General features: G+C 45.5%; 6 protein-coding genes and 1 long non-coding RNA gene across 11 annotated transcripts; 3 read left to right on the top strand and 4 right to left on the bottom strand.

Annotated features, from left to right (window-relative positions):
* Positions 1 to 11,687: 11,687 nt before the first annotated feature.
* On the bottom strand, positions 11,688 to 12,323 carry LOC120961790 (actin-depolymerizing factor 6). Its single transcript, XM_020322411.4, has 2 exons — positions 12,030 to 12,323; positions 11,688 to 11,930 (listed from the first exon to the last, which is right to left on the bottom strand). Exons 1-2 carry the CDS (start codon positions 12,275 to 12,277, stop codon positions 11,780 to 11,782), a joined length of 399 nt encoding a protein of 132 aa, XP_020178000.2. The 5' UTR covers positions 12,278 to 12,323; the 3' UTR covers positions 11,688 to 11,779.
* Positions 12,324 to 12,946: 623 nt separating this feature from the next.
* LOC109763569 (uncharacterized) lies at positions 12,947 to 15,792 on the bottom strand. Of its 2 annotated transcripts, XM_020322412.4 has the most exons (5): positions 15,340 to 15,792; positions 14,642 to 14,780; positions 14,466 to 14,557; positions 13,856 to 13,949; positions 12,947 to 13,291 (listed from the first exon to the last, which is right to left on the bottom strand). In XM_020322412.4, exons 1-5 carry the CDS (start codon positions 15,631 to 15,633, stop codon positions 13,095 to 13,097), a joined length of 816 nt encoding a protein of 271 aa, XP_020178001.2. In that variant the 5' UTR covers positions 15,634 to 15,792; the 3' UTR covers positions 12,947 to 13,094. The 2 variants fall into 2 exon arrangements, with proteins under 2 accessions (XP_020178001.2, XP_040255529.1); XM_040399595.2 differs by having other exon boundaries at positions 14,466 to 14,780; positions 15,340 to 15,774.
* A 1,491-nt stretch (positions 15,793 to 17,283) lies between these two features.
* On the bottom strand, positions 17,284 to 20,263 carry LOC109763568 (serine racemase). Its single transcript, XM_020322410.4, has 7 exons — positions 20,008 to 20,263; positions 19,422 to 19,614; positions 19,240 to 19,326; positions 18,925 to 19,155; positions 18,221 to 18,294; positions 17,934 to 18,120; positions 17,284 to 17,664 (listed from the first exon to the last, which is right to left on the bottom strand). The coding sequence occupies exons 2-7, from the start codon at positions 19,607 to 19,609 to the stop codon at positions 17,418 to 17,420; spliced, it is 1,014 nt and encodes a 337-aa protein (XP_020177999.1). The 5' UTR covers positions 19,610 to 19,614; positions 20,008 to 20,263; the 3' UTR covers positions 17,284 to 17,417.
* Positions 20,264 to 33,942: 13,679 nt separating this feature from the next.
* Positions 33,943 to 43,699, top strand: LOC109763539 (copper-transporting ATPase HMA5). 4 transcript variants are annotated; one of them, XM_040399594.3, is made up of 8 exons: positions 33,943 to 34,126; positions 34,189 to 34,202; positions 38,344 to 38,556; positions 40,467 to 41,858; positions 41,936 to 42,190; positions 42,278 to 42,400; positions 42,501 to 42,977; positions 43,126 to 43,699. In XM_040399594.3, exons 1-8 carry the CDS (start codon positions 33,988 to 33,990, stop codon positions 43,522 to 43,524), a joined length of 3,012 nt encoding a protein of 1,003 aa, XP_040255528.1. In that variant the 5' UTR covers positions 33,943 to 33,987; the 3' UTR covers positions 43,525 to 43,699. The 4 variants fall into 4 exon arrangements, with proteins under 4 accessions (XP_040255528.1, XP_040255527.1, XP_020177971.1 ...); XM_040399593.3 differs by lacking the exon at positions 34,189 to 34,202 and having other exon boundaries at positions 33,943 to 34,167; positions 38,371 to 38,556; XM_020322382.4 differs by lacking the exon at positions 38,344 to 38,556 and having other exon boundaries at positions 33,943 to 34,344.
* Positions 43,700 to 46,028: 2,329 nt separating this feature from the next.
* On the top strand, positions 46,029 to 47,900 carry LOC109763559 (probable phospholipid hydroperoxide glutathione peroxidase). Its single transcript, XM_020322400.3, has 6 exons — positions 46,029 to 46,266; positions 46,558 to 46,634; positions 46,901 to 46,962; positions 47,130 to 47,248; positions 47,426 to 47,593; positions 47,689 to 47,900. Exons 1-6 carry the CDS (start codon positions 46,219 to 46,221, stop codon positions 47,719 to 47,721), a joined length of 507 nt encoding a protein of 168 aa, XP_020177989.1. The 5' UTR covers positions 46,029 to 46,218; the 3' UTR covers positions 47,722 to 47,900.
* A 258-nt stretch (positions 47,901 to 48,158) lies between these two features.
* On the bottom strand, positions 48,159 to 51,244 carry LOC109763561 (AT-hook motif nuclear-localized protein 10). Its single transcript, XM_020322402.3, has 5 exons — positions 51,002 to 51,244; positions 50,290 to 50,348; positions 49,250 to 49,387; positions 48,853 to 49,014; positions 48,159 to 48,657 (listed from the first exon to the last, which is right to left on the bottom strand). Exons 1-5 carry the CDS (start codon positions 51,111 to 51,113, stop codon positions 48,454 to 48,456), a joined length of 675 nt encoding a protein of 224 aa, XP_020177991.1. The 5' UTR covers positions 51,114 to 51,244; the 3' UTR covers positions 48,159 to 48,453.
* Positions 51,052 to 52,580, top strand: LOC123497137 (uncharacterized). Its single transcript, XR_006670540.2, has 2 exons — positions 51,052 to 51,171; positions 51,275 to 52,580. It is a non-coding gene; the product is annotated as an uncharacterized lncRNA (long non-coding RNA).
* Positions 52,581 to 69,502: the final 16,922 nt, after the last annotated feature.

The raw sequence follows: 69,502 nt of genomic DNA, 5'->3' as shown, positions 1-69,502 counted from the left end.
ATCGTTGTCATCTCACCAACTATTGCTTCTACGACTATCGCTACCGCTTAGTGATAAAGTAAAGCAATTACAGGGCGATTGCATTGCATACAATAAAGCGACAACCATATGGCTCCTGCCAGTTGCCGATAACTCCGTTACAAAACATGATCATCTCATACAATAAAATATAGCATCATGTCTTGACCATATCACATCACAACATGCCCTGCAAAAACAAGTTAGACGTCCTCTACTTTGTTGTTGCAAGTTTTACGTGGCTGCTACGGGTTGATCAAGAACTGTTCTTACCTACGCATCAAAACCACAACGATAGTTCGTCAAGTTAGTGTTGTTTTAACCTTCTCAAGGACCGGGCGTAGCCACACTCGGTTCAACTAAAGTTGGAGAAACTGACACCCGCCATCCACCTGTGTGCAAAGCACGTCGGTAGAACCAGTCTCGCGTAAGCGTACGCGTAATGTCGGTCCGGGCCGCTTCATCCAACAATACCGCCGAACCAAAGTATGACATGCTGGTAAGCAGTATGACTTGTATCGCCCAGAACTCACTTGTGTTCTACTCGTGCATATAACATCTACGCATAAACCTGGCTCGGATGCCACTGTTGGGGAACGTAGTAATTTCAAAGAAATTCCTACGCACACGCAAGATCATGGTGATGCATAGCAACGAGAGGGGAGAGTGTCGTCCACGTACCCTCGTAGACCGTTAAGCGGAAGCGTTATAACAACACGGTTGATGTAGTCATACGTCTTCACGATCGATCGATCTTCAGCACCGAACGTACGGCACCTCCGTGTTCAGCACACGTTCAGCTCGGTGACGTCCCGCGAACTCACGATCCAGTAGAGATCGAGGGAGAGTTTCGTCAGCACGACGGCGTGGTGACGATGTTGATGAAGCTACCGACGCAGGGCTTCGCCTAAGCACCGCTACGATATGACCGTGGTGGATTATGGTGGAGGGGGCACCGCACACGGCTAAAAGATCAATGATCAATTGTTGTGTCTTTGGGGTGCCCCCTGCCCTCGTATATAAAGGAGCTAGGGGGAGGCGGCCGGCTAGGAGGAGGGCGCGCCAAGGGGGGAGTCCTACTCTCACCGGGAGTCCTACTCCCACCGGGAGTAGGACTCCTCTTTTCCTATTAGGAGTAGGAGAAGGAAAGGAAGGGAGAGAGGAAGAGAAGGAAAAAGGGGGGCGCCGCCCCCCCCCCTCCTTGTCCAATTCGAAATAGAGGGGGAGGGGCGCGCGGCTGCCCTGATCGCCCCTCCTCTTCTCCCACTAGGGCCCATGAGGCCCAATTAACTCCCCGGGGGGTTTCGGTAACCCCCGGTACTCCGGTATATGCCCGAAACCTTCCGGAACCTTTCCGGTGTTCGAACATAGTCGTCCAATATATCAATCTTTACGTCTCGACCATTTCGAGACTCCTCGTCATGTCCGTGATCACATCCGGCACTCCGAACTACCTTCGGTACATCAATACACAAACTCATAATACCGATCGTCACAGAACTTTAAGCGTGCGGACCCTATGGGTTCGAGAACTATGTAGACATGAATGAGACACGTCTCCGGTCAATAACCAATAGCGGAACCTGGATGCTCATATTGGCTCCTACATATTCTACGAAGATCTTTATCGGTCAAACCGCATAACAATATACGTTGTTCCCTTTGTCATCGGTATGTTACTTGCCCGAGATTCGATCGTCGGTATCTCAATACCTAGCTCAATCTCGTTACCGGCAAGTCTCTTTACTCGTTCCGTAATGCATCACCCCGCAACTAACTTATTAGTCACATTGCTTGCAAGGCTTATAGTGATGTGCATTACCGAGAGGGCCCAGAGATACCTCTTCGACAATCGGAGTGACAAATCCTAATCTTGATTTATGCCAACTCAACAAGTACCATCGGAGACACCTGTAGAGCACCTTTATAATCACCCAGTTACATTGTGATGTTTGGTAGCACACAAAGTGTTCCTTCGGTAATCGGGAGTTGCATAATCTCATAGTCAGAGGAACATGTATAAGTCATGAAGATAGCAATAGCAGTAAACTAAACGATTAAGTGCTAAGCTAACAGAATGGGTCAAGTCAATCACATCATTCTCCTAATGATGTGATCCCGTTAATCAAATGAAAACTCATGTCTATGGATAGGAAACTCAACCATCTTTGATCAACGAGCTAGTCAAGTAGAGGCATACTAGTGACACTATGTTTGTCTATGTATTCACACATGTATTATGTTTCCGGTTAATACAATTCTAGCATGAATAATAAACATTTATCATGATATGAGGAAATAAATAATAACTTTATTATTGCCTCTAGGGCATATTTCCTTCAGATAGTACGTTCCTCATGAGGATCATTGAAAGCATCAAAATTTTCCGTGTTATTATTATCACTCTTATCAATGATAACCTCCTCAGATTCAGACATAACAGCAGCAAACTCAAGGAACACGAGAAAAGAGGGAACGGAAAAAGAGGGCAAATAAAACGGCAAGGGTGAAGTGGGGGAGAGGAAAAGGAGAGGCAAATGGCAAATATTGTAATGCGAGGGATAAGTGTTTGTGATGGGTACTTGGTATGTCTTGACTTGTGCGTAGACTCCCCGGCAACGGCGCCAGAAATCCTTCTTGCTACCTCTTGAGCACTGCGTTGGTTTTCCCTTGAAGAGGAAAGGGTGATGCAGCAAAGTAGCGTAAGTATTTCCCTCAGTTTTTGAGAACCAAGGTATCAATCCAGTAGGAGGCCATGCTGAAGTCCCTTGTACCTACACAAACAAATAAGAACCTTGCAACCAACACGATAAAGGGGTTGTCAATCCCTTCAGGGCCACTTGCAAAAGTGAGATCTGATAGAGATGATAAGATAATATTTTTGGTATTTTTATGATAAAGATTAAAAGTAAGGATTGCAAAATAAACGGCGCCAGAAATAGCTTGTTGATGGGAGATTAATATGATGGAAAATAGACCCGGGGGCCATAGGTTTCACTAGTGGCTTCTCTCAAGATAGCATAAGTATTACAGTGGGTGAACAAATTACTGTCGAGCAATTGATAGAATTGAGCATAGTAATGAGAATATCTAGGTATGATCATGTACATAGGCATCACGTCCGTGACAAGTAGACCGACTCCTGCCTGCATCTACTACTATTACTCCACACATCGACCGCTATCCAGCATGCATCTAGAGTATTATGTTCATAAGAACGGAGTAACGCTTTAAGCAAGATGACATGATGTAGAGGGATAAACTCATGCAATATGATATAAACCACATCTTTTTATCCTCGATGGCAACAATACAATACGTGTCATTTCCCCTACTGTCACTGGGATCGAGCACCGCAAGATTGAACCCAAAGCTAAGCACTTCTCCCATTGCAAGAAAGATCAATCTAGTAGGCCAAACCAAACTGATAATTCGAAGAGACTTGCAAAGATAACCAATCATACATAAAAGAATTCAGAGAAGATTCAAATATTGTTCATAGATAATCTAGATCATAAACCCACAATTCATCGGATCTCGACAAACACACCGCAAAAAGAGTTACATCAAATAGATCTCCAAGAAGATCGAGGTGAACTCTGTATTGAGATCCAAAGAGAGAGAAGAAGCCATCTAGCTAATAACTATGGACCCGAAGGTCTGAGGTAAACTACTCACACATCATCGGAGAGGCTATGGTGTTGATGTAGAAGCCCTCCGTGATCAATGCCCCCTCCGGCGGAGCGCCGGAAAAGGCCCCAAGATGGGATCTCACGGGTACAGAAGGTTGCGGCGGTGGAAATAGGTTTTGGCTCTGTATATGATGTTTCCAGGGTATATGAGTATATATAGGTGAAAGAGGTCGGTCAGGAGAGCTACGAGGGGCCCACGAGGGTGGGGGCGCACCCAGGGGCAGGCGCGCCTCCCTGCCTCGTGGCCTCCTTGTTGATTGCTTGACGTCCACTCCAAGTCCTCTGGATCACGTTTGTTCCGAAAATCACGTTCCTGAAGGTTTCATTCCATTTGGACTCCGTTTGATATTCCTTTCCTTCGAGACACTAAAATAGGCAAAAGAACAGCAATTTGGGCTGGGCCTCCGGTTAATAGGTTAGTCCCAAAAATAATATAAAAGTGTATAACAAAGGCCATTAAACATCCAAAACAGAATATATAATAGCATGGAACAATCAAAAATTATAGATACGTTGGAGACGTATCAGGGTTCATTATATTTCTGTATTTCAACCATATGTTTATGCAAATCACCAAGTTTGTCCAACATTTGAACTCCCTCGGGGGTGAAAGAAAACCCTTTCTTTTGGGGTGGAATCCCCAAAATTCCTTCTAAAATTTCATAGGCAGCATTGGCATCAAGCTCAGTAAAATTCCCTTTAGCGGCAAAGTCTAGAAGTTGTCTATGATGCAAAGCCAATCCTATGTAAAAATTACGAAGCAAAACCTTAGCGTCCCCCTTTAGATTGGAAATACGATATGATTCCATAAGCCTATACTAGGCATCTTTCAAATTTTCTCCTTGTCTTTGCTTGAAGTAAAGAACTTCAAAATCTGGTGACAAAGGAGGAGTAGGGACGCTAGCCATTATGACTAGGAAGCAAGAACACAGATAGATTCGGCAAGAAAACGGCAAACGAAAAAAAAGGGTGAATAAAACGATAAATTTTTGTGAAGTGGGGGAGAGGAAAACGAGAGGCAAATGGCAAATAATGTAAATTGTGAGGAGATGAGATTTGTGATTAGGAACCTGGTATATGTTGAAGATCCTACCTGGCAACGGCGCCAGAAATGGCGTGTTGACGGGAGGCTATCTTGACTTGATTCCCCCCGGCAACGGCGCCAGAAATTCCTTTTGATGTCGGTTAGGACTACGTCGGTATTTCCCCAAAGAGGAAGGGATGATGCGGCACAACGACGGTAGGTATTTCCCTCAGATATGAAACCAAGGTTATCGAACCAGTAGGAGAACCAAGCAACACAACGTAAACAACCCCTGCACACAAATAACAACCACTCGCAACCCGACGTGTTAAAGGGGTTGTCAATCCCTTTCGGGTAACGGCGCCAGAGATGGCTCGTGGACGGGAAAAAGTTGTAATAGATTGATAGATCGAACGCCAAATAAAATAAATAATAATAAAATGCAGCGAGGTAGTTTTGTGTTTTTAGTTTAATAGATCTGAAAATAAATGCAAAAGAAAAGTAGACCACAAAGGCAAATATATGAGAAAGAGACTCGGGGGCCGTAGGTTTCACTAGTGGCTTCTCTCAAGAAAAATAGCAAACGGTGGGTGAACAAATTATTGTTGGGTAATTGATAGAACTTCAAATAATCATGACGATATCCATGCAATGATCATACATAGGCATCACGTCCAAGATTAGTAGACCGACTCCTGCCTGCATCTACTACTATTACTCCACACATCGACCGCTATCCAGCATGCATCTAGTGTATTAAGTTCATGGAGAAACGGAGTAATGCAATAAGAACGATGACATGATGTAGACAAGATCTATCTATGTAGAGATAGACCCCATCGTTTTATCACTAGTAGCAACGATACATACGTGTCAGTTCCCTTTCTGTCATTGGGATCAAGCACCATAAGATCGAACCCACTACAAAGCACCTCTTCCCATTGCAAGATAAATAGATCAAGTTGGCCAAACAAAACCCAAATATCGGAGAAGAAATACGAGGCTATAAGAGATCATGCATAAAAGAGATCAAAGAAACTCAAATACTTTCATGGATATAAAAAGATATAACTGATCATAAACTCAAAGTTCATCAGATCCCAACAAACACACCGCAAAAAGAGTTACATCATATGAATCTCCAAGAGACCATTGTATTGAGAATTCAGCAAGAGAGAGGAAGCCATCTAGCTACTAACTACGAACCCGAAGGTCTACAAAGAACTACTCACGCATCATCGGAGAGGCACCAATGGAGGTGGTGAACTCCATCTGTGATGGTGTCTAGATTGGATCTGGTGGTTCTGGACTCTGCGGTGGCTGGATCAATATTTCATCGACTCCCCTAGGATTTTGGGAATATTGGGGTATTTATAGAGCAAAGAGGCGGTCCGGGGGGCACCCGAGGTGGGCACAACCCACCAGGGCGCGCCTGGACCTCCTGGCGCGCCCTAGTGGGTTGTGCTCTCCTTGGAGCACCCCCCAGGCGCAGCCAAGGCCCATTATGTGTCTTCTGGTCCATAAAAAATCTCCGTGAAGTTTCTTTGCATTTGGCTCCGTCTGATATTGATTTCCTGTGTTGTAAAAAACATGCAGAAAACAGCAACTGGCACTTGGCACTATGTCAATAGTTAGTACCAAAAATGATATAAAATGACTATAAATAATTATAAAACATCCAAGCTTGACAATATAACATCATGGAACAATAAAAAATATAGATACGTTGGAGACGTATCATAGTACAAGCATCAACATTGATAATAGGAGAAGAGTAAGCCTTGGCTAGAGTTTCAAGATAAGTAAGCTTGAGCGTCTCAAAACTCTTTGGAAGAAGGGTGAGCTCTTCTTCCTTAGTCTTGAGGGACACAGGTAGGAGCTCACAATCCTTAGAGAGAGAAGCATGAGACTTCACAAGCTTACTTTTATCATTCATCAACTCTTCGCAAGAGTCCTTAGCCTGTTTCAAGGAGGCAAGATCTTTAGCATGAACATCAATGTTTGCACCAATTTTCAAGCATAGTTCATCATTTCGTGCTTCCTCATATTGGACTTTCCGCTCAAGGATTTCATATTTTTCCTTTTCCTTGTTATGAGGGTTTCGAGTGCCTTAATGGTGACGGTGTGCTTACCCACCATCTCCATAAGCATATGAAACATAGTGAGCTTCTTTCCTTTGAGGGAGCACATGACCTTATTTAATTTAGCAAACATGGGGTCATCTATATCATTATCATCATAGTTCTCCTCCGCATCAAGATACTCATCACTAGGAGTAGAAGGAGTGAAAAGAGGAGGGTTTGATCATGGGGTTACCTTGACCTTGTCAGGAGAGTTTTGATCCTCTCCATCTTCTACCATAGCCTTTGCCATTAGGCACTTGTGAGCATTGCCCTTGTAGTCTTTCATGTAGTTGTAGGTGACAACATCACCACTCTTGTTGACTAGCCTCAAAGTGTTTTGAGAATCTTGGGCTACTCCGGCAAAACCATTAACATCATCCGGATCGGATTCTTCATGAGCAGCCATTGCTTTCCCATCTCTCTTCTTGAGCTTGGAGTTCAAAGGATTTGGCAACTTCTTCTTGGGAAAGGTCTTGGGAAACCTTGGTTTATCTTCTCTCTTCTCATAAGGGCAATCGTTGGAGAAGTGGTTGGTTTCTTCACAATTGTAGCATTTCCTCACTTTCTTCTTCTGGAATCTTCCCTTGAATTTCCCCGCGCTAAACTTCTTGACAAAGAGAGCAATGTCTTCATATGATGGACTCTCAGCGGAGTCAATCTCATCACCATCTTCATCCTCATCATCTTCCTCTTCTTCACTTTGCTTCTTCATATACATGCTTGGCCTTTAATGCGAGATTGATTTTTGATGTTGAGGTACCATGCATGGCAAGATGTTTTGTAGCATTTGCCTTTGTATCTTGAAATAGTTGGAAGGTGGATATGATGTCATCCGGAGTCATTTACTTGAATCCATGGTGGTGTCTCATGTCCCACACCATTTGATGATGATACGGAGCAAGAGCATGAAGCAACTTGTCCACGAGAAATCGCTTAGTCAAGTTGAATCCATCTTGTGTCTTATCACACTCACAAGACTTGATGTCAGCGGTGAGAGTCATGAGACACTCAAGGATTTGCTTGGGAGATTCACCTTTCTCCATACAAAAGTCTTGCAATTGACCCTTCGCAATTTCATATTGAGCAAGCCGGAGAGTGGAGGTACCGGTCTTGGTCCTCACAATGCTATCCCATAATTCCTTGGCACTTGTGATATGTATGTATGGTCTCCTTTGCTTGTCGGTCATACCTCTCCTTATGCACATGGTTGCTGTGTCATTGAGATTCTTGTCATATACCTCTCTTGGAGTAAGATTCTTCGGGTCAACAGCTTGGTAGCCATACTCCAAGATATCCAACGTCTCATCATTTCCATATCGAAGATGATCCTCCATAGCAACTCTCCACAAAGCAAAATCGGTAGTGTCATCAAGTAAAGGAGGTTTGCCTTGAGGGTTATACTTTGGTTTCTCTATTTGAGGTCTTGCATAAAGCCAAGGAACACTGGAGTGTTCATTACTAGGAGGTTGTTGACCAAGTGAAGGAGTAGGCACAGCTGGCCTCGAGGCCGCACCACCAGAAAGTGGTGCAAGCATCGTGATTAGTGTGGCTAGTCTCATTTGGACCAAGGACTCAAGAGAAGCATCATGCTCCTCCTTTTGCTTAGCAAGGACCCGTTCCATATCCTCAGAAGTGAAGGACTTGACTTCCGTGGAAGCCGCGTCCGTACTCTTCGGATCCGCAACAAGGGGAGTCCCATCCGGGTTCATCTCGCTCAAGGGCGGTTAAGCCACAAGAATAGAGCACGAGGCTCTGATACCAATTGAAAGGATCGAGATGGACCTAGAGGGGGGTGAATATATAGGTACAATTACAAATTTTAATTATTACTTAGCAATTTTAGGCAATAATGCGGAATATGAAAGTGAGCCTAACAATTGCAAGTATGATGCTAAGAGCTAAGCAGGTAAACAAGTAACACAACTATGTGAGTAAGCAAGCACAATATGATATAAGTAAGGACTAAGAGACAAGTAACCATAACTAGAGAGTTAGGGTTAGGAATAACCGCAACTTCGAGAGACGAGGATGTATGCTGATGTTCACTTCCTTGGAGGGAAGCTACGTCGCCGTTAGAGAGGTGGATGTTACCATGAAGGCACACCAACGCTACGAAGGCTCGCCCTATTCTCCCTTTGAGACAACACCACGAAGGCGTTTCTCAACCACTAGTGGTAGACCTTGGGGTGATCTCCAAACCCTCACAAACTTTCCGGGGGTAATCACAATGATCGATTCCTCACCGACTGACTCCTACCGCCTAGGAGTCTCCAACCTCCAAGAGTAACAAGAACGACGGGAAAAGCTCAAGAACTTGCTCAAATCACGAATTCCTTTGGTGAGAAGAAGGGGGGAGGAGTGGATCTATCACTTGATTGGAGAACTTCTCTCAAATGTTCCCAAATCCCTTGGGGGTCTAGGATTTGGTGTAGGGGATCAAGAGAGGGAGTGAAATGTGTTCTTGGAAAGCTCAAAGTGAATGGTCAACCTTATCCCGTGGAGGGAGGGGGCTATATATAGTAGTAGTGAAGACTGACCGTTGAGCCACTTGAGTTGTCGGTCGTCCAGATAATACCGGACGTCCGGTGGCACAGATTGGACCGAACGTCCGACCAGGCCGCCGGTCGTTCGGTCACTGGGAATCCACCAAGCCACAAAGTAGCACAAGACACACAGCCACCGGACGTCCGGAATGTGCCGGTCGTCCGGTGAGGACCGGAAATCCATTAATAAGTGTTCTGCTGAGGTTGTCCCGGATTTCCGGAGAGAAACGGACGTCCGGTGACCGGTCGTCCGGAGAGGACCGGATTTCCGCTATTTTATTTCTGTGAGGATGCACCGGACATCCTGAGAGAGCCAGGTGCCCGATCGGCTGTGAGGGGTCGGACGTCCGTAGAATTTGGGTCGTCCGGTGAAAACAGAGGACACTAGCTCATGATCACAACAGACTTTGTGCACAAGTTAGTGGAAGAACTAGAGATGAAGCAGAGATGTTGTGAGAGGATGCTTTGTGGGTTTTGAGCAAGTCTTTCAAGAAATCCGACGATCCCCTCTTAATAGTGCGGGATCCCTATACTCAAGAACGAACCGAAAAAGAGCCAAAGCTATTGTCTTGTATCTCCGCTCTTGAGTGATATATATATTTGTCCGTGTCATGATCCACACACGGCCCTTGAGACTTAATCCTGAGATATACTTGATAAACATGATTAGTCCCCTATATGCATGTTGTCATCAACATCAAAATAAGATTAAGGGCATGATTGCACTTTCAACGGCACATCAAGCCCAAAAGGAAAAAGAAGAAGACAAAAATGCCAACAACGGTAGCTCGACAAGCACGAATGGTCCATCACTGCTGCGCCCTCCATCTACGTCCCACCACTCGCCATGGCACCGGACCGCCGCATACCAAACAACACCTCAAAGGGGGGATGGAACGCCAACGACGTTGCTTTCCGGATAGTTCCTAGGGTTTCCCCCGGCACGCAGAAGGGGAGCGAGGGATGGGTAGCACCGACACCCTTCAAAAAGAAATGGCGGCACCCACTGGCATCACCACGTCGAAGCCGGAAGAACCGGCAGGGATTTCTCCCGCACCCCCATGCCCCGGCCCCCACAAGAACGGAGCCAACCCACCATCTTGCCACCCGCAAGCACGCGCCACCACGGTCTTGGACCCATCCACTCCGTCTTGCTGCAAACACCACCACGATTGAGGTCAAGAGAGCAGAGGTAAGATGCGCCTAGATGGCATGGACGGAAGCACCAGAGCCGAACGGGAGGGAACCGCCTCCACCGCTGTCACGCCAAAGGCCTCTGCCTCCAGAACCGACACGGATTGCCAACCGGACGCCACAGCCAAGGCAAACCAGGCCACCCAGGCCTGGCCGGGCCCATAACGGGACCGCAAAGCCCTGACCACCGCGCTGCTGCACGCCAGCAGCCGAGCCGCCACCCGCCACCAGCCCGACGCACCACCACCGCCTCCTGAGGGCCACGCCGACGCCACGCCTGTCACCGGCCCGTCCCAGCCTAGATGGGGCCCAAAGGGCCCAGATCTGGGTCGGGCGGGCGTCGCCAACCCGCCCCGCCGCCCAGAGCTCGCCCCCACCCGCGACAGGAACCCCCGCCGCCGCGCAGGACCGTCGCCGCCTGAAGACACCGCCCGGAGCCGCTCCGTCACGCGCCGGAGAAACCCTAGATGGGAAAGGGCCGGGGGCCGCCGCCGCCAACGTCACCCGGGCCAGGCCCGCGCCGGGCGCCGGCGACGGCGGCAGGGAGGTGGAAGAGATTGGGGGAACGCTCGTGGGGAAGAGGGGAGGCGCGGCCGGTCGCTTGCGGGGGCGACGCGGTCACGGTCGAGAGGGGCCGGATCTGTTGTATTTAATTACTTGCAAATTATTCATGTCTTAAGTATCTGCTTTGGAGATGCCCTTGCATAGTTTAATTTCTTCATATAACGTTTCACTCTCGCATCCATAACTTTGGAATATTTAAAAAAGAATCACTAGCAGAAGACAAATGCGTCTAAACTTTTGGATAGTGTGAGCATCAGGGCTGCTTTTGGAAGGAGCACATAAGGAGACCGGGAGCAAAACACACCAGAATGTTTGTCTTTTCGTGGATAAGTGCCGTGCGGCCGTGTGGAGCCAGTCGCTTACACAACGAGCACGGGCAAATTTACGTAGTACGCACCTCAGCAACAAGGGGAAATAAGATGGGCATGCCGTCTAAAATCTTGGAAACGGGAAAGACAACGAGAGAGAGCATCTATGTCTAGTTTACAAGGAGGGGGAGGCTCCGACACCGACGACGGAGGGGAAACGGCATACGATACGGGGGCGCAGGTACGTAGGGCGTGGTGTAGATCCAGCTGCTGGCCTTGGAGCCTGGAAGGAGCGATGCGATGAGAAATTTGTTCAGAGGGCTCTGGCCTTGACGATGTCCAACGTCATCTCGCTGGGTTCGGTGGCCTGCAGCTCCACCTGGTAGCCGTCCAGCTCCCTCTTGAACCTGTCCTTGGAGCTGGCGTACAGCATCTTGCTCCTCACCCTGGACGTGTCCGGGGACCTGCATGCATGCAGCCACCACAGGCACAGATCGTTCACTAGCTACGTACTCGCGTGTGAGAGACCATGCATGCATGGATGGATGGGTCACGTCACGTACCAGGAGATGAAGAAGATCTTGCTCTTCTGGCAGTTCTCGTCGGTGACGAAGTCGAAGTCGAAGACGGCGTAGCGGCACTCGTCGGCGGGGATGGTGGCGGTGAAGTCGGCGTAGGTCTCGCCGGGCTGCCCCACCCGGTCCACCACCACCTGCTGCGACTGCTCGTTGATCTTGAACGTGATGAACCGGAAGCTCCGCTTCGCCTTGAGCTCCTGGAACTTGAGCTTGCACTCGTCGCTCACGGCCATGCCCGACGCCGAGTTCGCCTTGCATCGCAATCACGCAAACAACACCAACAACAAGAGCACCTCATTATCAACCAATCAACCAACCAAAAGGATCGAATCGAACCATCGTCGTCGATCCAGGGCCGCCGCAGGCGTCTCGCGCGCGCGCTCACCATGGCTGACGATGGGTTTTCTCTTCTTTCCACGGACGGAGCGCCGGACGCGACGACGGTGGCGTCAGGCGGCGGGCGAGATTCTCAAGGCCCGGAGGAGAGGAGGCGCCGGGCGAAATATAGGGGAGCCTGAGGCTCGCATCGCATGCATGGTGCCATGCATGCCGCCGTTTTAGGAGGAGGAAGAAGAGGGGCGGTTGACCAAGCACGTCCCCTCCTTGGCGCGTCCGTTCGCGAGAGCCATGGGAGATCCAGAGGCGCTCCACACCACCCATCCATCGCTCTGGCCTGTAACCAAGCTCCATCCCTGGCCACGACAGCACAGCAGCATTTTTATTTTATTTTATTTTTTGCTCGGGGCTTGCTGCACCAACTGCGATTTGGACGAATCGATGACAAACCAACAATGCAGCCACACACAGGCACATCGCCCGCTCGTAGAACCCCATGAGGCCATAAGTCATATAACAAATTCTGTGTAACCATAACGTAGTGAGGACTGATGAACAACCGGAGATTTCAAATTATATGACATCTTTCCAACATCGGAGTGTAGACAGATACATTCTCATTGCATTGTAAGTTACACAGCTGGGATTCCTCCAAAAAGAATTGTCCAGGAAGATGATCATTCTCGACGTACACTACAAAAATGGCGGCATTGTTTAACCAAAGAATTTTACAACTTTTGGAGCTTGTTTTCCTTTTGACTTTGAGCTGGTACTCTTCTCGCCGCTGCTAGGTTGCTTTGCTTTAATTGTTTTGGTGGTTTTCACCTCTTCTTCATCAATGAAATCATCTTCAAGATCGTCTCCACCATGCAGAGTATGGTCTTCCTGGTAGTCTCCCTCCATATTCATACCTAAAGTAAACACAGCGACAAATAAACAAGTAAACACGAATTCCTGTGATGAACTGCACAACTACCAGCAGAAATTCAGTTGCACCAGCTAACTAACAATCTCAAGTTCTCAACATATATAAATACATTAGATTTTGTCAAGAGTAAGGTACCGCGCCCGTACAGTTAGTCATTACTCAACCCTTACTAAGGACTGAAAAGGGAACATGTTCACCTATCCAAAGCCTCTGCACCACAATACAACACCGCGGCCTACAGATATATCTCTATTGTTGGCACAGCCAACTATGTTATACAACAACACAAACAAATCTTCAGAAACAAAATAGTTGTATAACCTGAAATCATAAGTTTAGCCAGCATGCTTATATACAAGAATTATTGTCCAGATGTTTTTTTTTGGTGTGAAACTTTAAATGATGGCAACAGGTAATTCAAATATATATAGACCAACTGCAACACACTTCGCATTCCAGCGGACGTTCAAAATGTTGCGAATGCATGCATGGTAGTTGTGATATTGCAAAGGTTGGTTTGTCAAGGAAGAAGTTCCAATTTGTTTACCATCATCCACCGAGGATTCGAAGTACTGTTGCCGTTTGTTCGGGCAATGCCTTGCCAAGTGTGTAACTTCACCACATATCTTACAGCAACCACCCTAACATTAATACATAGAGTTAAAATCCATGTACAAAAAAGCAGAGATTGAATCAACTAAACGTAATCAAGGTAGAGGAGTGTTAACAACAACAAAAGTAACAACAGAAAGTCAAAGCTATAAACAAGGCTGGCTCCACCAGCAAACTGGTTCTGTACCTCAGGACTCATACAGAAAAAACGTAAAACCCCTTGAAACAGATACTTATAGTTTATCAAGTGGTGGTTATACCACTCAAAGATCATATATCCATTTGTTTGCACGATGCCTCACTATCCCAAAGGAAAAAAAACAGTGGATATTCTTTGGGTTCCTCAAGACACAAGCAATTCAAACATCATAACTAGTAAGTAGGTAACTACGGCAAGCCAAAATCATTTTTTGCCAGCATGACATGTTTGTCTGCAAGAAAGTCTAAATAAAAAATGAAAATAGTCCTTCGATTTCAATGCCTTATATCGGTAGTAGTAGTTGTGTCGTGATTCATGAGAGGGAACAAGGAATCCTGTGGAATACCTTGGGATAAATGCCGTGTGTATTTTCAGGGCAATCCTTGCTCAAATGTCCCTGCTGTTTGCAGACAAAGCAGCTCGCAAAGTTTGTGCCGCCTGCATACGTATCGAATAATGTTAAGCACATGAAGAAATCACATCTATAGGAATCTAAGCATAACATGAATGGATGAAGAGTACCATTTTCAATGGGCTTCGGGCACTTGGAAAGGGAATGCCCAGATTCACCACAGTTATAGCAGAATTTCTTCAGATCCCCATCACCTTTGTCAGGGCAGTTCTTCATACTATGCCCTCGCTCCCTGCAGAGCAAGCAAATCTGAAAATAACAGAAAAATAATACAATTGTTAAGAGATAGTGAAATGGAAACCTTGCATATGGTGAAATCAGACATTAAACCAACTATTGTAATGGATCATGAGTTCATGATGAAACATAATTTAGCAATATCAAACATTTTTCTGTAATAACAAGCATTCATATGACTGCAAGTAACTGCTAGCTCTTCATATAATCAGTGATGAACGTTTGTTCTCAGGTTAAGTGTTGTGCTGTTGTATGTTGTGACTTGTGAGTTTCTATGGTAGTCATAAATACTAGCTAACACAAAACAAGCGCATTCCTAGCCCGCCTAGTGACAATCTCACCAAGCAAAGGCAGGCTAAAGGAAAATCAACATCACTTTTGTCGCTGTATTTCCACTACAACCACCAACTAGCACTAATCTGCTATAAACCCATTCCACAGGAGCTACATCATCCAATGCTATTGGGTCCATGGAATCTACAGCAAGTAGCAATTGACAGCATGCCGAACAACATTATCACCACAAGCTTCTACGCAGAGCAATTTTAGCCGTGCAATGGTGGGCTGGTACCTTGTTCTTGTCCCAATAGGACTTCTCGGGGCAGTTCTTGGCCGCGTGGTCGGTGCCCTTGCAGATGAAGCACTGCTCCCCGGGCCGCATCCCGGGAACCCGCAGCGGGTGCTTCGACCTCCCCGCTCCTCCTACTCCGCCGCCGGCTCCCGCCTTCTTCACCTTCTTGAACAAGCTCTTCTTGCTCTTCTTCTTCTTGGTGCCGTCGGCCGGAGGGGCGGGCGCGGGCGGACAGAGGCCGGGGTTCGCCTCGCGGAAGCGCTTCCGCGCCTCCCGCTGACGCTTGTTCGGCATCGCTTGCTACGGCCGCCCCACTCTCTCGCGCTTCTCTTTGCGGCGGCGGCGGCGGCGGCGGCGGCGGGGGGAAGGAGGAAGAGGGACGTGGGACGGAGAACGGACGACTGCCTCGGGTGGCAAGGGGTTTGTTCCGAGTGCTTCAAGATTCGTGTTCACGCGGAGATGGGTTCTGAAATCTGAATTTCTGATGCACCGCTGGACCAGAATTACTGTTTCCTTTTTTTTTGTGCAATTACTGTTTCCAGCCACTGAAAAGAGAAACAACAATATGAACTATATATGGACTGAAATGAGTGAACAAACCCACTAAAACGCGTATGTATACATCCGATACAAAAAGAGTTAGAACATCTTATATTTGTGAACGGAAGTATTATAACTGTCACGGCAGTACAAGGAACATGAAAAAAATGCATCCAAGTTCATAGACCATCTATCAACAACTATAAACACTGGACCGAGTTGAAGATGCGCCATCATAATTGCCCCTCTCTCACCGGAGCCAACCAAAACTTGTCGTAGTACACAGTCGGGAAGTCGTCTACTAAGGCCCCATAGAACCAACGCATCAAAACAGCAACCGTGCCAATGAAAAGAAGTGTAGATTGAAAGGATACAAACTGTAGACATACGAACGAAGACTGGATCCACCAAGTTCCATTAACGACCAACACCAACCAAATCCCATGAGATTCGCAACAAACACACCTCCACGCGCCCTCCGACGATGGTAGACGCGCCGCTGGGATGGGCTTGGCGGGGAGGATCTTATTTCATCTTCAAGGAGCCATCGCCACATCGCCTTCCTCAGAAGGACACATACCCTAGTCGACCTCAAAAACCATAGCTAAAAACGGAGCAGAACCCTCCTACTGGACAAATCCCGTCATCGAGCCGGGCGTAGTCCTTCGGGAGCGGCGGAGGGCAATACGAACGACCATAGCCTCCTCCACCACGCATGGATGACACCACAATCAATGGGCCCGGGGTTGTCGAAGTCAGTTCCGCTGCCCGTCATGCCGGAGATCGCCGGACGGGAGCTTCGGGACTGGGTGGCGTGGAGTGGACTGGCTAGGGTTTAGTTCGGCAAGCGGATGATGACGAATATATTGGGTGTTAGGTGGGCCAGCATGGGCCGGATCCGACATGACGGACACGCCCGGTTGCGTCCGGGCCTCCCCATATCCGTCTCAGATTTGGGCTGAATATGAGGGGTGTTGGTGAGCTCGGGCGCTTGAGGTGCTCGTCTGAGTCGGCTATTTTTGACCGGTCAGTGACCGTCTTGTCCGTCCGCCGTTTAAGTAGGGTTTGAGACGCCCGGTTGATGCTCTTTTTTTAAGTGCAACATGGTACAATTTTCGCCATCAAACTCTGCTTAGGCAGCGCATATTCCCGTGTGTAGCCGTCTAATTTGCCTACATGTCGCATGTGGGTCCCACTTATCAGCGTAGAGAAAAAATGACAAATCAAAAAAAAAATCTGTCTCGCGCCTATGACATGTGGGTCATGCTTGTCAGTGGGTGAAAGAGAAATAGGAACGAAAAAGACAAAGGCAGCAGTTATTATTGTCTATATAAAATCAGGAGATATGCCGCTTCCAGACTAAGGCGCTGTAGGAAGTCAATGGCAAATGGTCCAAAAAAGAAGTCAATGGCAAAACGTTTTGCAGCGAGTAGATCAGCAAACATAGACTGTTCCGTGTAAGAAATCAGTGTCTTTTCAAGTCTGCAGCCATTCACCTCGTGCATTTCAAATTCAAACAGTTCTGCACAGCCCCAATCTCATTTACACAGGGATTCCCAGAGCACGCGGAGGTCCACATTGCCACCGGAAACAATGATCCCTATCTTGCTGCTCTCATGCCAAACGGAGCTTTCCTTGAACTCGTCAGAGAGGGCAGCGGCAAGGCCAATGGCTCCGCTAGGCTCCACAGCCACCTTCAGCGTCTCATAGCACATCTTCATGGCGTCAACAATGGCGTTGTCATCCACGACGATGACATCGTCCACCAAGTCACGCACCACCGGCCTAGAACATAAAGATTAAATTTAAAAACATGTAGCATTCTTCTGTCCACTAGCAACCATTTTTATCACAACGGAATAAGTAGCATTAACATCACAGATCATTCCAGGGCGTTCACATCAAGATAAATTTTGGCAAAATAAACTATCTAGCTAGCATTGACATTCTCATGAAAAATCCAAAAACTAAAGGTCAGCGTTTTAGTATGATTCCAGGTTAGTAATGCACGTGCAGAAAATGATGGAAACATAATCAATGTATATTTGCCTCACCATGTCAAGTCACCGAGAAACGCTCGTAGTCCATCAGCAATGGTGTTGGTTGCAGGCAGTTTGATGATCCTTCCAGCAGCCTTGGACTGGGCTGAATCATCAGCACCCTTCGGCTCTGCTGCCAGAACACGTATTGAAGGGTTGATGCCCTTTGCAGCCAATGCCACACCCGAAATTAAACCACCACCTGTAGTTTAGCCAAAATATATGTCAGTGTCAAATTAGAAAAGACTTACTCGCAGAAAAAAAAACTATTTACGATAGGGAGAAGTTGAGAGAGTGCAGACCACTAATTGGAACAATTATTGTGTCGATCTCAGGGACTTGCTCCAAAAGTTCAAGGCATACTGTACCCTGACCACTGAAAAACATTCAAATAAATTCCTATATTTCACGGGAAAATTCAAAGGGAATGAAAACTCAAGTTACTCTATGCACTAAGAGCAAACACAGGGTGCAGAAGAAACTAGGAGATTTTGACTATATATGGTGCATAAAACATATCAAGTTTTTTGTGTGGAAATAATGGGTTGTATTCCTGTAGTCCAAAATGGTCCTACAGAAAACAATAAAACATTCCGAAGGTTCTGTTGTCGGAAAACGAGTTAAATTCATGAAATCCTAAATTTTAGATGGTGTTGCCAGGGCTAGTATCAAGTAATTCCATTTACTCTTTGTGATCATTTCACTGGAAGAACAGTTCATCAATGCTGAGTAAGCAAGTGATCAAATTTCTACATACTTTTAATTTGAAATTCCAGCTATTTTTTCGCATCTAAACAGTAGCCTAGTCACCAGGCTACTTCAGGAGTACCGAAATACAAATTGTTACTAGAAGCGATGTCTATGGTACCTTTGAAAAAATTATCATCTAGCTTAGGGAAACTGTCAGCACTCTATAGGAAGCATTTCTAATTCTGGGGTAATGGGGATATTTGTCACATTATACAGAACAATTCAACAATAAAAGCTTTGGATGGCAAAAGACTACCTGATGGTGTACTTATCATTGAATGGATGAATAAGAATAGCACCAGTCTCTTCCTGGACCTTTTTAGCTGTAGATTCTCTTGATTCCATGGTGACATCGCTCCAGATAACCTGACCACCATAACGGTTAACATTCTCAACCTTACATGCTGGCGCGTTTTCGGGTATGACAATGTAAGCAGGTATGCCACGCAACTTTGCAGCCAGTGCCACAGCAGCAGCATGATTTCCACTGAGAAGAAACCATATCATCAGTATCTTAATTTTCTTCTGAATGTTGGGAACAAGCACACAATACACTGAAGCTAGCACCAACCTGCTATGCGTCACAACGCCCTTTGCTGCCTGAATGTCATCAAGGGCAAATATTGAATTGGATGCCCCTCGGATCTTGAACGCCCCTCTACACAACACAATACAACATATGTCCACAACAATTAGCACCATGTACTGCAAAGCATCGAATAGGTAAATGGCACACGAGGCAGTAACTCTCACGCCTTCTGGAAGCATTCACACTTGAAGAACAACTGCTTCCCTGCTATGGCATTGATAGAAGTTGATGACAGGATGGGTGTCTTGTGCACGTATGGCGCGATGCGTGCCTGCGCCTCCCTGATGGAATTGATGTCCGCGGCGTAACCCTGACCTTCTGCATTTTGGCCATCGTCATCTCTGCTTCCCATCAGGCCTAACAAGTATCAACAACATCAATCATGTACCTTGTCCTGTTCAGTCATACACTGATACTGATACACACCAGTTCAGTGCTTCAATATATTGCAGTATGTAGATCATCCCATCAGAATGAATTTCATACAATATAAAACGTACATAACTACATAAATTAAAATAAAAGTGGCTCTAGTTTAGTGATTCACGGCTCACATTTCTTGGTTGTACTGGCGGGCTGAAGGGGGAAAAGAAGAAATGAAAAAAATAAATAGAGAACCATATCTACTACTAGTACGCTAATTTAACTTGCTATTCAAGGAAACACCAGCAATCATATAACTAGCGAACTGATTGATGATTCAAGCAAGCTGGTTGGTACAGTCAAGCAAGATTCGGCAGTAGAAGTTACCGCAGAAAGCAAGAGGAACCACGGAACTGAAAGAAGGCCCGGACGAGGAGACGCAGGAATCCGGTGCGGAGAGGGATCTGATGGAGGAGGCGGGCAGAATCTCGTGGACCTTGCAAGTGAGATGTGCGGAGATTTGAAGGCGGAATCTGCCGAAGTGGAAAAGGCAGGAATCCTTCCAAGAGCAAAATCAAGAGAGCAACTGACTTTTGTGGGCTAAAGGTACCATTGCGTGTAATTTTTGTGGGCTGAGAGCGCCAAGGGCCTCTTTTGCTGGGCGTTGGTTTTATTTTTCTGTACACGTTTTCAGATTTTATATGGGCTTTATTCTGGATGTTTTGGTTTTTCGATTTACGTCTGGTTTATCTTAGATTTTGAAGAAAAAAATACACGAAAATTTATTTTTGCGCGAAAAAATGTGCTTTCATGAGAAGCATATATTTGCTTTTCGTGGAGACACAGATTTGCTTCCGCAAGAACCACAGTTGTGCTTGTCAGAAAGGGAAAAAATCATGAATTTTTTTGTGTATTTTTTTTCTTCGACGAGAAGCACAGATTTTGCTTCCGTGAGAAGCACAATTATGCTTATCGAAAAGGGTATTATCACGAGAAGCACATATTTGCCTCTTGTGGAGCCACAGATTTATTTCCGGGGGAAATGGCTTTCACGAGAAACACATATTTGCTTCTCGTAAAGGTACAGATTTGCTTCCGCGCTACTTTAGAAAGAAAAAAAAATCATGTTTTTGCATGTTTTTTGTGCTCCCATGAGAAGCACAGATTTGCATCTCGTGGAGGCACTGATATGTGCTTCTCTCAAAGGGAATAAAAGTAGGAAAAAATCATGCTTCTAGCTCTGGGTTTTTTCTTCAGGCTTTTTCATGAAAAAAAAGTTTATCAAAACTAATTAACATGAGATTTAGTTTTAAAGATCTCGACATGCGAAATCCAACAGTGAAAATGGTTCGGTATTTGAACACATGATTCAAGATAAATCGTTTTGAAAAACAAATGAATCTACGAAAAAAACAAAAACTCTCATGAGACGGCCCAACATAAGCCGAGCATCATTTCTAAGTTGTGAAATTTGGTGCCTTAATGGGCTGGTTTGAGTAAGGTTGTTCATCATGCTTCTCTGTCGAGGCATCCAAATCACAAACCGTTTTCATCATTGAATTTCTCGCGTCGAGATCAACTAGATCTCACGTTCATAGTTTTCGATAAAAAAATCATAATCACAAATCGTTTTCACCGTTGGATTTCTCGCGTCGAGATCAACCAGATCTCACGTTAGTTTTCGATGAAAAAAATCATAACACCCCCCTCCCCGGGTAAAAACGAGAACCGAAAAAAGTAAACTAGAAAAAAAAATGAAAAATGAAAAACTGGTTCCCCAAAAAAATGTTTTCACCGTTGGATTTCGGGAAGCACAGTTCAAGACTACAGGAAAGCCAAGCAAAAACAAAGAAGTGAACCCCCACACACAGTAAACTCACATAAAACCTGAAAACACATGTAGAAAAAAAAAATTGAATTCCCGATGGTGCGTTCAGCACGAGGACCAAGAAAGTGACCTTTACGGGAGCCCTCCAAGAGTACGCCTTAATTAGTTGCTCCCATTTTTGTTAGACTAGATAATTACTTGTAATAAATGTTTATAAAATTATGCCCGTGATTTAACTACCTAAGTAAAAATCGCTTGTTTTGTAAGAACATATTGGTTTACCACATAGAACATAATTTTATTTGATAAGTCAATGAAAGGTGGGATTTTTTTTTTAGAAAAAGAGGATGACCCCCGGCCTCTGCATCTGGGCGATGCATACGGCCACTTTATTAATTATTCTCACAAGACCTTACAAAGCCAAACAATAGCAAGACTAAAGCCACCATCTAAGCAACAACTGTTGCTACACCTATCCAATTGATGAAGGGGCGTAGATAGTCTGGGCCTAATACCAAACAGACATCGCAGCCAAACCTAAACATCTAAGACCTGAGGTCCCAACCAGGACGCCTGCCGGGTATGGGGCACCTACCAGTCCGGCGCACTCCTCAACCAGGACGCCTGCCGGGTATGAGGCCGCCGCAGCCACCTGCCACCAATGAAAGGTGGGATGGTTAAGACGATTTTCAAAAGAAAAAGGATGAATTTTTTAGAGATATGAGGAAATGAATCAAAACGGGGAGAGGAGGGGGGGGGGTACGTAAGGTTGGACAAGTACTCTGCCTAGCATGAAAATGAATGCCATTCCTTCTTTAGGTATATAGTAGAAAAACAACAAATACCATGGAAACAAATCGAACAGGCTGAGAGTGTTGTTGTGAGGCAATCATGTGAAGGTTAGGGTTTTGGTTCCATCATTACCGCCGGCCGGGTCGATGTTCTACCTCATTCTTCATGCCGTCCTGGACAATGTGTGGGAGTTTTGATCTGGTTTGGATGGTGTATATCGCTAGATTTTGGTGTCTAGGGGAGGGAGTTGAGATGGCTGCAACCTCTTTCATTAAATAAGTCCTAGCAGCTAGTAGTGTATACTTTTCCACCGATGAGCGAGTTAAAGTGGGTTTTTGCGAATTGAATCTTTGTTAGGCTCGTGTGATGTGTTGTTTCCCCTACAAGGTAGGTAATATTCTTCTTTCTTCACAATGATAGTTTGGGGAGGTTTTCTTCTTTTCTAGCGGAGTCTTGTTGATCCAAGGAACTCTTCGATGGCGCGTCCGATGGACATCGGGTTGGCCGCGTGCCTCGGCACCGCCGCCGTAAGGAGAACGACGTGCTTGCGGAGCAGGAACTCTTGGTGCTCCATGGTCGGGGGTGGAGAACACCACCTTGTGGCTTGCCCTTGCCCGGCGAGATGGGTCAACGTGGTCGCTGCGCGGTCCATGGCCGGAGCAGGAGCCACTCGTGGCGGCGGTGGGGTGGGGAAGTGGAGCCTCGTCCGCACCCCCCCGGGTTGCGCGGTGACCATGGCCTCTCCTTGCCGCTATTCCATCTTGCTATCTTCTTTGGATTTTGAGGGCACTCTCTGATACGTCCATTTTGCATCATGCACTTATATTGATATTTATTGCATTATGGGTTGTTAATTATACATTATATCACAATACTTATGCCTTTTCTCTCTTATTTTATAAGGTTTACATGAAGAGGGAGAATGCCGGCAGCTAGAATTCTGGACTGGAAAATGAGCAAATATTAGAGACCTATTCTGTGCAACTCTAAAAGTCCTGAAACTTCACGGAGCATGTTTTTGGAATATATAAAGAATATTGTGCGAAGAAAGAACCAGAGGGGGGCCACCAGCCAGCCACAAGGGTGGAGGGCGCGCCCCCCGACCTTGTGGGCCCCCTGGCAGGCCCCCGGCGCCCATCTTTGGCTATATGGTGTGTTTTGACCTGGAAAAAATCAGAAGGAAGCTTTCGGGACGAAGCGCCACCGTCTCGAGGCGGAACCTGGGCAGAACCAATTTAGGGCTCCGACGGAGCTGTTCTGCCAGGGAAACATCCCTCCGGGAGGGGGAAATCGTCGCCATCGTCATCACCAATGATCCTCTCATCGAGAGGGGGTCAATCTCCATCAACATCTTCACCAGTACCATCTACTCTCAAACCCTAGCCCGTCTCTTGTATTCGATCTTGGTCCCAAAACCTCATATTGGTACCTGGGGGTTGCTAGTAGTGTTGATTACTCCTTGTAGTTGATGCTAGTTGGTTTATCCGGTGGAAGATTATAATTTCAGATCCTTAATGATAAATAATACTCCTCTGGTTATGATTATAAATATGCTTTGTGAGTAGTTACGTTTGTTCCTGAGGACATGGGAGAAGTCTTGTTATAAGTAATCATGTGAATTTGGTATTCGTTCATTATTTTGATGAGATGTATGTTCTCTCTCCTCTAGTGGTGTTATGTGAACGTCGACTACATGACACTTCACCATTATTTGGGCCTGGGGGAAGGCATTGGGAAGTAGTAATAAGTAAATGATGGGTTGCTAGAGTGACAGAAGCTTAAACCCTAGTTTATGCGTTGCTTCGTAAGGGGCTGATTTGGATCGATATGTTTCATGCTATGGCTAGGTTTACCTTAATTCTTCTTTCGTAGTTGCGGATGCTTGCGAGAAGGGTTAATCATAAGTGGGAGGCTTGTCCAAGGAAGGGCAACGCCCAAGCACCAGCCCACCCACATATCAAATTATCAAAGTAACGAACGTGAATCATATGAGCATGATGAAAACTAGCTTGACAACAATTCACATGTGTCCTCGGGAGTGCTTTGCATTATATAAGAGTTTGTCCAATCTTGTCCTTTGCTACAAAAAGGATTGGGCCACCTTGCTGCACTTTAGTTACATCATTTACTTGTTACCCGTTACGAAATATCTTATGACAAAACTATCGGTTACCGATAATTTCAGTGTTTGCAGAGAATACCTTGCTGAAAACCACTTATCATTTCCTTCTGCTCCTCGTTGGGTTCGACACTCTTACTTATCGAAAGGACTATGATAGATCCCCTATACTTGTGGGTCATTACTCTCTACCATAGTGTCCTGGCAGCTTGCAAATGATGCATCTAAGTGGGTCTCTGCAATCTATCCGGCGGTGCTCGGTGCAAGCAGCGAAAGCAGATGCCGTCGAAGCGGCTTAAGAAGGCCGCGCGCTCGTCATGGCCATTAATGGCAGCACCCTTGGCCGACCGGCGCGGCCGCTGGCATGTGTTACGGACCGTTATCTTCTTTTCTACATTGCGCGCCTTCCGGGACTCGACCGCCGTCCATCCGTCCTCATCACAAGGAGGAAGGGGGTAGGGCGCGGGGAAGGGCCTAACTACGATGGATTTTAGTCTATGTTGCCCGAAGAGTGGAGCCGCTGCTTGTGCCGCTGGGGGAGTGGTGGTGTTGCGTGGGAGCACTCACCCCGCAGCAGGATACACTGCGGATTGCCTAGATAAGTCGTTGACGCCGGTCGATGCAGCTGCAAGTCCGGCACCAGAGAAGGACCGCTGAAAGAAAGCGGATCTGGGCTCGAGGACGGTGTGCCCCATCGAGAGGCATCGCACGAGTGGGAGCGCGGGGACCTGGTGGATCTGCGGGACTCGACATGGGCCATGGGGTGCGGGGTGTTGGGCATAATAAGCCGTGGTGACGAGTCGGACGCGTCGAGCGCGTGTATGGGCGCGCGCTAGGCATGTCGGGCGTGTCGGGTCCGCGGCGTAGGTGTGCGTGTGTGCGTACGTGTGGTGCGCGGGCATGTCTGTGCATGTGTACACCGCGCGTGTGTGTGGGGCGAAGCCGTTGGCGATCGGGACGCGGTGATCGCGTTGGTTTGTTGCGGGCTCGGCGCGGCGAGTGCGTGGAGGCGCGGTCGTGGGCGCGCGAAGAGCGGGCCGAACCAGGCGCAGTAGTGGGTAGAGGCATGGGGGTCGTGGCCCAGCGCTGGCCCGGGTATAAGATCGCGGCGTCGATCGTTGTAACGACGAAGGTGTTGAGTTCGTTCTCAAGGAAACGCCGTGGTTGCGGCGGGCATGCGTGCGCTGGAAAAGCTCCCTGTTCATCGTGTCTTCCTCCTTCTTCCTCCCCGGTTCGTGCCACACAGAGAGAGATAGATAGAGATAGATAGATAGAGAGAGAGAGCTATAGAGGAGCTAGGGCTTGCTAGGGTTAGAGTTTTTGCACCAACAATTGGCATCAGAGCCAGGTTGCGGGAGGCGATCACCGACGATGTCGATCGTGCCGTACGCCGGCAGGTCGGGGAGCTCGCTACCGACGCCCGTCCCGATGCTCACTAGTGATAACTACACCACATGGGCGATCAAGGTGAAGGCCAACCTGGACGCGACCGGGCTGTGGGAAGCGATGGTGCCGGTGGAGGACGCGGCAGCGGCGGTGATCGCCAAGAAGGACAAGTCGGCGTGGGCGTACCTGCTTGGCGCGCCCGCTGAGGATCTCTTGGTGCAGGTCGCATCCATGAAGACGGCGGCGGAGGTCTGGAGCAGCCTCAAGGCGCGGTTCGTCGAAGTCGATCGCGTGAGGGCGGCGCGGCTGGCCACGCTGCATAGTGACTTCGAGCTGCTGCGGATGCAGAGCGGCGAGACGCTGGCGCCTTCGTTGGCAAGATCAGCGGCATGGCGGCTCACTATGCTGGGCTGGGGTCGATGCTGGACGATCCGGTGATGGTGAAGAAGCTCCTGGACTCGGGCCCGGGTCGCTTGTACGCCGCCGTCGCCGGAATGGAGCAGTTCTGCGACATGAACTCCATGCCGTTCGAGGAAGCTCTCGGGTGGCTAAAGGCGTTCGAGGAGAGGCTGCAACTGCGTGGACAGGCGGGCGGCGAGCGGGCGGACGACCAGCCGATGTACACGGCGGCACAGCGGCAGGCGCGGCAACGACGTCAGGGTGGCGGCAGCTTCAACGACGACGACGGCGCGGCGAGCACGGCATCGGGTGGCGGAACAAGCGGCGCGGGGCGATGCTACAAGTGCGGCGAGCGCGGTCACTTGAAGAGGGAGTGCCCCCATCTGCGTAAGGAGCCGGCGGCGGAGCGCGCGCTGCTGGTGGACGCCGGCGTCGAGGACGATGTGATACGTCTCCAACGTATCTATAATTTTTGATTGTTCCATGCTATTATATATTCTGTTTTGGATGTTTAATGGGCTTATTTATACAGTTTTATATTATTTTTGGGACTAACCTATTAACCGGAGGCCTAGCCCAAATTGTTATTTTTTTGCCTATTTCAGTGTTTCGCAGAAAAAGGATATCAAACGGAGTCCAAACGGAATGAAACCTTCGGGAACGTGATTTTTGCAACAAACGTGATCCAGAGGACTTGGAGTGGAAGTCAAGCAACAGACGAGGAAGCCACGAGGTAGGGGGGCGCGCCTACCCCCCAGGCGCGCCCTCCATCCTCGTGGGCCCCTCGTGGCTCCACCGACCTACTTCTTCCTCCTATATATACCTACGTACCCCCAAACCATCAGAAGCGACCACGAAAACCTAATTCCACCGCCGCAACCTTCTGTACCCGTGAGATCCATCTTGGGGCCTTTTCCGGCGTCCTGCCGGAGGGGGCATTGATCACGGAGGGCTTCTACATCAACACCATAGCCTCTCCGATAATGTGTGAGTAGTTTACCTCAGACCTTCGGGTCCATAGTTATTAGCTAGATGGCTTCTTCTCTCTCTTTGGATCTCAATACAAAGTTCTCCTCGACTCTCTTGGAGATCTATTCGATGTAATCTTCTTTTGCGGTGTGTTTGTCGAGATCCGATGAATTATGGGTTTATGATCAAGATTATCTATGAACAATATTTGAATCTTCTCTGAATTCTTTTATGTATAATTGGTTATCTTTGCAAGTCTCTTCGAATTATCAGTTTGGTTTGGCCTACTAGATTGATCTTTCTTGCAATGGAAGAAGTGCTTAGCTTTGGGTTCAATCTTGCGGTGTCCTTTCCCAGTGACAGCAGGGGCAGCAAGGCACATATTGTATTGTTTCCATCGAGGATAAAATGATGGGGTTTATATCATATTGCATGAATTTATCCCTCTACATCATGTCATCTTGCTTAAAGCGTTACTCTGTTCTTATGAACTTAATACTCTAGATGCATTCTGGATAGCGGTCGATGTGTGGAGTAATAGTAGTAGATGCAGAATTGTTTCGGTCTACTTGTCACGGACGTGATGCCTATATACATGATCATACATAGATATTCTCATAACTATGCTCAATTCTATCAATTGCTCGACAGTAATTTGTTCACCCACCGTAATACTTATGCTATCTTGAGAGAAGCCACTAGTGAAACCTATGGCCCCCGGGTCTATTTTCCATCATATTAATCTCCCGTTATTTCCATTACTGTTTACTTGCTTTCTTTACTTTTACTCCTTATCATAAAAATACCAAAAATATTATCTTATCATCTCTATCAGATCTCACTCTCGTAAGTGACCGTGAAGGGATTGACAACCCCTTTATCGCGTTGGTTGCGAGGTTCTTATTTGTTTGTGTAGGTGCAAGGGACTTGGGCGTGACCTCCTACTGGATTGATACCTTGGTTCTAAAAAACTGAGGGAAATACTTACGCTACTTTACTGCATCACCCTTTCCTCTTCAAGGGAATACCAACGCAGTGCTCAAGAGGTAGCAAGAAGGATTTCTGGCGCCATTGCCGGGGAGGTGTGCGCCAAGACAAGTGAAGACATACCAAGTACCCATCACAAACTCTTATCCTTCGCATTACATTATTTGCCATTTGCCTCTAGTTTTTCTCTCCCCACTTCACCCTTGTCGTTTTATTCGCCCTCCTTTTCCCTTCGCCTCTTTTTCGCTTGCTTCTTGTTTGCTCGTGTGTTGGATTGCTTGCTTGTCACGATGGCTCTACCTAGATTTGGTGATCTTCACCTTAAAAGGTTAGAAGAGATTGAAAGCAACGTCAGAAGTTTTATGACTTTACAATTTGAGCATAATAATTTCTTTAGAAACGAGCTTAAGGAACAAAAAAGCTTTTATGGGATATATGAATAAAGAGCTCGATGATATGTCTAAGGAATTTTATGGTTTGAAATCTCAGATTGCTCATCTCGAAAAACTAATAGCTGAAATCTCAGATAAGCAGGCCACCTTAGTTAATAAGATGGCCGCTAAACCGGAAAATTTTCATGATAATAAAGATGAAGATTTAAAAGTTATTGATGTGTCCCCTATTAAATCTTTGTTTTGCAATATGAATCTTGATAATGATGGGACTGGAGATGAGTCAACTTTAGTTAGAAGGCGTCCCAAAAATTCGGAGTTTTTAGATCTTGATGCAAAAATTGGTAAAAGTGGAATTGAAGAGGTTAAAACTTTAGATAGCAATGAACCCACTATCTTGGATTTCAAGGAATTTAATTATGATAATTGCTCTTTGATAGATTGTATTTCCTTGTTGCAATCCGTGCTAAATTCATCTCATGCTTATAGTCAAAATAAAGCTTTTACTAAACATATCGTTGATGCTTTAATGCAATCTTATGAAGAAAAACTTGAGTTGGAAGTTTCTATCCCTAGAAAACTTTATGATGAATGGGAACCTACAATTAAAATTAAAATTAAAGATCATGAATGCTATGCTTTGTGTGATTTGGGTGCTAGTGTTTCCACGATTCCAAAAACTTTGTGTGATTTGTTAGGTTTCCATGAATTTGATGATTGCTCTTTAGACTTGCATCTTGCGGATTCCACTATCAAGAAACCTATGGGAAGAATTAATGATGTTCTTATTGTTGCAAATAGGAATTATGTGCCCGTAGACTTCATTGTTCTTGATATAGATTGCAATCCTTTATGTCCTATTATTCTTGGTAGACCTTTCCTTAGAACGATCGGTGCAATTATTGATATGAAGGAAGAGAATATTAGATTCCAATTTCTGTTAAGGAAAGGCATGGAACACTTCCCTAGAAAGAAAATTAAATTACCATATGAATCTATTATGAGAGCCACTTATAGATTGCCTATCAAAGATGGCAATACCTAGATCTATCCTCGCTTTTATGCCTAGCTAGGGGCGTTAAACGATAGCGCTTGTTGGGAGGCAACCCAATTTTATTTTTAGTTTTTTGCTTTTTGGTTCTGATTAGGAATAAATCTTTAATCTAGCCTCTGGTTAGATTTGTTTTTGTGTTTTAATTAGTGTTTGTGCCAAGTTAAACCTATAGGATCTTCTTGGATGATAGTTATTTGATCTTGCTGAAAATCCAGAAACTTTCTGTTCACGAAAACAATTGTTAAAAATCACCAGAACGTGATAAAATACTGATTACAATTGCAGCAGATCAATAAACAAATTATCTAGGTCATCCTATTTTGGTAGAATTTTTGGAGTTCCAGAAGTTTGCGTTAGTTACAGATTACTACAGACTGTTCTGTTTTTGACAGATTCTGTTTTTTGTATGTTGTTTGCTTATTTTGATGAATCTATGGCTAGTAAAATAGTTTATAAACCATAGAGAAGTTGGAATAAAGTAGGTTTAACACCAATATAAATAAAGAATGAGTTCAATACAGTACCTTGAAGTGGTGTTTTGTTTTCTTTCGCTAACGGAGCTCACGAGATTTTCTGTTAAGTTTTGTGTTGTGAAGTTTTCAAGTTTTGGGTAAAAGATTTGATGGATTATGGAACAAGGAGTGGCAAGAGCCTAAGCTTGGGGATGCCCAAGGCACCCCAAGGTAAATCCATGGACACCAAAAAGCCAAAGCTTGGGGATGCCCCGGAAGGCATCCCCTCTTTCGTCCTCACCCATCGGTAACTTTACTTGGAGCTATATTTTTATTCATCACATGATGTGTGTTTTGCTTGGAGCATCTTGTATGATTTGAGTCTTTGTTTGTTAGTTTGCCACAATCATCCTTGCTGTACACACCTTTTGAGAGAGACACACATTATTCGGAATTTGTTAGAATACTCTATGTGCTTCACTTATATCTTTTAAGCTATATAGTTTTTGCTCTAGTGCTTCATTTATATCTTTTAGAGCACGGCGGTGGTCGTATTTTATAGAAATTATTGATCTCTCATGCTTCACTTATATTATTTTGAGAGTCTTAAACAGCATGGTAATTTGCTTTAATTGTGAAATTAATCTTCCATATTAAGTTCATTAAATATCATGAGAAGTTAGATACTTGATAAGTGTTTTGAGATATAAAGGTGGTAATATTAGAGTGTGCTAGTTGAGTAATTGTGAAATTGAGAGATACTTGTGTTAAAGTTGGCAAGTCCCGTAGCATGCACGTATGGTAAAAGTTGTGTAACAATTTTGACACATAGGTGTTCTTTTATTGCTTTCCTTATGAGTGGCGGTCGAGGACGAGCGATGGTCTTTTCCTACCAATCTATCGCTCTAGGGGCATGCGTAGTAGTACTTTGCTTCGAGGGCTAATAAACTTTTGCAATAAGTATATGAGTTCTTTATGACTAATGTGAGTCCATGGATTATACACACTCTCAACCTTCCACAATTTTCTAGCCTCTACGGTACCGCGCATTGCCCTTTCTCACCTTAAGAGTTGGTGCAAACTTCGCCGGTGCATCCAAACCCCGTGATATGATACGCTCTATCACACATAAGCCTCCTTATATCTTTCTCAAAACTGCCACCATACCTACCTATCATGGCATTTCCATAGCCATTCCGAGATATATTGCCATGCAACTTTCCACCGTTCCGTTTATTATGACACGCTTCATCATTGTCATATTGCTTTGCATGATCGTGTAGTTGACATCGTATTTTGTGGCAAGGCCACCATTCATATTTTTTCATACATGTCACTCTTGATTCATCGCATATCCCGGTACACCGCCAGAGGCATTCACATAGAGTCATATTTTGTTCTAAGTATTGAGTTGTAAATAATAAAAGTGTGATGATCATCATTATTAGAGCATTGTCCCATGTAAGAAAAGGATGATGGAGACTATGATTCCCCCACAAGTCAGGATGAGATTCCGGACTAATAAAAAAAGGAGAAGAGGCCAAGAAAAAAAAGAAAAGGCCCAAAGAAAAAAAAAAGAAAAAAAGAGAGAAAAAGAGAGAATGGACAATGTTACTATCTTTTTTCCACACTTGTGCTTCAAAGTAGCACCATGAACTTCATGATAGAGAGTCTCCTGTTTTAGTCACTTTCATATACTAGTGGAAATTTTTTATTATAGAACTTGACTTGTATATTCCAATGATGGGCTTCCTCAAAATGCACTAGGGAAAACCAACGCAATGCTCAAGAGGTAGCAAGATGGCCTCCTCTGAGCCATGGCTTAAGGGGTGTGTGTTGGGCATAATAAGCTGTGGCGACGAGTCGGACGCGTCGAGCGCGTGCATGGGCGAACGCTAGGCGTGTCGGGCGCGTCGGGTCTGCGGCGTAGGTGTGCATGTGGTGTGCGGGCGTGTTCGTGCATCTGTACACCGGGTGTGTGTGTGGGGCGAAGCCATTGGCAATCGGGACGTGGTGATCGCGTTGGTTCGTTGCGGGCTCGGCGCGGCGAGTGCGTGGAGGCGCGGTCGTGGGCGCGCACGGAGCGTGCCGAACCAGGCGCAGTAGTGGGTAGAGGCGTGGGGGCCGTGGCCCAGCGCTGGCCCGGGTATAAGATCGCGGCATCGATCGTTATAACGGCGGAGGTGTTAAGTTCGTGCTCAAGGAAATGTCGTGGTTGCGACGGGCGTTCGTGCGCTGGAAAAGCTTCCTGTTCATCGTGTCTTCCTCATTCCTTCCCGGTTCGTGCCACAGAGAGAGAGAGAGCTAGGGCTAGCTAGGGTTAGGGTTTTTGCACCAACACGGGGTGGTGGCGCCGCTGCCCCGCGGGCAGCGACAGAGGTGGGGCGGTGGCCGCAGCGGCCGGAGTGGCGCAGCGTGGAGTCGAGGGTGGTGGCTACGCTCGAGCTCGCAGCTACGCTCCGTGTGAAACCAGAATTTGATGCCACTAGTTGCTACTTGCTACACCAAAGAATCAACCTACCCGTAACGAACCTATAACCAGCCTATACAAATCAATCAGTTGCGACACATTAGTCAATTCATTTGATTGCCAGCTAAGTTATCTTCGTCCGACGATGCTGGGATGGTGTCAAAACAAGGAACACTTGATTATTTACCACGCAATCCCTGTCGTATTGGTCATCAATCTCCTATCGGAATTTGACTTCCCCGATATATATTTGGTTTAGGCTACGTGTGCACGTCATTCCAAGCGATTCAAATATTTTTTGCTCTCTCTGCAACGGATTCAACTTCAAACATCCATCAACCATATAATTCTCTCAACACTACTAATACACTGCGGTGACTTCTATCGGGCGAAGACAACGAAAAGCGTCCACGTACGCATGACATTCTCAGCTTGCTTACATTTTCTGAATTCTGAATTCATCTGATTGGGGTAGCTCCCTTCCATAAAAAACGTCATCGCGACCATGCATGGGGTAGTTTAACGAAATGGCAACCTCAGGCTCTTTATAATAACAGAAGAAGAAGCAAGTGTCCAGGAATCAAAGATTCAGTGAACCAAACCGTCTGATGAATCATTCAGTGAACCAAGACCGTCCTCCGTCCTCCGGGCGTTTTATGTCTCTGCGTTATTGCATGCATTTCTTCAAAGAAATGCATGAGAGGTTCCATGATTGGCTCCTGCTACCAGGGAGATTGGTCTACACTCCACGCACGTAGACGTACACCAGGAAGATGTGAAAAGAACGGCTGGTTAATTTTACCAAGGTCACCTGTCGTGGCATCATGATTTCTGGCATTCGTTGCTTTTGAAACGGGGGACCTCAAATTCAAAGGCAAATCGGAACCGGGGCTCGAATTTGATTCGTGGGCACCGGGGGTCTTCCGATAATTTAATTCGAATTCGACATCACATCACATTTGCTTAGCTCTGACCCCTGAGGCGACATGCGTGGGAGCGTCCTGCTATCATAAGCAACTCCAAGTCAAATTCGAATTGGATCTTTTGTGTGGCGTGCTGCCTACAATCATGCAACTTGCGCTCTTTTTAAAACAAAACCGACTGAATACGTGTAGTACTTCGAAATGTGAGCACGAATGTCAAAGTTTGAATGCCGTGTTTGGATTTAAGCGTGGGTTTCTTGCCGAGCGTCATTAAGAAAAAGAAGGAAAGAAAATTCGACTTCTCCCCAGAGGACCCCCTGGGCTGCGTGTCGAGTGTCTGACGTCTTCGACAGTCCGAGGTCGTCGCGGCCCGCTTAAGAAACTAGCCGTCCAATCCCTCACTTGCTTGCGGCCCAAGCCCACCCATTACAAAATGGTGAGTTGAGTAACCGAACGGCGTACGTGGCTACGTGCAGTATTTTCCGTTCCGGCGCGTCGGGCAGGTACGACTATAAAATCTGCAAATGTTCGAACCATTTTTCCCACCCCCGATCAGAACCCCCAACCCAACCTAAAACCTTCTCTTCACGCTCCCAATGGCGGCGGCCACTCGGTCCCTCTTCCTCACATGCTTCCACAGCAGCGGCTCCGATGAGAGCGGCCACCTCACGCTGCGGCCGCGGTACCCGTCCATGCCGCGGCAACCGAGGGCCGCCGCGGTCGCCGGCGAGGGCGGTGGAGGAGAAGGCGGGTCAGCCGCTGTCGATCTGGAGGCAGCGGAGGAGGAGGAGGAAGAGGAGAAGGTGGTGGTGTTCGCGGTGTCCGGGATGACGTGCGCCGCGTGCGCCGGCTCGGTTGAGAAGGCCGTCAAGCGGCTCCCCGGCATCCACGAGGCCGCCGTCGACGTCCTCGGCGGCCGCGTGCAGGTCGCCTTCTACACGGCACTCGTCTCGGTGAGCATCGGATACTCACTATATTTCTGCGCGCCGTGTGGCATCTGTTCTGCCTACACCTTTTTGCGTGTTTTCTCATGGGCCGCTTCCAGATGATCAGATCGTTGGTTCGAGTAAGCATATAATTTGATGCTTGTGCGCGATTCTTTTGAGATTTTGTGATTGAAACTCATGTTCGTATTTACTATGCTAAATTTTAACTGCCTCGTCAAGGATCATCTACAGTGAAATAACAACAAACAATAAGTATAGTAAAGTAATTCATCCAAACAAAGCTGGTAGGCAAAAGCGAGTGAAATTCGGCGTAGAAGTAGGACATGACTCGCAAAGATATAGAATGTTGTCAACTTTGAAGAAAACAATATGCATGGTTTGGGCCTTGACCTCGGATAAATTTGGTTCCTTACATGACCCAATGTGGTTTGATCCATGACATGACAATGGTTTCACGCACGTGACAGTCTACTAAAAAACGAATCTAATTTAGCAATAAAAATCTAAATACATGCAGTAAATGTAAAAAGCATGGAAACAGGATAAGTTCGAAATTACGAAGTTATATTGCAACTCCGGAATTTATATAAAAAATAAGTTTAGGAACTGTCATAGATAATCAACATATTTGTTCATAAACTATTTGTGATTTTCCAAAGAAGTACTCCCTCTATCTCAAAATATAAGGCGTTTTTTACTTATATTTTCCCCTAAATACTTCAGTTTATGATATTTTCCCTAAATACTTCTGTTTTCAGGGAATGTTTATGGTCTTATTCCCTAAATACTTCTTTGTTAAAAATTATATTTGTGGTTTTATAAAATATGAAATTATACTGTACTCTAGATTTTTTTTATATAAACTTCTGTTTTTAGGGAATGTTTATGATCTTATTCCCCAAATACTTCTTTTAAAAAAATTATATTTGCAGTTTTTTTATAAAATATGGAATTATATTGTAACTCTAGATTTTTCAAAATAAAACACAAGTTCTTAAATTATTTGTGTTTTTTCCCCAAAAAAAATGCAGCACTAGTATGGCAAGTTTTGTGATCTTTACACAGAAAACTTGTCTTTCTATTTCTTAATTTTTTTGCATTGCGAACATCCCATTCTTACTAAAATTTATATAATACATTAATATTCATGTTCCATTTCAATTATTTCTAAGTGTTTCATGATTTTAGAATTTTTACAACATTTTAATAATAAATCTACTATTTTTTAAATAAAACCACTAGATTTAAAAATAGGATTCCTATATATAATTTTATTATTTGTGTTAGCTAGATCGTCGCATGTGTGAAACCATTGCAACGAGAATCTATCAAATAGGTTTGAGCCAGCCGAGGAATATGTTTTCCGGTTTCAAAAGTTTTCTTTAGAGATAGTTTCAATAGTTGCAAGGTGAATTTGCTTGGTATTGAAAGTTGAGAAATCAAAATCGGGTGAGTGCAAATATGTTATTTGTAAACTAATAGTTTGAAGGTGTTGCTCGGTGTTCCTTTAGACCTGTGACAAGATAATGCATTTGTGTGAGATCTTTGCTACATGTTATTGTTGTGTGTGTGTGTGTGTGTGCGTGTGTGTGTGTGAGAGAGGGGGGGGGGGGGGGGGGGGGGGATGAGAGGGAGAGAATAAATTATGACCGATTGCTAGTTCTTTTTTTTAACACTGTACAATCGCAGATACTCACATACATTACATTACATTACATTGCACCGCCGAGTTGATCTCACCGCCAAGGGCTGATCTATGGGCTACCATGGGTGCCAATACAAAAAACAAAACAAGAGAAGAGTGAGAGGGAAAAAAAGGTTGGACAATTTTTTTTGGAACGAAGGCTCAAGAAGAGCCCGGCTTTGAATTAACAAAGCCATCAACCGGCCAGGCGTTACAAAGAACCAACAGAGCTAACAAAGACGTAAAGGATACAAGGGGCTGATGGAGCAGCTTACAACGGAACACTCACTAACAAGCACAAAATAGGAAAAAAGAGCACAGCTTGCTAGTGTCTCTGCCCACTACACTAAGGGCCAAGGACACCCGAACATAGTAGATTGCAATGGATCAGCCGTCTGCTAAGAGAAGGACCAAGATTGTGTCTGGAGCATCGGGCGGAGAAGGGACAGCTCCTATCTCCTCAGATGCCGAAAAGGGCCCCTACCCTCGTCGGCAAGAGAGATGCTCACCCGAGAGCTTGGATAGGAGCCGGCTTCACGGCCACTCGTCTAGAGCACGCCTCCTGACCTGCACGTAGCCAAAAGCACACCACGCCAGCTACAACGTCGCCGCCCACGGACAATCAGCAAAGAGGGAAAGCCACATGGGGCAATCGAAGAGGATGAAACAGCACTGAGCCAAGCCACAACAGCGAGCATCACGAGCGCAAAATCGAACGCCGCAGAGAAGATTCGGGTACTCAACAACACGGCAACAGCCACACCGGAGAGAAACCATCAAAGGGGGCGCCGGATCTGCAAATCATGACATCGCTGGCCACTGTAGAGAGGACAAAGCAGCTGCCAGACGCCTCCACACCAAGGCAACACTCACCCAAACCTTCAGCATCCCCAGGCGGCGTCTCCAAGGAGAGCACGACGCGAACGGCGACGCCACCGCCCAATCCGGAGAGGATTTTGAGCTTTCGCTCGGGAGCAAGGTAGGGGGTGGACAGGGAGGGTCCTCAGCGGCGCCTCCAAGGATGGAAAGCGGCGCCCTTGGGCGTCGCCGCCGCCGAGGCCGGACCAGCCGGCCTAGGGTTTCCCCCGGACCCAAATCCGTGCCACCAGCATCTCCCCAGCCAGCGCGCCGGCAGCCAAGGCCGACGGACACCATGTATGGGGGAGGAGGAGTGAGCTAGAAAGGTGGAGGAGTCATACCTTCAGATCTGACGAAGAAGAAGGCCTCCCGCCGCGACCACCACCCACCAGAGGCCTCCCGAGCGGCCGAGGAACCTGGCCACCAGCACCAACGAAGGCCGCCAGCCGTCACGCCGACACCTCGCCACCCGAGGCCGCCGCCCCAACCACCGCAGCCCTCCGCGAGAGAAACGGAGCGGCGAGATCCCCGCCGCCACCTTCACCGGCGGCCCGCGGGCTTGCCCGGCGACCTCCTCGGGTGGCGGCGAGGGAGAAAGGGGGAGGGATGAGGGTGGCGGCGCGAGGAAACCCTAGTCGCCGCCCGAGCAGGTGACGCGGGGGCTTGGGGGGGGGGGGGGGGGGGTGAGAAATCAAAAAGGTTGGACAATTGATGTGGTTTTCAAGGGAAAAAGAGGTAAGAAGACAAAGATGAGATTACAGAATCAAAACAAATAGAGGGGGAGAAGAGTGAGGGAGAGTTTGTAAGGATGGGCGAAGGACAACGGAACCTTACGTTGTCTTTGATTGGGATTAGGAGATGAAGCAATAAGAGGTGTGACTATTGATGCGGTTTTTAGGGAGAAGGCATACACAGAGAGACCGGAGAGAGAAAAGATTGCGGTGGCGTAGGTTTCGCTCATGAGAGTTGCCAGCGTTTGCCTTGTGCTCTACAAGTGCAAGGCCGTGTACATCATGTGTTGGCCACACGACGGAACCCAAACAATATTTGCTCGTGTCTCCAGTCTGATCTTTCCAATCGGTTATACCGGAATTCCCCACCTGCCTACGCGACTGACGTGTTAGCAGCCATATTCTGGTCCGACGCTGCGAGCACTATGAAATCGCTTTGCTTTAACGACGCTCTCCCACAGTCTCATTTTCGGGAAAAAGAAGCGCACGCGATCGGCGCCACCCTCCCCGCCCTATAAATCCGGCAATGCCCGAGGCACTCTCAAGCAACTCCCCAGTCAGTGATCGTCGCGAGCTCCTCCAGCGACCGCCATTCCCGGACGGAGACCGTCTCTCGGGATGGCGGCGGGCACTACTCGAGCCCTCTTCCTCGCCTGCTTCCGCGGCGGCGAGGGGAGCGGCGGCCGCCTCGCGCTGCGGCCGCGGTACGCGCCCGTGCCGCGGCGCACCAAGGCGGCCGCGGTCGCCGGCGATCTGGAGGCCGCGGCGGGGGCGGCCGAGGAGGAGGAGGAGAAGGTGGCGGTGTTCGCGGTGACCGGCATGACGTGCGCCGCGTGCGCGGGGTCGGTGGAGAAGGCCGTCAAGCGGCTCCCCGGCGTCCACGACGCCGCAGTCGACGTCCTCGGCTGCCGCGCGCAGGTCGCCTTCTACCCGGCATTCGTCTCGGTGAGCAGAGCAGAGCACCCTGATTTTTGGGCCCTTCCGCAGTTGTTAAAGCACGCGCAACATCCGCCGGCAGTTTGGCATGTTAGGGGGGTGGGGGTTCAGCTGCGGGGTCGGATGAATTTAGGATTTTAGATGGTCGCGTGTGATTATTTTGAGGTTTCCTTTAGTGAAAATGTTATTGCATACTTTGGGCGTGGTGGGTGCTGTGCTTATACGTCAAGTCACATGCATTGCTTCCTTATCCGGAACCCTGGAAACTGACACACGGGCGTTTTTAGCTTTAGGAGGTCTCAGCCTCACAAAATTGGCTGATATTGGGAGCATTGTCAACTTTGCGAGGTGATAGACCATAGATTTATAGAGGCAATTGTGTCGCTCTGTGCAACTACTTCTGGGGTTTAGGCAGTACTATATATCTGGGAGAATACATTGACATTGGCTAAACAAAAACTCCTGCTAAACAACCAATGCTGGTACGTACGGTTAATAGCAACATAGCATCATGTGGCCTTAATTGGTTTTCTTTTTGAGACGAGAAACGTTTAAAGGGGTGGTGGCCCTGAAAGTTCTTGCATTTATTGACTTTGTGTGGTTCAGAAGGCTACAGGTAGGCAACTTTGCCTCTGATGTGAAACTGCTAACTACTTCGCGTGTCTTCAAAACATAGAGTGGTCGATTTGGTTTATCATTACATTCCTAGTTGTAAATACTGTGATGTGATCAAGGCTGGAGACTCGGTATGAAGCTTGATTTGGGAAAATAGATTGACGCTTCCTGCTTATTGTTTATGTTTACAAGTTTTCAACTACAAGTGCAGATAGCGATGCTTGTAGTTGTAAGGCATACAGAATTTCAAAGTTTAACAACTTAAGTTTGTGTCGTACCTCTGGAGATTGTTACCCTTAGGAATCAATCTTCTCAATAAACTTTTACTTAGATGTTTCGAATCTGTGAGCTCTTGTGCCTTTGTGGAAGTAATGGAACTCGGCTACCTACGTACACAGTGGTCACCTGGAAAAAAAGGATCTACTCTTCCAGCGACCCTTAGTTTTTTCCTTCTAACCTGGTTGTGGTGCACTCTGTTGCATAACTTCCAAGTTTTTTTCTCTGTTCATTTGGTGTTCCTCCCACTAGACTTGACCTTATGTCAACTGATTATTAAATTTTCAGGCTGGTAAATATTTTCTTATTCTGGAAAATTTTGCAACTCATGTTTCTCATCTCATGATTACTTTCTTTCATCAGTGGAGCATTTGGGATCCAATCTTGTCCCACTCCCACCATTGTTATCTCTGATTATCTTTTTGGGAAAGAACTGTTATTTTTGAAGAAAACAAGAAGTACGTAACCTTTTTATCAATATCGTGAAAACTATTGGAACGATAGCGGTACCTTTTCTATTATTGGAAGTCCTTTTCTTGCAGCGTAAGTGCACTACTGTAGTTTGATGATGAGAGATACTTCATTTGATTGGAATTTTAGGATCCAAAAAAGGTTCATCTCTATTTCAGCATAATGGCTGCTTGCTCACACACTTCCTTGTTGGATGGCACCTATACTGGGCTGATGTCATTTCTTGCTGCATCTAGTAACTTTAATCAGTAATTGCTAGAAGATAGTGCCACACTTAGGTGTCCTATTGAATATAGCAGTACCATCTAGGGCTAAAGTATAGTGAGTAAGAGGCCAACATAGTGAAAAGTCGAAAGTGAGCCTGGGCTACACGGAGCCCTTTTTTAGAAGGGGGGGAACACTGTATTTGGCAACCTAAAAAAATTCTGGAAACAACTGTGCATGTACAGATAGATGTTTTTTCATGAACTTTACTCGATGCTCTTACAGAGAGTTTGTGTCTATTTATTGATAATTTTGTTTGGAGATTGAAGTTCATGTCTGCCTTTTTTTTACAGGAGGAAAAAATTAGGGAAACAATTGAAGATGTTGGTTTCGGAGCTAAACTGATCGACGAGGAGCTTAAGGAAAAGAGCATTCTAGTATGCAGGCTGCACATAAAAGGAATGACCTGCACGTCTTGTGCAAATACAGTTGAATCCGCCTTGCAAGCTGTTCCAGGGGTTCAGAGAGCTTCCGTTGCACTGGCTATTGAAGAGGCGGAAATCCGTTATAATCGGAGGGTTGTTGCTGCTATCCAACTAGTCAATGCAGTTGAAGAATCTGGCTTTGAAGCAATACTGGTCACCGCAGGAGAAGATCGGAGCAGGATAGACCTCAAAGTTGATGGCATTCTCAATGAGAGATCAGTAATGATAGTGAAAAGTTCTGTCCAAGCTCTTCCTGGTGTGGAAGACATAAAAATTGATACCGAGCTCCAAAAGATAACCATCTCTTACAAGCCTGACCAAACAGGTCCACGAGACCTCATCGAAGTCATTGAGTCAGCTGGATCTGGTCATATTGCTGTATCAATATATCCGGAAGCCGATGGAAGAGAGCAGCATAGAAATGGGGAGATAACGCAGTACAGGCAGTCCTTTTTGTGGAGCTTGCTTTTCACAATTCCAGTGTTCCTAACCTCCATGGTGTTCATGTACATCCCAGGGCTGAAGGAGGGGCTGGACAAAAAGGTTGTCAACATGATGAGCATTGGTGAACTATTGCGGTGGATTTTGTCAACACCTGTCCAGTTTGTAATTGGCCGCAAATTTTACACTGGTGCTTACAAGGCAATGTGTCATGGCTCACCGAACATGGATGTGCTCATTGCTCTGGGGACCAACACAGCGTACTTCTACTCAGTTTACTCGGTTCTCCGAGCTGCCACTTCTGAGAATTATATGTCAACTGATTTTTTTGAGACAAGTTCCATGCTCATATCATTTATCCTTCTTGGAAAATACCTCGAGATCTTGGCAAAAGGAAAGACCTCTGAGGCTATTGCCAAGCTGATGGATCTTGCACCAGAAACTGCAACTGTGCTGATGTACGACAAGGAAGGGAATGTTGTAAGTGAGAAAGAGATCGACAGTCGGTTGATTCAGAAAAATGATGTGATCAAAGTCATACCTGGTGGGAAAGTTGCTTCCGATGGCTTTGTTATTTGGGGCCAGAGCCATGTGAATGAAAGCATGATCACCGGAGAATCACGGCCCGTGGCAAAGAGGAAGGGCGACACTGTGATTGGAGGGACGGTGAACGAGAATGGCGTGCTCCATGTCAGGGCGACATTTGTTGGATCAGAGAGCGCCCTGGCACAGATTGTAAGGCTAGTAGAGTCAGCCCAAATGGCAAAAGCTCCTGTGCAGAAGTTTGCTGATCAGATATCTAAAGTCTTTGTCCCCCTGGTGAGTTCAGTTACATTGTGTTAATCCAGTAACATTGTACTCTTACGAGTACTGAACAATCAGCTTTATGCTTGCAGGTCATCCTTCTTTCTTTTCTTACTTGGCTTACATGGTTCTTAGCTGGGAGGTTTCATGGCTACCCTAGCTCGTGGATACCATCTTCCATGGATAGCTTTCAGCTAGCTCTTCAGTTCGGGATATCGGTTATGGTGATCGCCTGCCCTTGCGCACTGGGACTTGCAACTCCAACTGCTGTGATGGTTGCGACTGGAGTCGGTGCCTCGCAAGGTGTTCTGATCAAGGGCGGGCAAGCTCTGGAGAGTGCGCAGAAGGTAATAATAATAAATATACAAGTGAAAACATGTTATCAGATAGTGCTTCACATTGTTGACGAACATTATCTGTATGATATTTTACAGGTGGACTGCATTGTTTTCGACAAGACAGGAACACTGACCATTGGGAAGCCTATTGTCGTCAATACCAGGCTCTTTAAAAACATGGTCCTACGTGAATTCTATGACTATGTTGCAGCAGCAGAGGTATGCCTTCTAACTACATATGTGTCTGTAGTGTCTTCTTAGTAGACTTTCTTGTAGTGTCTTGGGAAGATACCTTGCTCAAATTTAATTGATATTTCAGGTCAACAGTGAGCATCCGCTGGCGAAAGCGATAGTGGAGCACGCCAAGAACTTTCACTCGGAAGAAACCCATATCTGGCCGGAAGCAAGGGATTTCATTTCAGTCACCGGACACGGTGTCAAGGCAAAGATCAGTGACAAGAGCGTCATTGTGGGCAACAAGAGCTTTATGCTGTCATTAGACATTGATGTCCCTGTGGAAGCTTCAGAAATCCTCATGGAAGAGGAAGAGAAGGCACACACAGGGATCATCGTGGCCATGGATCAAGAAATTGTCGGCATAATCTCTGTGTCTGATCCGATAAAACCGAACGCTCATGAAGTGATATCATACCTCAAGTCAATGAAGGTGGAGTGCATAATGGTGACCGGGGACAACTGGGGAACCGCCAAGGCCATCGGCAAAGAGGTTGGCATCGAAAACATCATAGCCGAAGCAAAGCCAGAGCAGAAGGCTGAGAAGGTGAAGGAGCTTCAGGTGAGCTAGACTAGAAGATATCCTTGCTTTATCTCAAAGGGCCATATATCCTTTGCTTTGTTACTTTGATTGATGGTGCTGTCACACAGTAACAGGATACAGCCACGCATCCACTCACCGCCTTTAAATCTTTGATTGATCACTGCAGCTGTCTGGAAAAACCGTGGCAATGGTTGGCGATGGGATCAACGACTCCCCGGCGCTGGTGGCGGCCAACGTCGGGATGGCCATCGGCGCGGGCACCGACGTGGCCATCGAGGCGGCGGACATCGTGCTCATGAAGAGCAACCTGGAGGACGTGATCACGGCCATCGACCTGTCCAGGAAGGCCTTCTTCCGCATACGGATGAACTACGTCTGGGCCCTCGGCTACAACATCATCGGCATACCGATCGCCGCGGGGGTGCTGTTCCCGTCCACCCGGTTCCGGCTGCCGCCGTGGGTCGCCGGCGCCGCCATGGCCGCGTCCTCCGTCAGCGTCGTCTGCTGGTCCCTGCTGCTGAGGTACTACAAGAGGCCGTTGATCACACAGAAGCGGCAGACATAGAGAAGAGGACCAGCATCGTATAGATAATACTAGTATACATACATAGAATAAGCTGTAGATATCTGTAACAAACGTGTGGTAGAATGACGAAGCAGCAGTCCTCTGATGAAAATGTATATAATTCTGGTACTCCAGGTGCAAGTAATATGAATGTTTAGTGCAAGTTATGCATGTATTGTGCTGTGCCGGCTCGCTTTAACAAGTAGTGCAAAAAAAACACTCTTATATTATGGGACGGAGGGAGTAGGAATAAATTAGCATACTACTAGTCCACTAGTAAATCTCAACTTTGACCTTTGATGAAGGGAATTGAACAACTTTGGGAGGGGTCAGGGGTCAAGGTGCTGTGACTGACCGGGGTCAAGTTCGAAAGCAATAAGTAAAGATGGTGCTCTGTGACTGCGCTAGATTCCGGCAAGAAGCATGCATGCCTCTTCACGGTGCGTCGTCCACTTGTCCTCCCTGTTGAGCGATGAGATGCCAGTCACCTAAGGAAGCCGGTTAAAAGAACGCAATGAGCAACTGATAGTATAACTTTGCGACCAAAAGGAACCTGATATAAAGTGATACAGCTTTAATTTCTTTCCAGAGGATTGTAAAGTGAGCGCAGTAAGCCGGTGTTTCCCCTACAATGATGATGCTTACTTTGTGGTGATAGACAGTGGTCGCACCAAAGACGGGGCAAAAGATGCTAGACCGGATCCATCAAACAAAGCTCAATCGGTTCCTCATCAGGGTTGCCTGCCGTGTCGACCTTCTTGTGGCCCGTCAGACGGCGACCGGCGAGCAGCATGCCGTCCACGTCTCTCAACGGCCCGAGGCATCCATCCATGCAACCTTTTCATATTCACCACTTGCTTGTGTTATATACTCCCTCCGTTTCATAATATAAAATCGTTTCCGACAACTTGATCGTTGACCCGTCCGTCAATCTCAATTCTCAAAGGCATCGTTAATTATGCTGTTTTGCTTAGCCATTCGTCGTTGATGCGCTTTGCAGCATCTCGCAAAGCAGAAGGGAAGAACCGTATCGCTCGCCCACCGACCGACCGACCGCCGGCATCGGAGCGGGCATATACGCCCGGCCCATTCTAGACCGGCCCATTCAGTTCGTGCGTCATGCATGATGCGTGGTGAAACGCACAACGGAACCCCGGATTCCTTCCTGTTGTGATCGTTTACGAATTTGCGCGTGCTACGTGTGGCTAGCGAGTAGCGACGACGAGTCGACGACCATACGTGCGATTTTGAAACGACGTGCGTGCGTGCGTGAGCGGGACGGCCGGAGCGGCGGAGCCACAGGAGTAAAATGCTGCGCTGAAAGCTGCCCACGTGAGTTGCTCCGTCCAAGCACCTGCCCGTCTCCCCTCTGCATGCAGGAGGCGTGACCGCGCTTGGTCCGATGCAGCCGCCGACGGATGATGCTTCCAGAAGCTTCGTGCCTTCGGGAAATCGGTGGTGAGAGTATCTACTGCCTGCCGGGCTCCTCAAAGGACCCCTGTACGTCCGGTCCGGGTTCGTCCGAAACGGCTCGGTTTAGCGACCGATCACAAAATCTTGATCCAGTTGCACCCCCGGTATTCTATATATATATGTCTGAGCTGACCGGCACCCTCTTATATAGTTCATATTGAGCCGGATATGAGGAGACTCGGACGCGTTCGCCAGGCCAGACTGACGTGCGAACCCACGCGGACACTTGTTGAAACTTAGCGGTGCGGTGAGAACGGCGCTCCGGCGCACCGCCCCGAGGGGCCAAATCCGGCTATTTAAGCCAGAGGCGACCCCCAACCCTAACTGCACTCACATTTCTCTTCACATCTGCTTGCAGGTCGTCTGCCTGTGACCATGGCCCGGGAGCGGAATAATACTTACACTCGGGGACGAAGATGGAGATAAACCGCCGTTACCCTACGAGAGGCACGAGCGGAGGTGGACACAATCTTGAGGGACATGGAGTCCGATGAGGAGCCGGAGCTGCAGGAGGCGGTCATCCATCAGGAGGCTGGTTCGTCCGGCACTGCCGACACGGAGGTCAGACTTCCCGCTCCAAAATTTCGTAAAAGAAAAAATGACTTCCGGGTCCACGACTCGGCCACGTGCTCTTTTCCGGCATGGTGTCGTGTCTCAAGCATTGCGAGTTTATTTTCGCATTTTCATTCCGACGACAAGAATTGTCACTTTTTTTTCTTTTCCAACGAGATGTGTAATGTGTTCATACCCCGCAAAAAAAAACGAGATGTGTTCATGACAGCGAGAACACGAGAATACGACACGCAGGAAAGCCGACCACGTACGTCCGGCGACTGCACGAGACCACGTACACGTACAGTACATGGATTCTTCCGTCCGATCGGATCGGACGGCGAGGCCTCAGCCGCCCAAGTTGACCCCAGCGCCTTGATTCCGTTCGCACGGACGGGCCCCGGCGGGCCACGCGCATTCATTATTCACTGCTGCGGGCGTTCACACCTCTGTCCATAACAAGATTCCAAGCCCCCCAACCTCCCCCCTGGCCGTGGGCCTGGCCCTATAAATCTCCCGGTGACGTACCGGCCCACCTTCCCATCCTCGTCGTCTCCACGCTACCGCCTCCTCCCCCCCAAACTCCCAACTACCCGCTCTGCTCCTGAGTTCCGAGCCCGCTCGATCTCCGCCGACGCCGCTCCGTCAACTCGCACGGGGAATCTCGCCATGGCCGCCGCGTCCTCCGCCACCTCCGTCCACGACTTCACCGTCAAGGTCCGCCCTGCTCTCCTCTCCTCCCCTTCGGTCTCTGTATTTATCTCACACGCTGCTAGATCCCCTGCTCGGCCTGCTCCCAACTCCGGGCTAGCTCGAGGTGCGCCTGCTTCGCGCTTTGTTTGTTCGGGTGGATCTTCGTATGAATTTCTCTGCCGATCCGTTGGATTTAGACTGCTGAACCGTCTGAAATTCGCTGACCGGTAGTTCGTTTAGCCTGATTTCTGGAAGCCGCTTAGGTGAATTGTGCGGTAGTACGACTGTATTGAACTGGTTCTCCTTGGTGTGCAGGATGCAAGCGGCAAGGACGTCGACCTGAGCGTCTACAAGGGGAAGGTTCTTCTCATTGTTAACGTCGCTTCGCAGTGGTACGTACGACCTGTGACCTCGCATCCATCATTCTTTACTTTCAGCTCGGCCATGAGAAACCTCCAACTTACGAGCAGTTCGTTGAATCAAATTATTTTGTGTTGTCCAGAGCAAATGAAAATTATTATATGCCGTGTCCTACTTGATTCTCCAAAATAATGATTGTCTACGTCATTAAACATCGAGTCCGTATTAAACAAATTCCATACAGAACCTTACTTCTTCAGCTACGCTGCTAATTATTGTCTGTGACCAATTGTTCCAGTGGCTTGACCAACTCCAACTACACCGAGCTGAGCCAGCTGTACCCGAAGTACAAGGACCAAGGTTTTTTCTTCATCCATTGTTTTTTGTACCTTTTACCTTGTTATGTCATATGGATTACTGGGTTTAATTTTCTAATTGCTTAACACTGCTAGCTAGTCGATTTAAACAGCAAACTCCGTTTATTGGATGCTAACCTCTGTGTTCTATTGCCAACTTGTGGTTTACAGGCTTTGAGATCTTGGCTTTCCCATGCAATCAGTTTGGTGGGCAGGAGCCTGGCACCAATGATGAGATCGTTCAGTTTGCCTGCACTCGCTTCAAGGCCGAGTACCCCATTTTCGACAAGGTACATTTTTGCTGTGATTTTCCTAGGCCAAAGTAATGCATTTATCTGTTTCAGTGTGACAGCGTTGCAAATGTTTCAATGGGATGCCCATGAATCTCCGTTTTATCTTAAGAATTATCCATCCAAGAGGAATGATTTATGCTGCATTATTGAGCCCTAGTTCGTATTGTCTGTCAGGTTGATGTCAATGGCAACAATGTTTCTCCCCTATACAAGTTCCTGAAGTCTAGCAAAGGTGGCCTTTTCGGCGACAGCATCAAGTGGAACTTCTCCAAGTTCTTGGTTGACAAGGAGGGTCGCGTTGTAGACCGCTATGCCCCGACCACTTCCCCCCTGAGCATTGAGGTAACTAACAGTGCACCGTGATTCACATCCCCTTGCGCATGCTTAATCCTGAAGCACTAGCGATCAACATAACAGTTGCTTTGTATAATCTGCAGAAGGATATCAAGAAGCTGCTTGGGAGCTCTTAGACCCGCCGCTGGCTGGAGCGTCTGGAGAAATCGGCACTCTGTATTCTAGAAACAAGAATAATGTCGTGTTGAAATAAAATCTGTACCCAGCATTTCAGAGGATGCATCTGCTATATTTTCAGCATCCTGCTCTGTACTTGTTGTATATGTCGTGTTAATGAATGAATTCAAATATTGTAGCTGTTCGGTGTGCCTTTCATTGGATCGTGTTGTTGTCTGGTCAAGTTTCTGAAGAACATAATTTCTCACATTGCTGCATCAGCTTGATAGCATGATTCAACTCTGCATTTAATAGCGGCAACCACCAATAGGTGGTAATGCGTAGCACAGAAACTTAGCCTAATTTTGTGCCAAGATCATGGGTAGCATAGGTAAATCCCACATATCACAAATGTTCAGAAGGCGCCTCTGTCATCTGAATGTGCATTTCATAATCCTTCGACATAAAATGACTTGTTATTACTAGTTTATAGCTCTCGCGGATATAAGTATGCGGAATTACACCGTTGTTCCCGACTTAGCAAACGACATATCAATTTTACACGTCTCTAGAAGTCTTGGTTAGAATTTAGAACTACTTTTCCTCCGCGAATTTGAGTTTGGAAGTACACTTCCGCCCACAAAATATCTTTGGAAACCAAAGTTTTTAATAGCTTGCCCTTACAACTGTTACGTTATATCTCCATCATGTATTATCTTCATGCATATGTCGCAGCATAGTGAAGCCAAGTGCTAACCATTGGTCAGGTCGAAGTCATGGCGATCAAGTTTGACATCTTCAATCCTGGACCACCCAAACAGAGGCAAAGGTGAAAATGGTTCATAAGGCATTGCATCCAGCTCCCAAGGTACTTTCAGCTCATTAAGTTGGCTGTCACTGGTCTTTGGCTCCTCCTTTTCCTCTGTCACTGTGTAATTGAAGCTTCCAGCAATTACCTGAGGTAACAAAACACGATACAAAAATTCTCTTTGTGAGCTTCTGCGCAAGAGAGAACAAAGGTGGGAAAGAACATCAGGAAGATGTCATCGACTGTGTCACCGCAACTGTTTGGAGAATTTATGCATTAGTTTTTTTTACTGTGGCATATGCCTGCAGTTCCACTTGGTAAGTGGCAAAATTATGTCATGTACCTGCACAGGGTCTGCAGCTATCAGCGGCCCTCCAACGCTACCTCCAAACAAGCTGCCGCAAGGAGTAGAAACCATAATGCTTAAACCCCCATTGCTGTTTCCTGAGCCACCCTCATCAGACAGCAGATAAGAGCCTTTTAGTGAAATTATCTCAAACTGACCCTGCAAAATCAGTTCAAAGTAAGACCAAGAGATGGAAATGCTTTGTTTATGATATAAAATGGACTGAAGGAGGGGAACCGTTTTTTTCCCACGCTACATAAGGGGATTAAGAATTTGTACTGGTCTATTAGAACACATCGAACTGATATAAGACAAGCAATTCATTAATTGCTGAAAATGGGGGAATAATAGTAGCCACTAGCCAATGTTGGACACTGAGAACACTGAGGCGAACCTGGTAAACTGCATTGTCAAGGCCACCTGAATGTGAAGATAGACGGAGAGTTATAGCTGATAATGGGCCATTGGCTGATAGAATGCAGATGGATTTGGAGTGCAGCTCTGATAACAGCATAATCTTGGAGGTAATATCCTGTGCATAAAGGTACTTTCAGTATTGCTGTTAAATTATCTACAACATATGAACAGTGTGCACTCAATGAATCTTCTATGGCCACACCCATATTCTTTAGAAAAAGGAACTGAGTGATAAAAGTAGAAAGCAAGTGATTTTACTATCACATATTGAGACCAAACACAGCCACATCAAAGATCTGTGCAGAAGCCTGACAAGAGCAAAATTCTTTAGTCCATCATATACGGATCAAGGACCTACCCGGTGCATAAAACACGATGAATGGAAGATCCCGTACAGACTGCACTGCACTGCACAAGAACATACAGATAGAAGTACACTGAAGTTCTGTTTGAAATGCTATGGGCCTTATGGTAGTCAAATAAATATGTATTACGTTAATGTTGAGAACCCGCAGTTTGGTAGAATGAAGTTCACACTTGTCTAAATTTGGAAATTTGCTACTCCTTCCGATCTGAAATAAGTGTCATGGTTTTAGTTAAAATTTGAACTAAAACCACGACACTTATTTTGGATCGGAGGGAATAGTGAACAAGGAGAGAGGACAAACATTAACATTGATCATCTTGCAGACAATACACCCCAAAGAGCAGTAAACTAAAGATGGTACATGACACTCTTTTCACACATCAGTGACATCACATAGTAAATTATCGCAGAGTAATTTTGTAATTTATTCACATCATACAGTAAATTATTTACAGGTTCAAGACCCAGAGAAACAGAAACAGAATAAACCAGGTTAGACGGGAAAAATGGGAACATTCCTCAGCAGCTGAAGCGCCATATTAATCTATCGTAATGAATAGTAAAACAACACACATACACAAAGCAAAATAAAAGTTGGTATGTTTCTTGTAATTTGCAACTTAGATGGGTAGGTGCCTGAAGCTGCATACCTCTCCCCGATTGATAAGCAGTATATGTGGAGCAAATGCATTTCCAGGTGAGCACCCCCCTGTTGATCATCAAAACATAAATTCAGGCCACTTGATGAACACACAGAAGGGCAAGCCTTCTATCAAAGGAGATGAAATTCTCGAGCAGTAAACTTCGGCGGTACGATGTAACATCCAGTTATACACAAGCACAAAGACATCACGTGCTTTGACTGCCAAATTTCTAGACATCTAGAGTTGACACTCGTACCCGTTCTACTGTGAGAAGAAGCTAGACGACATTTATGATCACGTGGCGTTTGCACATCTCTTGGACATCATGGTGATAGATTGCGCATGGAAAAGGAGCACCTTTATTTCAGAACAGTTGCTGAGGACATTGTCCATGAACAATGTCATCTTATTACTTTGACAGTGGCAACCATTACATCTCGGCAGTAAAAAGCACGCGACTGGAAGCTCTAGTGGTAGTTAGGATGTCGTTCTCTCGGTTCGCTTCCAAGATCACCCTTTTTAATTAAGGGCTCTCTAATTAATTCCCCAGGCACCACCCCACATCTAAATCATCCCCGCACCTAACAGCTCTAAATAAAGACTACAGGCACAGCACCAAAACAAGGCCCCGCCACTAAAATATGGAGCTCCAAAGCCAAAAGAGCGCAAACAAATCAAGTGAACAGCAAGCAAAACAAGGGGCGCGAACGGTACTCACCGAGGAGGGCGAGCTGCGACTTCCTCCCTCGGGGCCTCGGTGGTCCGCTCCTCCGCTTCGCCGCCTTCTTCTCCGACGAGGAGGCCGTCATCACCGCGGGCGGCGGTTGCATTGCTGCGGGGCCCTCGGCGCCGCCGCCGATTTCGATGGAGGACGGTGCCGAACCCAAGGTGCGTGATCTTTTCGCCGCCTGCGTGCGGAACAGTGGCGTTGCAGAGAGCTGCAGGGTTTTCAGGCTGATGGTGGGGGGTTAAAGCTGTGCGGTGTTTGCAGGTTCTGGATGGTCAAGTAAAGAAGGTGGTGGTTAGCGTGAGTCTGTCATCTCTGTGACGAACTACTTACTGTCTGCGAGGGAGTGGAAGAAAATTTACCTCTGAGAAGTTATGGGCTTGGGTCTCGGCCATAACCTTATTTTGGGCTTCGTTGGGCTCATGTCCATCCTGTATGCCCCCCCAAAAGAAGTCCATCCAATATGATACCACATGTTTCTCAAAATTGTCTAAAAAAACATGTTCCTCAAAAAAAATAAAAAATATCTTACCACATGTGTTGTTAGAAGCAAAGTAAGCAGCCTCGATACCTAGCCGCCACCGCCTCTAAAAAGAAGCCTAGGATTCCTCTGCCTCCTGTTAGCACCGTCGTCGGTCCGCCTCATCTCCGATGGCCCTAGGGGCCATGGAGGCATGATGTTTCCGGCCCTTATCGGCGGGAGGGCTCCGTTTTAAATGTTTTTCTGAGTTTTGTTAGGATTTGTGTCCGGCTCAGGAAGACGGTGGCTGCTTCCTGAAGATGGAATGATGTTCTCCTCGCCTAGCCCATCTCAATGGTGCATCTAGCATCATCGAAGGACGTGTGGAGGTGTGTCTCTGGAGAATCTCGCGGGATTCAGTCGGTGGTTGTCTTTGGTGGATCTACTCGGATTCGATCTTCGTTTGTCTACGTTCTTTTGTTTTCAGGTTTGATCTTTCCGATCTACGTGTTTCTTCATCGGTGGCGGTTGTTATTCTGGTGCGTTGGTCCTATGGGCCTTAGCACGACGATTTCCCAACTGTCTACTACAACAAATTTTCCTGGCTCCGGTGAGGGAGGGCAATGACGGTGGCGTGCCTTCAGCTCACTTCAGTGCTTGTAGTCGTCGCTAGGTTGCCTACGAATCTGGATGTAATTTTTAATTTTTTATGTTCGTTGTCCTATCATGATTGAAGATGAATAAGTTTTAAGTTTTCTCGAAAAAAAAGAGAAGCAAAGTAAGCAAGGACAATTAATATGGATAATATTTTTTTTCTGGCAACAAACATTGTTAAATCTTCTACGTATGTGCAAATTTTCTTAAAGAAAAACCTTTCCTAATGCTTTGGGCAAATAAAATAAAATAAATGCTCCCAAAAGACTATTTTTGAAAGATATTTGGAGTATTGATTTTGTTATTTTTGTCCAGAACTCCACAAATGTGATTTTATCACGAAATTTTGCACGGGAAAGAAAACTAAGCAATGTTTGTTGTAAAAATAATTATGTTTTTTGAATTTTGTTTATGTTTTTCTCAGGATTAGACAGGCACTTTCGAGTACAATTATGAACTTTTATTATTAAAACATAGATTTCTTTCAGCGCTCTGGGATGTGGGTTTGATGTGAGCCATGCGCATATTGACTAAACAACATATATTACTGCATTGGTCTATGCAAGGGTTACTCGTATCGTTTGTCCCGAGAGTTCCAATCTCTCTCTCTCTCCCTCTCTCTTTCTCGAGTCACCCATCCACCATCGGGGCTCCTCCTTCCCTCTCCTCTGGCCCGACCGGAGTTGGGGTGGGGGAGGAGGTCGTGCTAGCCATGTTTATAGTAGTAATATTAGTAGTATAGTTAGACTTAATGTGAGGTGGACTGACAGTATGTCATGCTGGTGGAGGCTGCAGGATCTCGGGCGAGTAGCTCATGGTGGCTATCGACAGTAATCCTCATGTCCATGGTGCTCTAGTGGTTGGAGCCACAAGTGGACGGCGGCGTCACAGGCGACCCCTTTGAATAATCTCTTTAAGGCCTCAGATCTAGGGACAACCTATGCGCTTGGGCCACTTACGCCTCCGAGGTGGGGGAGGGAAGTTGGGCTTGGTGATGGCTCAATATTTTTTCACTTTTATAAGAGGGTTGTGATGCGGTTTTCAATGGGTTTCAATATTTCTTGCGTCTTTCTAAAGCTAATTTTCGAGAAAGAAAAAATACTCATTTTTTCCTATTGTTGTGCAGAAATGGACGGAAACCAATCAAGATCCCATCAAATGAAGTCGAATGAAGCAACTTCCTTTTTGGGCAAAATTGCATCAGAGTGCAAGATGGTGCATGGTACGTGTGCAAGAACTCGTACCACCTGCCGCCAGCACCACCTCAAACAGGAACAACTTTCTGAAGCCTTCCTACTTCTACACCACCAAACAACTCGGTAGGTAGTCCCCGACATCCTCTGTCGGGAACCTGCATAATTGCGTTCATGTCATCGTGGCGCTACTGATTTTCTCGAAGTCTGCATCATGCCGCTTGTCTGGTTCTAGATGTTGGGTGTGGAATATCTCGATGCCTGCACGTTTTTCACCAGTATGCCTCAAGAGGGATAGTCGTCGCATGATGACGCAGACAGACATATGTTTGAGATGATCCACGATAGAGGCGAGGCTACTACGAGGACGGGTGGTTGGATGGCTCGGATTCCACGAAGTCAGGCATGTACACCCAGTCCGACACATACAACTACTCGGGCACGGAGCCGGACACTTGGGCCACCGTCTAGCAGGAGCAAGAGGAGGACGGTGATGACGATCTTGATTCGTATGATTTGTTGCCAATCTATTTAAAGAAAAAGGTAGAGGACAAAGCTTCAACATGAGGAAGGACGAGTTGTTGCGCGATGCATGGTTGGCCAATAGCATCGATCACGGAGCAAACGGGCTCAACATTTTGGGTCAACATTCACACTTGGTTCAATGAGCACAAACATTTCGAGCCCTATGTCAACGAAATCTTCCGCAACATGGAGTGAAGTCTCTCAACCATCGATGGTACGTGATACGTCTCCAACGTATCTATAATTTTTGATTGTTCCATGCTGTTATATTATCATTCTTGGATGTTTTACAATCATTTTATAGCAACTTTATATCATTTTTGGGACTAACCTATTGACATAGTGCCCAGTGCCAGTTGCTGTTTTTTGCTTGTTTTTTACTTCGCAGAAAATCAATACCAAACGCAACGAAACTTTTTGGAGATTTTGTTAGCAGAAGACACACGATGGGACAAGGAAGTACCAGAGGGGGGCTCGAAGGGGAGGATAACCCACCTGGGCACGCCTGGGGGCCCAGGCGCGCCCTGGTGGGTTGTGCCCATCTCGGCCACCTCCCGCACCACCTCTTTGCTCTATAAATACCCCAAAAATCCAAAAGCCCTAGGGGAGTCGACAAAACACAATTCCAGCCGCCGCAAGTTCCAGAAACCACAAATCCAATCTAGAAACCATCACGGAGGGGTTCATCATCCTCATTGGTGCCTCTCCGATGATGCGTGAGTAGTTCATTGTAGACCTACGGGTCCGTAGTCAGTAGCTAGATGGCTTCCTCTCTCTCTCTTTTGATTCTCAATACAATGGTCTCTTGGAGATCTATTTGAAGTAACACTTTTTGCGGTGTGTTTGTTGGGATCCGATGAACTTTGAGTTTATGATCAGATCTATTTTATCCATGAAAGTTATTTGAGTTTCGATCTCTTATATTCATGATTGCTTATTGATGTCGCTTGAAGCTACGTCGGTATTTCCCCAAAGAGGAAGGGATGATGCAGCACATCGGCGGTAGGTATTTCCCTCGGATATGAAACCAAGGTTATCGAACCAAGCAACACAACGTAAACAACCCCTGCACACAAAGAACAAATCCTCGCAACCCGACGTGGTAAAGGGGTTGTCTATCCCTTCCGGGGTACGGCGCCTCAAGATAGGCAAAACGGACGTGAGGAAAATTTAGTAGATTGATAGATCGAACGACAAACAAAATAAATAATAATAAATTGCAGCAAGGTATTTTTGTATTTTTGGTTTAATAGATCTGAAAATAAAAGCAAGGAAAAAGTAGAAGGCAAATATATGAGAAAGAAGACCCGGGGGCCGTAGGTTTCACTAGTGGCTTCTCTCGAGAAAGATAGATAAACGGTGGGTAAACAAATTACTGTTGGGCAATTGATAGAACTTCAAATAATTATGACGATATCCAGGCAATGATCATTACATAGGCATCACGTCCAAGATTAGTAGACCGACTCCTGCCTGCATCTACTACTATTACTCCACACATCGACCGCTATCCAGCATGCATCTAGTGTATTAAGTTCATGGAAAAACGGAGTAATGCAATAAGAACGATGATATGATGTAGACAAGATCCGTTTATCTATTGCGTAGATATAGATCCCATCTTTTTATCCTTAGTAGCAACGATACATACGTGTTGTTTCCCTTTCTGTCACTGGGATCGAGCACCGTAAGATCGAACCCACTACCGGGCACCTCTTCCCATTGCAAGAAAAATAGATCAAGTTGGCCAAACAATACCCAAATATCAAAGAAGAAATACGAGGCTATAAGAGATCATGCATATAAGAGATCAAAGAAACTCAAATAACTTTCATGGATATAAAAAGATATAACTAATCATAAACTCGATGTTCATCGGATCCCAACAAACACACCGGAATAAGAGTTACATCATATGGATCTCCAAGAGACCATTGTATTGAGAATCCAGCGAGAGAGAGGAAGCCATCTAGCTACTAACTACGGACCCGAAGGTCTACAAAGGACTACTCACGCATCATCGGAGAGGCACCAATGGAAGTGGTGAACCCCTCCGTGATGGTGTCTAGATTGGATCTGGTGGTTCTGGACTCTGCGGCGGCTGGATGAATATTTCGTAGACTCCCCTAGGGTTTCTGGATTTTTGGAGTATTTATAGAGCAAAGAGGCGGTCCAGGGGGCACCCGAGGTGGGCACAACCCACCAGGGCGCGCCTGGGCCTCCTGGCGCGCCCTGGTGGGTTGTCCCCTCCTCGGGACTCCCCCTAGGTGCAACCAGGGCCCAATATCTTCCTTCTAGTCCATACAAAATCTCCGTAAAGTTTTGTGGCATTTGGACTCCGTCTGATATTGATTTCCTCCGATGTAAAAAACATGAAAAAACAGCAACTGGTACTTGGCGCTATGTCAGTAGGTTAGTACCAAAAAATGATATAAAATGATTATAAAACATCCAAGATTGATAATAAAACAGCATAGAACAATCAAAAATTATAGATACATTGGAGACGTATCAGCATCCCCAAGCTTAACTCCTGCTCGTCCTCAAGTAGGTAAGTGATAAAAACATAATTTTTGATGTGGAGTGCTGTTTATCATGTCATATCATATTCTTTTCTTTATAGCATGGACATTTGGACTTTTATGTGATTCAAAGCAATAGTCTAGTTTTGACATAATAATTTAGATACTCAAGCATATCAACAAGCAACCATGTTTTTCAAAATATCAATGCTAAAACAAGTTATCACTAGCCCATCATGCTCAAACATTGATCCATTCATGAAACACACTCGCATATTAGCTACACCCAATACTTACGCATGATCATATTGCCTCTTAGTTGGTGCTTTTATAAGAGAAGATGGAGACTCAAATTCAAAATAAAAAATTGCATAAAGTAAAAGAAAGGCCCTTCGTAGAGGGAAGTAGGGATTTGTAGAGGTGCCAGAGCTCAAAGCGAAAAATAGAGATAAAAACATTTTGGGAGGTGTATCCATCCCACCAACGAAAATGACGTAGAGTTCTGAACACTTTCCATGCTAGATATGCCATAGGCGGTTCCCAAATAGAAAATAAAGTTTATTCCGTTTTCCACCATACTTTCACTTTCCATGGCTAGCCGAATCCACGGTTGCCGTCCATACCAACACTTTCCAAGGAATTTATTATTTGACAACATAAAGTAAATTCATTTTTGCATTTCGGGACTGGGCATCCCTAAAACCTTTGCCTTACTCTCGTGCAATGACAAGTGAATAAACACTCATCGTGAGAATAACACATCCAGCATGGAAAATATTAGCCACCTGTTACCGTTCCGCGAGCGAAACAAACACACAGAAGAGAAGTTTATTTTGAAAATTAGCGATGGCACATGCAAATTTGCTTAGAACGGCAAAAGAATACCGCATATAGGTAGGTATAGTGGACTCATGTGGCAAAACTGGTTTAAAGGATTTTGGATGCACAAGTAGAGGTTATACTTAGTGCAAAATGAAGGCTAGCAAAAATATTGGGAAGTGACCAACCAAGAAACGAATAATCTCATAAGCAAGTATTAAGCATAATTAACACCGAATAATGGACCACAAGTAGGATATAATTTTCATTGCATGACTATCGACTTTCGTGCCTGCATAGGGAATCACAAACCTTAACACCAATATTTTTACTAAAGCACAATTACTCATCAACATAACTCACATATCACATCATCATATCTCAAAACTATTACTAAGAATCAAGTTTATTTTGTCCAATGATCTTCATGACATTTTTTTATTTACTTTACCCTTCTTGGATATCTATCACTTTGGGACTATTTTTCATGTGTTGCTTTTCATAAGCTCAAACAAATATAAGTGAAGATCATGAGCATAATTTTTTTTTCTTTCTCTCAAAATAATTTAGGTGAAGCAAGAGAGAATTTCTTCAAAATTTTAATAACTCCCAAATAAATCTAAGTGAAGCAAGAGAGCATTTCTTCAAAAATACTAAGCACACCGTGCTCAAAAAGATATAAATGAAGCACTAGAGAAAGTCCTAGCTCATAAAAGATTTAAGTGAAGCACAGAGAGTGATTCTAACAAGTCATGATATAATTTTGGCTCTCTCAAATAGGTGTGTCCAGCACGTGTTGATGACTTAAAACACAAAATAAAACAAGCAAAGACACATATCATACAAGACGCTCCAAGCAAAACACATATCATGTGACGAATAAAAATATAGTCTCGAGTAAAATACCGATGGTCGTTAGAAGAAAGAGGGGATGCCACTCGGGGGCATCCCCAAGCTTAGTTGGTTGCTCATTCTTGGATAATAGCTTGGGATGCCGGGGCAACCCCAAGCTTAGGCTCTTCTATCCTTCTTTCATCCATCGTAAGATAACCCAAAACTTGAAAACTTCAATCACACAAAACTCAACAAAACATTTGTGAGATCCATCAGTGTAAGAAAGCAAACCACTACTATAAGTGTTGTATCAAACCTATTAATATTTTGTTTTTGTATTATATCTACTGTATTCCAACTTTTCTATGGCAAAAACTCATCAAAGAAAACCATAGAGCCATCAAAATAAGCACACAACACAAAGAAAACAGAATCTGTCAAAACAGAACAGTCTGTAGTAATATGGAACTTTCTAATATTTCTGTAACTCCAAAAATTATGAAAAATTCGGACGACCAGGGTAATTTTTATACTAATCTTCTGCAAAAAGAATCAGGGCAAAATCTCTTTTCTGTGATTTATGAAAATTATTTTCGTGAGCGCAAAGTTTCTATCTTTTTCAGCAAGATCAAACAACTATCACCCAAGCAGATCCTAAGGGCTTTACTTGGCACAAATGCTAATTAAAACACAAAAAACATAATCATACCAGAGGCATAATTGTGTGAACACACAAGAACAGAAAGCAAACAGCAAAAATAAATTTTATTCATTGGGTTGCCTCCCAATAAGCGCTATAGTTTTACGCCCTTAGCTAGGCGTAAGGCAAGGATCTAAGTTTTGTCATCTTTCTTCTTCTTAGTTTCCTTAGGGGTGTTTTCATCATGGGGTTTTGTAAACACAACATAAAACATATTATCCATGGAAACTTTAGCAATCCTCGGTTGGTTTTTGATACGTCTCCGTCGTATCTATAATTTTTTATTGTTCCATGCCAATATTATACAACTTTCATATACTTTTGGCAACTATTTATATTATTTTTGGGACTAACATATTGATCAAGTGCCCAGTGCCAGTTCCTGTTTGTTGCATGTTTTATGTTTCGCAGAAACCCCATATCAAACAGAATCCAAACGGGATAAAAACGGACGGAGAATATTTTGGAATATTTGGAGAATATGGGAAGAAGAATCAACGCGAGACGGTGCCCGAGGTGGCCATGAGGCAGGGGGGCGCACCTGCCCCCTGGGCGCGCCTACCCCCTCGTGGGCCACCCATAGGGCGGTTGCTGCTCTCCTTTGGCCGCAAGAAAGCTAATTTTTGGAGAAAAATCTGGGCGAAGGTTTCAATCCAATCGGAGTTACGGATCTCCATATATATACGAAACGGTGAAAGGGCAGAAGAGGAGAGCGCAGAAACAGAGAGAGACAGAGAGACAGATCCAATCTCGGAGGGGCCCTCGCCCCTCCCATGCCATGGAGGCCAAGGACCAGAGGGGAAACCCTTTCCCATCCAGGGAGGAGGTCAAGGAAGAAGAAGAAGAAGGGGGCCCCTCTCCCCCTCTCTTCCGGTGGCGCCGGAACGCTGTCGTGGCCATCATCATCATCACCGCGATCGTCACCAACACCTTCGGCATCTTCACCAACATCTCCATCACCTTCCCCCCTCTATCTACAGCGGTCCACTCTCCCACAACCCGCTGTACCCTCTATTTGAACATGGTGCTTTATGCTTCATATTATTATCCAATGATCTGTTGCCATCCTATGATGTCTGAGTAGATTTTTGTTGTCCTATCGGTGGTTGATGAATTGCTATGATTGATTTAATTTGCTTGTGGTTATGTTGCTGTCCTTTGGTGCCCATCATATGAGCGCGCGCGTGGATCACACCATAGGGTTAGTTGTATGTTGATAGGACTATGTATTGGAGGGCAAGAGTGACAGAAGCTTCAACCTAGCATAGAAATTGATGCATACGGGATTGAAGGGGGACCAATATATCTTAATGCTATGGTTGGGTTTTACCTTAATGAACGTTAGTAGTTGCGGACACTTGCTAATAGTTCCAATCGTAAGTGCATAGAATTCCAAGTCAGGGATGACATGCTAGCAGTGGCCTCTCCCATATAAAACTTGCTATCGGTCTAGTAAAGTAGTCAATTGCTTAGGGACAATTTTGCAACTCCTACCACCACTTTTCCACACTTGCTATATTTACTTTATTTTGCCTTCATCTAAACAGCCCCTACTTTTTATTTACGTGCTCTTTATATTCTTGCAAACCTATCCAAAAACACCTACAAAGTACTTCTAGTTTCATACTTGTTCTAGGTAAAGCAAACACTAAGCGTGCGTAGAGTCGTATCAGTGGCAGATAGGACTTGAGAGAATATTTGTTCTACCTTTAGCTCCTCGTTGGGTTTGACACTCTTACTTATCGAAAGAGGCTACAGTTATCCCCTACACTTGTGGGTTATCAAGACCTTTTTCTGGCGCTGTTGCCGGGGAGCAATAGAGTGGGGTGAATATTCTCGTGTGTGCTTGTTTGCTTTATCACTACGTAATTTTTATTTGCTGTTCTTAGTTGTTTTCTATCTTTAGTTATGGGTAGGAAACGCAAAATACCAAAAAAAATAGTTGTACCTACTGAACCAATTGTAACACCCCAAAATTTTATTTCGTTTTATCAAATTCTTTATTTGAATTGAAGGAGGTTATTTAATTTTTTTTCTAAAGGACTCTCCTTCTCAAAAAATTTCTTTTATGACAAGTATTTTCTTTGGGTTCATCCAAAACTTGATCCTTGGTCTTGAGGGTTTTTCATCTTGTGTTGACTCAACACAAATGTTTTTCATTGGGAAAGTTTTTGAAAATCTTTTCTTTTAAAAATAACCCTATGGCTTATGGAGTGATCCTTCCCCTTTCAAAAATTATCTCTTGCCATGACCTAAATTGAAATCCCCCTCCCAAAAGCCATCTTCCCACTTTGTGTCAAGTCAAGCTTCAAATATAGCAAGTTTAACTCCTCCTTAAAATTATTTCCATTTATTTCTAATCAAAAATCTTTTCTGTCCCCTATTTTGGCCCTTAGAGATTTACAAAGGAACCACTAGAATTCCTTTGAGTTTTGATTCGAAACAAATTTCCCTGGCTAGTCCTTAGAACCCTCAACCAAGATCCATGAAGATCCACTGGTCCACAGTTCAAAATTTTCAAAATTTGCTTGCTGAAAGTTTGGACCAGATTTGTCATTTTTGATGAAATTCATTTGTTTTCTCCTCCTAAAAATCTGAGAAAAATCAGGCAGCCTCTAGATGCATCAAGAGGTCACCTCACCAAGTCCCAGCTCCAGAAATTTTTTCCTCGTGCCCAAAACATATCGTCGAACACCTGTCATACACTGTTTCTGTGCAGGTTCAGAGTTCAGTGTTCATTTTCAGTCATCGATGTCGTTTTCTTCAGAACCTCACGTCGATCTCGCCAGTAACTGCAGTGGCGCCTTGCTCCCTGTTCCTCCTTCTTATCCACCACGCCGCACGGTCGCCTGGACAGTTGCCGGCGTCGGCGGTGAGCTGGCAGAGGAGCATCGCCCCCGTGAGCGGCGGCAGTAGCACTCGCTGCGGCTGCCAGAGAGGCGTAGCGAGGGACGGCGCCGTCCAGCACCGCCCAAACCACCCGAAGCCTCCGCGTGGCCGTCCCCTTCCCTGTGCGTGCTGCAGAGCCATCGTCGTGAACTGGAAGGCACGGAGCGCACTCCCCGCCGCCGACGTGTCCGTGAGGCCGTTCCGTCGAGGGCCGGAGTATCGCCCAAGTCCGACCGGGATTTAGCTGAGAAACGGTACCAGTGGACCATCACGATGATGCCAAATCACCTAAACCTCCTGCCCGACCCCTGCCTCGCCGTAATCGCCCGCCGGCATTATCCCGTTCACGGCAACCGCCTCGGATCAACTATAAAAGGAGGCCCCGAGCTCGATCTCGACCAAGGACCATCACTCCACCCCGCCAGAACCACGCCCAGCCACTGGGAAGACCTCGAGGAGGTCTTCTTCCCCGACTCCAGCCGCCCCGACCCGCCTCGAGCCCCGGCACGATTCGCTCCGGTGAGACCACCTCCGCCTATCAACCCATGCCAGTAGCCTTCTAGTGCATCCTCTTCTCTAACCATTGCCTTAATTTGAAGATTGCAGCTCCCGTCGGAGAGTATCATCCTCGCCCGAACCACCGTCCGCTGGAGTTAAGGCCGCCGTCGACGTGGTGCTCGCCGACGGCCAAGTCCACCACCCACCGACACGGAAGGACACCCTGAACCCGTAGGTACCCTCCGATCCCCCTACCTCGCCGTGGATCAACGCCGGCGACCACCGCAGCCCTCGGGCGCCGGCGAGCTCTGTTCGAAGTTTGAACCTGACGGGTGGGACCCCCCGTCAGCCTCTCTCTTTCCTATTCGAACCGTTTTCTGAAAGCGCCTTCGGGCAAAGTGCGTTTTCCTTCTGGGTTGGCATATTTCTAGCCGAAACGTTTTCTGTTTTTATAAACTAACCCCTGGGTCTTTTCTGTTTCATCACAGAATAGTCCTTGGACTAAAAGCCTTATATCTTTAAAAAAAAGATGCTTTTTGGTTGATTCTTTTTCTGTCAGTCTTATATTTTTGTCTAGTTTTTTATAGTATTTATTTGAAAATATTTTGGAATAACTTTTATACGCACACGGTATTTACGTTAGTATGCGGTTTCTTTATACCGTAGATACCGGAGGAGGTGACGGAGCCGCGAACTTCGCCGAGCTAGACTCCGACTAATCTGAACCAGGCAAGCATGTTTGAACCTTTGATATGATGAGTGTTTTGCATGTTTGCTTGAATAGTTAGTGCATGGCATGTTTATGTGGGCATCAATGAGTGTTATATTGCATGCAAGGCAACTACCAGTATGCTTCGAAGCTTGATGTGATCCTTTGATGGGAGATAACCTGATCATGTGGTGACATGAAAGGTGGTAAGATGGTATTGTTGAAGCATGCCAGTATTATGTCAACCGTTAAACTCCGGCGTTAACGTGGACCGAACCACGTTACCATTCGTCCCCTTTTCGTGCTGCCACATGTTTTCTGCAAAGAATACGGTTTAGTAAGTTGCAAACCTCTTTCCTTGTACACACCAAATAGAGGGGCCGTGATGAGGGTTCCATGGCCCTGGATTAAAGCCAGTCATCCGGTCAGGGGGCATGGGTGTTTCCGGTTGGGACCGAGAGGGGGGCACCCCTTAGAGCGCGCGATATAAATTTGATCCCATGCTACGCGAGGTTGTAGCCTCCCCATCTCAAGGTTTTTCTTGAACGTTGCCTAGGGTGATGCCCGGCAGCGGAATGTGGAATGGGTGTGTACTGGTTAGATGTGTTTCTCCTAAAACACCGTAAACGGAACTAGTCCCTTTTGACTACTGAAATCCGTTGGCTCTGGTTAAAAGTACAAACTCTGCAGAGTCAAAACCTTCCGAGTAATCGTGTCCATGGTCAAGGACCTTGGTCAACGTTTCCATATCAGTATCCATATCAGTCTCAGCGTCAGTCTCTGTGTCAGTCTCAGTGAAAATCCCCGGTGAACAAACATGAGTAATAAACCAGGTTGAATGTTATTCCTGTGGATGGACTAACCAGTTTATTATTACGTACATGGGCATTTCCTTGAGATGAATTAAATTCATGAGCTACTTGAATTCGAATAATGAAATATAAGCCCTTTATGTGATGTCGCTCAGACGTTCGACTGTGGCACTCTTGTTATTTACTTTTGATATAAGCCCTTTATCTGATGTCGCTCAGACGTCCGACTGTGGCACTCTTGTTAATTACTTTTGATATAAGCCCTTTATGTGATGTCGCTCAGATGTCCGACTGTGGCACTCTTGTTATTTACTTTTGATATAAGCCCTTTATGTGATGTCGCTCAGACGTTCGACTGTGGCACTCTTGTTATTTACTTTTGATATAAGCCCTTTATGTGATGTCGCTCAGACGTCCGACTGTGGCACGCACTGTCATTTACATTCCAATATAAGCCCTTTATGTGGTGTCGCCCTGACGCCCGACTGCGGCATTGTTAATTTATTTTTACCTTTTCGAGGCATCGCTTCAGACACTCGATCGGTCTTCAGTTATTTCATTGGGATTTCGGGAGGACTACCGCCCAACTTTTTTTTATTTACCATGAAGTGCAATTTTATTATCTGAGTGCGCATTACTATTCTGCATGTGCATCATGTTTGCATTTGTTATATCTTATGTCCAAACTGTCTTCCGAGTACTTTCATAGTACTCACCTGGCTTGTTGATTTGGCCAGATGTTGACGAAGGCGATCTTGTGGATGAAGAGTTCGATAGTGAGTCCGACGCCTAGAGGAGTCCCAGTCAGTCCCGTGCGATCCTGGAATTGGTCACTTGTATTATATACGCTTCCGCTACCCAGAATAAAAGTCATCGAGCCTCACCCCGGCGCTCGATGAGTTGTAAGATTTAGGAGTCATGTCACCCGCTTCACTGTGACATATCCACCACCACTTTTATTACGAGTCAGTAGTTATGCCACCATATCCCTTGTGTCATATCTGCCTTTATGTATAATATCGGTGTGTTTGTAATAAATTGTTGAGCAGCCTCAGCTCAACCCTGTATTATATTTAGTACTTCTGTATTTCTGTATCAAGGATTTGTCTACCAGTAAGAGGGATTCTTCTATACTGGTCCGTTAAAGGGGTCGGTTTCTCAATAAATGTTTTATTGGGAAAACCGGTCGTGACACCAATGGTTGAAGAACCACTCAAAATCTATCACACTCCTGAAGCTTATTACTTGGATCATCTTCGATCCCTATGTGCTCGTGCTGAAACCCCAACTAGCTTAGTTGAGGGCAAATATTTAGATGAGCATGCTTGTTATGTGCGGCACCGCATATCTGAAAAAGGGAAATGTTTACTGGATCAAATTCATCGTTTGCAATGCTATGCTTGGAATTTATGCGAAATCTATGATATTACTTGTTGTTCTGAAGACCCTAAGAAACACCTTCCCTACCAATGTTTGTTTATTGACAATGGAATCGTATCTTCGTATGCTAAGGTGTTTATAATTACTATGATGTTCAACAAATTGAAGAATTTGTTGCTTTTAAGGGTGCTTACGAAATTGCTTCTTTGATTGAAACGTATGATGCTACTCTTTACAAATCTGAAAAATTTGCCATACTTGAATATTGTTATGATAATTATGCTTCTAATACCTATGTTAAACCATATATTGAGGACTCCTCCACTGTCCAAGAAGAGACTAATATTTTGCAGGAGTCTATGGAAGAAGAAATTGATGAAACTGTGAGCTCATTGGATGAAAAAGATGATGAGGAGAGCGAAGAACAAAAGGAGGAAGAACGGACTAGCTACCCATGCCCACCTTCTAATGAGAGTAACTCTTCAACTCATACATTGTTTAATTTCCCTTCGTGCTTACCGAAGGATGATTGCTATGATGACTGTTATGATCCCGTTGATTCTCTTGAAATGTCCCTTTTTGATGATGCTTGCTATGCTTGTGGCCAAGATGCCAATATGGATTATGCTTATGGAGATGAACTTGCTATAGTTCCTTATGTTAAACATGAAATTGTTGCTATTGCACCCATGCTTGATAGTCCTATTATCTTTTTGAATTCTCCCGACTACACTATATCGGAGAAGTTTGCACTTATTAAGGATTATATTGATGGGTTGCCTTTTACCGCTACACATGATGATTTTGATAGATATAATATGCATGTGCTTGCTGCTCCTACTTGCAATTATTATGAGAGAGGAACTATATCTCCACCTCTCTATGTTTCCAACATGATAAAATTGCAAGAAACTGTTTATACTATGCATTGGCCTTTACTATGTGTGCATGAATTGTTCTTTTATGACATGCCGATGCATAGGAAGAGAGTTAGACTTCGTCATTGCTTGATATATGTTGCTTTGTGCTCACTACTAAATGCCAAATCATTGCTAATTAAAATTGGCTTTGATATACCTTGGGATTCGGGTGGATTCACTACTTGAGCACTATATGCCTAGCTTAATGGCTTTAAAGAAAGCGCTGCCAGGGAGACAACCCGGAAGTTTTAGAGAGTCATTTATTTCTGTTGTGTGCTTTTATAAAGTTTAAAAACAAAAAAATAAAGAGGGGAACCCAAAACTTTTCAAAAAGAAAAGTGAAAGTGAGATAGACGAGCATTGTGAAAGTGGGGAACGTCCTTGAACTTTGTTCATGCCCATGGAAACTTTGTGAATCTTGATTACAGAAACTTTTCAACAAAAATAATTATCCCCTTGTACAATTCCATTGTATTATAAAAATAATGTGCCAAGGTTTGCCTTTAGGATGTTTACAATGCTTGTTGGTTTGTACGGTGCAGGACAGAAACTTTGGCTGTAGTGCGTGATTTTTATTTTTTTACTGGAACGTCAAACGGTTCTTATTATTTTTGCACTGTCTTTCTATACAAATTGTTTATTTTTCCTAATTTTGGCAGAATTTTTCAAGTACCATAAGTATGGTGAATGTTCATATTATTACAGACTGTTCTGTTTTAGACAGATTCTGTTTTTGATGCATAGTTTGCTTGTTTTGATGAAACTATCAATTTATATCAGTGGATTAAGCCATGGAAAAGTTATATTACAGTAGCTATAATGCAAAAACAAAATATGAATTGGTTTGTAACAGTACTTAGAGTAGTGATTTGCTTTATTATACTAACGGATCTTACCGAGTTTTCTGTTGAAGTTTTGTGTGGATGAAGTGTTCGATGATCGAGAAGGTCTCGATGTGAGGAGAAGAAGGAGAGGCAAGAGCTCAAGCTTGGGGATGCCCAAGACACCCCAAGTAAATATTCAAGGAGACTCAAGTGTCTAAACTTGGGGATGCCCCGGAAGGCATCCCCTCTTTCTTCAACAAGTATCGGTATGTTTTCGGATTCGTTTCGTTCATGCGATATGTGTAAATCTTGGAGCGTCTTTTGCATTTAGTTTTCACTTTTCTTTTATGCACCATGCTGGTATGAGATAGTCCTTGGTTTATTTACAGAATGCTCGATGACTTCACTTATATCTTTTGAGTATGGCTTTATAGAATGCTTCATATGCTTCACTTATATCATTTGAAGTTTGGATTGCCTGTTTCTCTTTACATAGAAAACCGCCATTTGTAGAATGCTCTTTTGCTTCACTTATATTTGTTAGAGCATGGGCATATCTTTTGTAGAAATAATTAAACTCTTTTGCTTCACTTATATCTATTTAGAGAGATGACAGGAACTGGTCATTCCCATGGTTAGTCATAAAATCCTACATAAAATTGTAGATCACTGAATATGATATGTTTGATTCCTTGCAATAGTTTTGTGATATAAAGGTGGTGATATTAGATTCATGCTAGTGGGCAGTTGTGGATTAGTAGAAATACTTGTGTTGAGGTTTGTGATTCCCGTAGCATGCACGTATGGTGAACCGTTATGTGATGAAGTCGGAGCATGATTTATTTATTGATTGTCTTCCTTATGAGTGGCGGTCGGGGACGAGCGATGGTCTTTTCCTACCAATCTATCCCCCTAGGAGCATGCGCGTAGTGCTTGGTTTTGATGACTAATAGATTTTTGCAATAAGTATGTGAGTTCTTTATGACTAATGTTGAGTCCATGGATTATACGCACTCTCACCCTTCCATCATTGCTAGCCTCTTCGGTACCGTGCATTGCCATTTCTCACCTCGAGAGTTGGTGCAAACTTCGCCGGTGCATCCAAACCCCGTGATACGATACGCTCTATCACACATAAGCCTCCTTATATCTTCCTCAAAACAGCCACCATACCTACCTATCATGGCATTCCCATAGCCATTCCGAGATATATTGCCATGCAACTTCCATCATCATCATATACATGACTTGAGCATTTATTGTCATATTGCTTTGCATGATCGTAAGATAGCTAGCATGATGTTTTCATGGCTTGTCCGTTTTTTGATGTCATTGCTATGCTAGATCATTGCACATCCCGGTACACCACCGGAGACATTCATATAGAGTCATATCTTTGTTCTAGATATCGAGTTGTAATATTGAGTTGTAAGTAAATAAAAGTGTGATGATCATCATTATTAGAACATTGTCCCATGTGAGGTTATCAAAATAAAAGAGGCCAAAGAATCCCAAATAAAAAAAGAGGCCAAAGAAACCCACCAAAAAAAAGAAAAAAGAAAAAAATGAGAGAAAAAGAGAGAAGGGGCAATGTTACTATCCTTTTACCACACTTGTGCTTCAGAGTAGCACCTTGTTCTTCATATAGAGAGTCTCTTGAGTTATCACTTTCATATACTAGTGGGAATTTTCATTATAGAACTTGGCTTGTATATTCCAATGATGGGCTTCCTCAAATGCCCGAGGTCTTCATGAGCAAGCAAGTTGGATGCACACCCACTTAGTTTCAGTTTGAGCTTTCATACACTTATAGCTCTAGTGCATCCGTTGCATGGCAATCCCTACTCCTCACATTGACATCAATTGATGGGCATCTCCATAGCCCGTTGATTAGCCGCATCGATGTGAGACTTTCTCCTTTTTGTCTTCTCCACACAACCTCCACCATCATATTCTATTCCACCTACAGTGCTATGTCCATGGCTCACGCTCATGTATTGCGTGAAAGTTGAAAAGGTTTGAGAACATCAAAAGTATGAAACAATTGCTTGGCTTGTCATCGGGGTTGTGCATGATTTGAATATTTTGTGTGGTGAAGATGGAGCATAGCCAGACCATATGATTTTGTAGGGATAACTTTCTTTGGCCATGTTATTTTGAAAAGACATGATTGCTTTATTAGTAGGCTTGAAATATTATTGTTTTTATGTCAAATGATAGACTATTGCTTTGAATCACTCGTGTCTTAATATTCATGCCATGATTAGATACATGATCAAGATTATGCTAGGTAGCATTCCACATCAAAAATTATCTTTTTTATCATTTACCTACTCGAGGACGAGCAGGAATTAAGCTTGGGGATGCTGATACGTCTCCGTCGTATCTATAATTTTTGATTGTTCCATGCCAATATTATACAACTTTCATATACTTTTGGCAACTTTTTATATTATTTTTGGGACTAACATATTGATCCAGTGCCCAGTGCCAGTTCTTGTTTGTTGCATGTTTTATGTTTCGCAGAAACCCCATATCAAACAGAATCCAAATGGGATAAAAATGGACGGAGAATATTTTTGGAATATTTGGAGAATATGGGAAGAAGAATCAACGCGAGACGGTGCCCGAGGTGGCCACGAGGCAGGGGGCGCGCCTGCCCCCCTCGTGGGCCACCCGTAAGGCGGTTGATGCTCTCCTTTGGCCGCAAGAAAGCTATTTTTAGGAGAAAAATCTGGGCAAAGGTTTCAATC

This window comes from Aegilops tauschii, chromosome 2 (genome assembly GCF_002575655.3).
Source record: "Aegilops tauschii subsp. strangulata cultivar AL8/78 chromosome 2, Aet v6.0, whole genome shotgun sequence".
Taxonomy (NCBI): Eukaryota; Viridiplantae; Streptophyta; class Magnoliopsida; order Poales; family Poaceae; genus Aegilops; species Aegilops tauschii.
This window is presented reverse-complemented; position numbering and strand designations above follow the sequence as displayed.

Coding starts and splice junctions, on each gene's coding strand:
- LOC120961790 (XM_020322411.4), bottom strand. CDS start 12,277: ATGGCCGTGAGCGACGAGTGCAAGCTCAAGTTCCAGGAGCTCAAGGCG. Junction 11,931..12,029: donor AAGATCTTCTTCATCTCCTG/GTACGTGACGTG, acceptor GCATGCATGCAG/GTCCCCGGACACGTCCAGGG.
- LOC109763569 (XM_040399595.2), bottom strand. CDS start 15,633: ATGCCGAACAAGCGTCAGCGGGAGGCGCGGAAGCGCTTCCGCGAGGCG. Junction 14,781..15,339: donor CCTATTGGGACAAGAACAAG/GTACCAGCCCAC, acceptor TGTTATTTTCAG/ATTTGCTTGCTCTGCAGGGA. Junction 13,950..14,465: donor CACACGGCATTTATCCCAAG/GTATTCCACAGG, acceptor TATTAATGTTAG/GGTGGTTGCTGTAAGATATG.
- LOC109763568 (XM_020322410.4), bottom strand. CDS start 19,609: ATGGGAAGCAGAGATGACGATGGCCAAAATGCAGAAGGTCAGGGTTAC. Junction 19,327..19,421: donor TGTGAATGCTTCCAGAAGGC/GTGAGAGTTACT, acceptor TGTGTTGTGTAG/AGGGGCGTTCAAGATCCGAG. Junction 18,295..18,924: donor AATGATAAGTACACCATCAG/GTAGTCTTTTGC, acceptor AATGTTTTTCAG/TGGTCAGGGTACAGTATGCC.
- LOC109763539 (XM_040399594.3), top strand. CDS start 33,988: ATGGCGGCGGCCACTCGGTCCCTCTTCCTCACATGCTTCCACAGCAGC. Junction 42,401..42,500: donor ACTATGTTGCAGCAGCAGAG/GTATGCCTTCTA, acceptor TTGATATTTCAG/GTCAACAGTGAGCATCCGCT. Junction 42,978..43,125: donor AGAAGGTGAAGGAGCTTCAG/GTGAGCTAGACT, acceptor TGATCACTGCAG/CTGTCTGGAAAAACCGTGGC.
- LOC109763559 (XM_020322400.3), top strand. CDS start 46,219: ATGGCCGCCGCGTCCTCCGCCACCTCCGTCCACGACTTCACCGTCAAG. Junction 46,267..46,557: donor TCCACGACTTCACCGTCAAG/GTCCGCCCTGCT, acceptor CTTGGTGTGCAG/GATGCAAGCGGCAAGGACGT. Junction 46,963..47,129: donor CCCGAAGTACAAGGACCAAG/GTTTTTTCTTCA, acceptor TGTGGTTTACAG/GCTTTGAGATCTTGGCTTTC.
- LOC109763561 (XM_020322402.3), bottom strand. CDS start 51,113: ATGCAACCGCCGCCCGCGGTGATGACGGCCTCCTCGTCGGAGAAGAAG. Junction 50,349..51,001: donor GTCGCAGCTCGCCCTCCTCG/GTGAGTACCGTT, acceptor GATGATCAACAG/GGGGGTGCTCACCTGGAAAT. Junction 48,658..48,852: donor TAGCTGCAGACCCTGTGCAG/GTACATGACATA, acceptor TTGTTACCTCAG/GTAATTGCTGGAAGCTTCAA.